This window comes from Magnolia sinica, chromosome 3, assembly GCF_029962835.1.
Source record: "Magnolia sinica isolate HGM2019 chromosome 3, MsV1, whole genome shotgun sequence".
In the NCBI taxonomy this organism is placed as follows: domain Eukaryota; kingdom Viridiplantae; phylum Streptophyta; class Magnoliopsida; order Magnoliales; family Magnoliaceae; genus Magnolia; species Magnolia sinica.
In genome coordinates, this window is record NC_080575.1 from 68,965,766 (window position 1) to 69,037,854 (window position 72,089).

Consider the following 72,089-nt stretch of genomic DNA (forward strand, 5'->3'; position numbering starts at 1 on the left):
CGATAATCAAAATCGGTAAATCGGTCATGATAACTGGGATCGATTGATAATCAAAGTCAGCAAATCAGTCACGACAATCGGATTGAACGATAATCAGAATCGGCAAATCGGTCACGACAATCGGTCATAACAATCAGAATCGGTAAGGATGAGCTTAACAAGGCCTAAGGGAAGGTCATAATGTGGACATCCAACCATCATTGCCCATCAATGTGGACATTCAACCAACATTGCTCCCAAGAAGTGGCCCACATAGGGTTAAACATATAGTGGGCCCATGGCCTCACACAAAAGCCTAATACACATCACTATGAGCCACTTCGCATGAGCCTAATATACATCACTATGGGCCGCTCAAATGGGCCTACTACACATCACTATGGGCCGCTCAAATGGGCCTAATACACATCAAGAGGGGTCGGGACAACGGGCCTCATATACATCAAGATGGGCCCATCGAAATATCATCTAGACCGCACCACAAATAGTAGTAGAGATAATGATTTCACCGTTTAAACAGTTCACAGGCCCACCATGACGTTTATTTTCCATCTAATTTGATCATACGATCATAAAGACCTAGATCAAGAGGAATAACAAATATCATATTGATCCAGAACTTCTGGAATCCCTAAGGGTTTCAATGGTAGGCGTTCAACTCTCCACTATTTCCGCAGTGTGGTCCACCTGATAGATCTGCCTCATTTAGTGGAAGGACGGTTTAGATATAACGCATACCTCATGCCCAAGGTGGGTCCCATGGACGGAATGACGTGGATGGAAGTCATACATCAGGTGAGTCAACACCGTCCCAGCTGGACGGTGTAGGTAAAATGCATACATCATTAAGGTGGACCGCACAAATAGGCGGTGTGGATCAATCTCACACGCTGCACATAGCAGCTATATAGTTGGTGTGCGGTAGACCAGCCAATCCGTTTCCTATATGTGTATCAAGGTAAGTCCCATCGTCCAAGGACTGGATGGTGGGGATACATACATCTCGTGGGTCCCATAAGCACATCACATGGGGCCCATAGCTGGACAGCATGAATGAAACACAAATATCATGGTGGCGTCCCACACCACCTACCCAGGTGGATGGTGTGAATACAATACATTATCAAAGGTAGGGCCCACCATAACATTATTTTTCACTGATCATAAGGTCACAAATACCTTAATTAAGTGGAAAGAAATATCATATTGACCCAAAGCTTCTATGCGCCCAAGAGAGTTTCAAGGGTAGCCGTTCAACCCCCACTGCTTACTATAGTGTGGTCCACCTGATACCAAGATCTGCCTCATTTTTATTTTTTTTGTCTCAAGCCTTGAAACGAGCTCACCAAATGAATGGACGGTTTGGATAAAACACGCCCATCATGGTGAGGCTACTGACCGTCCAGTAAATGGACGGCCCAGATATAACATAGGAAATGGTGGGACCCACAGCATTTGCTGGCGTCCCAAATCACATCAGCTGTATAGCTAGTGTGAGATACACCAACTAATCCATTGTCCAGCAGGTGGGTCCCACGTGGGGCCACCAAATGCATATATATATTTAAAAAAAACAACGTCCAGAGGCTTGGAATGCCTAGAACGGACGGTGAGGATTTATACCATACATCAAGGTGGCTACTCCAAACTCCTGCCCACCCCCAGCGAAAAAGGATGGACGGTTTAGATATAACCCGCAACTCGTGATCAGGACCCACACCAGCTGATGTCAGAGCAGCTCCAGCTGCTGGCAGCAGCAGATGAACGGTTGGGATTTAACACATACATCAGGGCTGCTCCCACCGTCCCTGGACGGTGAGGATCTGATGAATACAGCAGTGGGGTCCACGTCCTGAGTTGGACGATTGGACAGAGTGATGCAAAACACCTACATCTGGTGGGTCCACATGTGTGACCCACCAGTCCATCAAGACGGATGAACGGAGTGGATTTATCAATCCAGAAAATAGCATTCGCTGCAAGGGCCCACTGTCCTGGCCTTCTACGGACGGTGTGGATCAACACCCCATCAAGGTGGGTCGCACCATCCATATGATTAGACAGCGTGAATATAAAACACATTAATCAAGGTGGGTCCCACCTGCCCACACGTGTGGGGTGGGCCCACACCTCAAAGCAGATGGTGGCGTGGATATCTACCACATGCATCAATGGTGTGTACCATCGTCCAGCGTTGCTGGACAGTGGATACAACACATACTTCAGGATCAGCACCCACATCCATCATCCAAATGGATGGTGCGCATACATACATGACATAAGGGCCTGCACAGCACTGTCGTCGAAATGGACGATGCAGATGGTGAACACACATCACGGAGGGGCCCCACGTGGCAAGTGGGCGGTATAGGTAAAACATATACATCATACAGGGTCTACTGAATTTGGTGACGCCAGAGCAGTAGCCATCCGCTGCGGTAAGATGGATGGACGGCATGGCTCCAAGCATCAAGTGGAGTCCCACCCACACGTGTGGGGTGGGCCACGCAGGAGGACAGGGTGGATACACCACGCGCATCAATGGTGGGCTCCCACAGAGCATGGTGACGTTGCTCAGCAACTACGTCTGGCTGTTGCTTTGGTGCAGCCCGCCAGAGCTCTGGATCATGCACCATTACAGGTGGGTGGAGTGGGTATAATACACCCATCAAGGTGGGCCCCAACGGATGGCTATGGATGCAGGCATTAGGTGGGCCATCAAACAATCAAAGAGAGAGAGAGAGAGATCGAAGTAGCGGAGGGACCCCGCCACTATGGGTCCCTCTTTGATACAAATCGTACATCAAGATGGGTCCCACCATATGTGGGCCCTCAAATCACAAAATCAAGTACTTATGAACACCCACTTTTAATCTTCTTGGACCTCTTCTTCCATCAACGCATCCTAGAACTCCAAGGGATGCATTTCAACGGTGGAGATGACCATTGGATGGTTGAGATGGGAGATGAGAGGTAGGAAGTGGGCCACCTTAGAGCTTCTCCATGAGAGCTTGGGAAGCTCATACGTTGGAGCTTGTTTTGCTTGGGAATGAGTTTGAGAAATGAGAGAGAGAAAGTTGTAAGGAGAGAGGGAGGGATGGGTGATGGAGTGATGGGTGAGGTGAGTGATGGGTGTGTAAGAGCTTTATTGACTTTTGAGGTAATTTGTGTAAGAGGGTATGGGTTACTTTGACTTTAGAGTTGCTTTGATAAGGGAGTGATGGGATATGTACTTGACATATGAAGTGATTGATGTGTACTTGATTGATGGGACATGTTGTAGAGATTCTCTTGGGATTGCAAATGCGCGGCGTTTTCCTCGCACCGAACGTGGACCTACATCTCCTGACCAGGGTATCGGATCGGCGCGTGAGTCGCAGCATCGGAACCGCGGCGACGGCGCGGTCACAAGGGTATAAGTCTCGGGTTGAGTCAATTCAAGTTGACGGCGTGTGACCAAGGGTCGCGCGCAAATACCGGTTAAGGGTCGAAGGTTGCCGGAATTTGACCGGGAAGACCGCGGAAGTCCACGGAACGATACGGTGTAGGACACGGGGCTTACAAAATGGGCTAGGTGAAAACCTGCAAGGGCGCCTCGGGTAAAAACAGCGGATACACAGCAGACCTGGTGAAAACTTGCAAGGGCGCCAGGGGTAAAAAGGTACAGTTGCCAAGGTGCAGGCAAGAGCAAATACCTGGGATGTGATGAAAACCTGAAAGGGCGCCACAGGAAAATATGACGGGCTAAACCAAACGTAATGAAAAATCGTAAGAGCGTTACAAGTAAAAACGACAAGAAAAGAAAAGAAAAAAAGAAGAGAAAAAAAACAAGAACAACAAAACACTTCAGTCATGGCAACAAATTCGTATCTGAAGTCAAAGACGTGAAGACCGCAATGTTTCAAGAATTATCAAGCATAGCCTACGCCAAGAGACATTGATTCTCACTGTGTACTCTCGAAGATAATTTCAAGAATCTTTAAAAATCAATGCAGAAGTCGTATAGGATGAACAATGGAAAAGTCAAGTGTCTGATCCCTGCTGACCAAAATATAAACCATGCTCATAAGACAAGTCTGGCCACAAAAAAAGGAGAGAGAATTTCCATTTTATTCATTTTCTTTATTTACATGCATCTAAAAATAATAATCTTGCAGGTTGCAAGCTGAAGTTATGGTTGCCTTTTCAAAACACTTGGCCCGATAACAACCTCCGCTGGCTACTCAGATTAGTTTTGCTCCCTTAGCACCAAACTCTTCGATCATTCTATTAAGCTCTCTATCTTTCTTTACAGAAATCGAGGCTCCCTCAACAACACACTAACATGGGCAACACACTTGGAGTTAGACACTGAGCAGAGAACGTGCTTCAATAAGAGCCGACTTCGATAAGGACCGTCGAAATCCCCAATGGAAGTGATCGGTTAGACCTATTAAAAAAAAGAGAGAGAGATGCCAAAATAAAAGCTGCCTGACGATGCATCCCCACTAGATCAAGCGGATCTTTTCAAAATAAATGGCCTGAAAAAAAATCTTTCAAAAAAAAAACACGAAGCGCATGGTATCCGAGGCACTGGAAGTCCTCCATACTTTCCGGTGGGTACCAACGTAACAACAATAATTGGTTTTAGTTTTATCCGAATCTTCAGTTTTCTCTAAAATCAAAGTGGAACATGGGACGGCCGGATTGAACTTTCAATGTCACTCCAATCGTCTTGGAATGTGAAATGAATATATCCAAGTTAGCGTAACCATACTTTAAGTCGTGGGAAAAACTATCACAACCATAGTGTTAGACTCGAAAAATTGAATGGCGAAGAAATAACTCAAGGTGACTCTAGTCCGGGACACTTGTCGCCCTAGTATATTGTAATACAAGAGATCCGTAAAGTCACAAAAAGCGCAGGCAACTGCCCATTACAATAACTAATCGTATAGGTAATCTTAGGGGATTACACGGCATTAAGAATTACTCTTCAAAATCAAACATGTTAGGCAGATCCCCGTAAGGCCGCGAAAAGCATAGGGGCACTAACCACTCAAAAATTCATACTTACAAACATGTACCGATGCAAGCCATCATAAAGCCACAAAATGCGTAAGGACAAATCACAATGTTTTCCTCAACCCTCATAAGTGTAAACACCCCACCTAAAATAAGGATATAACATTCTTTGAGCTTCAATTTAACTTCAATCAATTGTCTCTTGCAGAATTGAAAATCATTTAAAACTCAAATGGATCATGCTGGAAGCATACTCGACACGCGTTGGAAATAACCAATGGACAAGATTGGCTGACACCAAATCCAGTAGCGATTCGATCACGGCCAAGCGTCCAAACTCTAAAAACCCTGAAACACTCTGTATGATATAACTGATAGGTGAAAATGGATAAAACAAATACTATCTACCCTTGTATCACTCTTTATATCATTTAGTTCTTAAAAATAGCATTGTGTTGAGGTGTGAGAGATCGTATTTTCAAAATCAGAGAAAAAAATATGGTCGTCTCGATATATAAAATGGTCATGGTATTATTGGAGGCAAATCCTGACCGATTAGCATGATTTATGATTCATTGGAAAGGTGGTCAAATGATCTTCCTAATAAACTTAAATTTCCTTCAATCTGAGTCATGATGAGGATCCAGCCCGTTTACCAAAATCATGCACTGTCGATTGACCAAAATCGAAAAAAACTTTAGCTGCTCTTTAAACTAGTCAAATGGGATCTGATCGAGATGATTTCAGTCACAAAGAAAAACTTATTAGACGACGTTTCCAATGATCCTAATATCATCAAAGGCAGACCATTGGTCAAGTTGCAAGCAACCGATTTCATATATTGGACGGACGTATTTTTGGCACATCTAACGAGGTCCGATCGAAGTGATTCTAGTCTTGTTGGAAAGCTTATTTGATCATCTTTCCAACAAGACTAAGATTACTGAAAATGGATGAAAAACGAACAAGATACACACGTTTAAATATTTTGCACAAAAAGACAAAAAACAAATACAACCACGTATCCATATTCCATATGTAATCATTATATTTTATAAACACACACACACACACACACACACACATATATATATATAAATACATATAATGATTACTTTTTATAAATAAATATATACATATGCATATAAGTAATGATGACTCTTTACAAGTGTGTGTGTGTGTATAAATCTATACTTGAATGTTGTCAGGAGGGAAGAAAATAAAAAATATATAAAAACTACCTTCACGCCACAATTTATGGTGGGCGCTCACAACACAACCCTATTCATGGGTCGTCTGTGACAGGGGCCAAACACCTATATAAAGGCACCCGAGCCATAGGGACGGAAGAGGAAGAAAATCAAATGAGAGAGAGAGAAGCTAAGGCAGAGAGCTTGAGCAGACAGGGAGACATGAGAAAATATTAACAAAGAGCGAAAGAAAGAGGGAAGAGAGTTTAAGCAGACAGAGAGAAAATAGAGAGTAGAAAGAGGGATAGAGAGATACAGAGAGTGTCTGAGGGTTGGAGTTTGCCTAAAGGTGCTATCCAAAGTATCTTAAATATTTCCAACGTACCGACATGTTGCCCAACACAGGACGGAAAAATGGTCATCAAAGGAGTCAAAAAAGCTAAGAATCTGTCCATTTCTATTTAATTTGCATTCTACTCCACACATTTTTATTGTATTAATCACTTTCACATTTTATTCTGCATCATTCTCCATCTTCCATTTTTCACTTTATTTGTCTACCCAAGACCTTAAATCCTGTGAAGTAAGGCTAGTTAGCGTTTATTTCCATTAACTATTTTTGCTTTATTTGCCTACCCAGGGCGACCTGGCTCTGTGATGTAAGGCTAAATAAACTTTTTTTCATTTTACTTATTTGCCTGCCCAGGATATTAAATCCTGTGAAGTAAGGCTAGCTAGCATTTTATCTTATTTACTGCTTTATTTTATTTTACCTACCCAGGGCCACTTGACTCTGTGATGTAAAGCTAGATAACTTCTTTTTTTCTTATCTCTGCCTGCCCGGCCCACCTGGGTTATGTGAAGCATGACCAAGTATAAAATGTCAGAATTCCATTAAATTTTTAAAAATTACAAATCTTGTGAAGTAGAGGCCGCACATTGTGTGGGCAGAAAAGGGTGCTTAAACCCTTCCTTTTCTGTCACTGAGGCCCTACTCAGAATCTACGGCTACAGACCAACCGCGGGAGTCACTTGAGTTGGAAAATAGTGAGATTGCCTAACTCCTAAGTGATTCTACGGTTCCTTGTCGGCCGTAGATTTTATGCTTCATTTGGCTAGTGACGACTCCAAATCAAATGCATTTTTATACCTGAGTCAATAGCACACATCGCCCATAAGAGCAAAATCAATATGAAAGCTAACAAAGCCATGCTCGTGCGCGCATGCTGGGGGAGGCATTCACACCCATGTTCCACTTTGATTTTAGAGAAAACCGAAGATTTGGATAAAACTAAAACCAATTATTGCTGTTGCATTGGTACCCACCGGAAAGTATGGAGGACTTCCAGAGCCTTGGATACCATGTGCGTGGTGTTTTTTTTTTTTAATTTTTTTAATCCGAATCTTTGGTTTTCTTTAAAATCAAAGTGGAACATGGGATGGTCAGACTAAACTTTCGGTGTCACTCCGATCGTATCGGAATGTGAATTGAATATATCCAAGTTAGCATAACCATACTTTAAGTCGTGGGAAAAACTATCACAACTATAGTGTCAGACTCGAAAAATCGAATGGCGAAGAAATAACTTAAGGTGACTCTAGTCCGGGACACTTGTCATCCTAGTATATTGTAATACGGGAGATCCGTAAAGCCACAAAAAGTGTAGGCAACTGCCCATTACAAAAACTAATCTTATAGGTAATCCTAGGGGATTACACGACATTGAAAATTACTCTTCAAAATCAAACATGTTAGGCGCATCCACGTAAGGCCGTGAAAAGTGCAGGGGCACTAACCACTCAAAAATTCATACTTACACGCATCTACCGATGCAAGCCGTCAATCATGTTATGAAAAGGTTGTGATTTGATGCCTCGTAAAGCCACAAAATGTGCAAGGACAAATCACAACATTTTCCTCAACCCTAATGAGACACCTGAATTACTCTTTAAACAGATGAGTCTTTCAATAATGACACTTTGGTAGAAATAGACTATACCACGTCTACATATGGAAGGCGGGGTGTCCACTTGGTTTAACATTTGGTTGCCCACAACCTCTACCAAAGAGGGGCATCTGTAGACACCCCACCTAAAACAAGGATACGACATTCTTTGAGCTTCAACTTGACTTCAATCAATTGTCTCCTACGGACATGGAAATCATTTAAAACTCAAACGGATCACGTTGGAAGCATATTCGACACGCGTCGAAAATAACCAACAGACCAGATTGGCTGACACCAAATCCATTAGCGATTCGGTCACGACCGAGTGTCCAAACTCCAAAAACCCTGAAACACTCTATATGATGCAACTGATAGGCGAAAATGGATAAAACAAATACTTTCTACCCATGGATCAATCTCTGTATCATTTAGTTCTTCTAAATAGCGTTGTGTTGAGGTGTGAGAGGTCGTATTTTCAAAATCAGAGAAAAAAATACAGTTGTCCCGATATATAAAATGGTCATGGTATTATTGGAGGCAAATCCTGACCGATTAGGATGATTTATGATACATTGAAAAGGTGGTCAAATGATCTTCCTAGCAAACTTAAATTTCCTCTAATCCGAGTCATGATGAGGAAGATCCAGCCCGTTTATTAAAATCATGCACTGTCGATTGACCAAAATTGGAAAAAACTTTGGCTGTGCTTTAAATTAGTTAAACGGGATTTGATCGAGATGATTTCAGTAACAATGAAAAGCTTATTAGACAACGTTTCCAATGATCCTAATATCATCAAAGGCAGACCATTGGTCAAGTTGCGAGCAACCGATTTCATATATTGGATGGATGCATTTTTGGCACATCTAACGAGGTTCGATCGAAGTGATTCTAGTCTTGATGGAAAGCTTATCTGATCATCTTTCCAACAAGACTAAGATTACTGAAAACGAATGAAAAACGAACAAGATACATATGTTTAAATATTTTGCACAAAAAGACGAAAAACAAATACAACCACGTATCCATATTCCATATGTAATCATTATATTTTATAAACATATATATATATATATATATATATATATATATAAATACATATAATGATTACTTTTTATAAATAAATAAATACATATGCATATAAGTAATGATGACTCTTTATATATATGTATGTATGTATGTATGTATGTATGTATAAAAATCCATACCTGCATGTTGTTAGGAGGGAAGAAAATAAAAAATATATAAAAACTACCTTCACGCCACAATTTATGGTGGGCGCCCATAACGCAACCCTATGCATGGGTCGTCTGTGACAGGGGCCAAACGCCTATATAAAGGCACCTGGTACATAGGGACAGAAGAGGAAGAAAATCAAATGAGAGAGAGAAGCTAAGGCAGAGAGCTTGAGCAGACAGGGAGACATAAGAAAATATTAACAGAGAGAGAAAGAGAGAGGGAAGAGAGTTTAAGCAGACAGAGAAAATAGAGTGTAGAAAGAGGGATAGAGAGATACAAAGAGTGTCCGAGGGTTGGAGTTTGCCTGGAGGTGCTATCGAAAGTACCTTAAATATTTCCAACATGCCGACATGCTGCCCAACACAGGAGGCAAAAATGGTCATCAAAGGAATTAAAAAATCTAAGAATCTGTCTATTTGTATTTAATTTACATTCTACTCCACACATTTCTATTGCATTAATCACTTTCACATTTTATTCTGCATCATTTTCCATCTTCCATTTTTCACTTTATTTGCCTGCCCAGGACCTTAAATCCTGTGAAGTAAGGCTAGTTAGCGATTATTTCCATTAACTGTTTTTGTTTTATTTTCCTACCTAGGGCCACCTAGCTCTGTGATGTAAGGCTAAATAAACTTATTTTTTTTTCATTTTACTTTATTTGCCTGCCCAGGATCTTAAATCCTGTGAAGTAAGGCTAGCTAGCGTTTTATCTTATTTACTGCTTTATTTTATTTTGCCTACCTAGGGTCACTTGGCTCTGTGATGTAAAGCTAGATAATTTCTTTTTTCTTATCTCTGCCTGCCAAGCCCACCTGAGTTATGTGAAGCATGACCAAGTATAAAATGCCGAAATTTTATTAAATCTCCAAAAATTACAAATCTTGTGAAGTAGAGACCGCACATTGTGCGGGTGAAAAAGGGTGCTTAAACCCTTCCTTTTCCATCACCGAGGTTCTTACTCAGAATCTACGGCTACAGACCAACCGCGAGAGTCACTTGAGTTGGAAAATCATGAGATTGCCTAACTCCTAAGTGATTCTACGGTTCCTAGCCGGTCGTAGATTTTATGCTTCATTTTGCTAGTGGCAACTCCAAATCAAATGTATTTTTACACCTGAGTCAATAGCACACATTGCTCACAATAGCAAAAATCAATACGAAAGCCAACAAAGCGATGACACTGCCATGCTTGTGCGCGCGTGCAGGGAGAGGCGTTCACACCCATGTTTCACTTTGATTTTAAAGAAAACTGAAGATTCGGATAAAACTAAAACCAATTATTGTTGTTGCGTTGGTACTCACCGGAAAGTACGGAGGACTTCCAATGCCTTGGATACCTTGCGCGTCGTGTTTTTTTTTTCTGAAATTTTTATTCGATCTTCTGTTTTCTCTAAAATCAAAGTGGAACATGGGACGACCGGACTGAATTTTCAGTGTCACTCTGATCGTCTCAGAATGCGAATTGAATATATTCAAGTTAGCGTAACCATACTTTAAGTCGTGGGAAAAACTATCACAACCGTAGTGTCATACTCGAAAAATTGAATGGCGAAGAAATAACTCAAGGTGACTCTAGTCCAAGACACTTCTCAGCCTAGTATATTGTAATACGGGAGATCCGTATAGCCGCAAAAAGTGCAGGCAACTGCCCATTACAATAACTAATCTTATAGGTAATCCTAGGGGATTACACGGCAATGAGAATTACTCTTCATAATCAAACATGTTAGGCGGATCCCCGTAAGGCCGTGAAAAGTGCAGGGGCACTAACCACTCAAAAATTCATAATTACAAACATCTACCGATGCAAGCCATCAATCACGACGTGAAAAGGTTGTGATTTGATGCGCCATAAAGCCACAAAATGTGCAAGGACAAATCACAACATTTTCCTCAACCCTCATAAGACAACTGAATTACTCTTTAACCAGACGAGTCTTTCGATAATGACACTTTGGTAGAAATAGACTATACCACATCTACATATGGAAGGCAGGGTGTCCACTTGCTTTGACATTCGGTTGCCCACAACCTCTGCTAAAGAGGGGCATCTATAGACACCCCACCTAAAACAAGGATACGACATTCTTTGAGTTTCAACTTGACTTCAATCAATTGTCTCCTACGGACTTGGAAATCATTTAAAACTCAAACGGATCACGGTGGAAGCATACTCGACACCCGTCAAAAATAACCAACGGACCAGATTGGCTGACGCCAAATCCAATAGCGATTCGGTCATGGTCGAGCATCCAAACTCCAAAAACCCTGAAACACTCTATATGATTCAACCGACAGGCGAAAATGGTAAAACAAATACTCTTTACCCATGGATCAGTCTCTGTATCATTTAGTTCTTCTAAATAACATTGTGTTGAGGTGTGAGAGGTTGTATTTTCAAAATTAGAGAAAAAAATACGGTCGTCTTGATATATAAAATAGTCATGGTATTATTGTTGGCAAATCCTGACCGATTAGGATGATTTATGATTTATTGGAAAGGTGGTCAAATGATATTCCTAACAAACTTAAATTTCCTCTAATTCGAGTCATGATGAGGAAGATCTAGCCCGTTTATCAAAATCATGCACTGTCGGTTGACCCAAATCGGACTTGACCAAAATCAGAAAAAACTTTGGTTGCGCTTTAAACTAGTCAAACGGGATCTGATCGAGATGATTTCAGTTACAAAGAAAAGCTTATTAGACGACGTTTCCAATGATCCTAATATCATCAAAGGCAGACCATTGCTCAAGTTGCGAGCAACCGATTTCATATATTGGACGGACTATTTTTGGCACATCTACCGAGGTCTGATCGAAGTGATTCTAGTCTTGTTGGAAAGCTTATCTGATCATCTTTCCAGCAAGTCTAAGATTACTGAAAACGAATGAAAAACGAACAAGATACACATGTTTAAATATTTTGCACAAAAAGACAAATAACAAATACAACCACGTATCCATATTCCATATGTAATCATTATATTTTATAAACATATGTGTATATATAATGATTACTTTTTATAAATAAATATATACATATGCATATAAGTAATGATGACTCTTTATAAGTGTGTGTGTGTGTGTGTGTGTGTGTGTGTGTGTGTAAATCCATACCTGCATGTTGTCAAGAGGGAAGAAAATTATATATATATATATATATATATATATATATATATATATATATATATATATATATATATATATATATATATATATATATATATATATATATAAACTACCTTCACGCCACAATTTATGGTGGGCGCCCACAACGCAACCTTATGCGTGGGTCGTCTGTGATAGGGGCGAAATGCTTATATATAGGCACCCAGGCCATAGGGACGTAAGATGAAGAAAATCAAATGAGAGAGGGAGAAGTTAAGGCAGAGAGCTTGAGCAGACAGGGAGACATGAGAAAATATTAACAGAGAGAGAGAGAGAGAGAGAGAGAGAGAGAGAGAGAGAGAGAGAGTTTAAGCAGACCGAGAAAATAGAGAGTAGAAAGAGGGATAGAGAGATACAGAGAGTGTCTGAGGGTTGGAGTTTGCCTGGAGGTGCTATCCAAAGTACCTTAAATATTTCCAACGTGCCGACATGCTGCCCAACACAAGAGGCAAAAATGGTCATCAAAGGAGTCAAAAAAGCTAAGAATCTATCCATTTCTATTTAATTTAAATTCTACTCCACACATTTCTATTGCATTAATCACTTTCACATTTTATTTTGCATCATTCTCCATCTTCCATTTTTCACTTTATTTGCTTGCCCAGGACCTTAAATCCTATGAAGTAAGGCTAGTTAGCATTTATTTCCATTAACTGTTTTTGCTTTATTTGCCTACCCTGGGCCACCTAGATCTGTGATGTAAGGCTAAATAAACTGTTTTTTCATTTTACTTTATTTGCCTGCCCAGGATCTTAATCCTATGAAGTAAGGTTAGTTAGCATTTTATCTTATTTTCTGCTTCCAGGGCCACTTGGCTCTGTGATGTAAAGCTAGATAATTTCTTTTTTCTTATCTCTGCCTGCTTGGCCCACCTGGATTATGTGAAGCATGACTAAGTATAAAATGCCAAAGTTCCATTAAATCCCTAAAAATTGCAAATCTTGTGAAGTATAGACCGCACATTGTGCGGGTGAAAAAGGGTACTTAAACCCTTCCTTTTCCATCACCAAGGCCTTTACTCGGAATCTACGGCTGCAAACCAACCGCGGGAGTCACTTGAGTTGGAAAATCGTGAGATTGCCTAACTCTTAAGGGATTCTACGGTTCCTAGTCGGCCGTAGATTTTATGCTTTATTTCGCTAGTGGCGACTTCAAATCAAATGCATTTTTACACCTGAGTCAATAGCATACATCGCCCACAATAGCAAAAATCAATACAAAAGCCAATAAAGCGATGACACTGCCACGCTCGTACACGCGTGCGGGGGGAGGCGTTCGTGCTAGGCCTAGCTAGTTTATGTTTTATTGATGAAAATAATACAGATGAAAGTATAACTAATGAGTTGGCCCGAGAACAAAAGGATGCCGCTGAGCCTATGAACGATCCACGTGGGATGTAGCTGTACCTGTTAGATGATAAGTTGGCAGCTTTGGACCATCACTAATTGTCAGTTTTTATCTTATTTGATAGAATTAGTTTAACTGAGATAAGTTGAATGTTGGTATAAATTTTAGGTCTCTAAATATTTTATTAATTACATTTATTTGAATTATTTTAGATATGTAAGAAGATTTCAAATGACAGGCCATATTAATTGACGGAAAGTATTTAGTGGATGCAGTTTGAGCGGCTTCTGAATGTTAAGAATGTATAGATATTAGTGATTAAATATTTTGTACGAAAGGGACTTAAAATGGATGTAAACCTTGCCTCTAAATAAATTATTCATTTGACGGAGTTAAATACACCTTGTGTACTGAGTTACGATCCCAAACTCGAGTACGAGGGTACGAGGGTGCAAACTTGTACTCGCATTCCATGCTATAACATATCCTGCGCTCACGGTTGATATGATACCTTCAACATCTGGGTTCGACTTCAGATTGCGTTTCTTAGTATTTTTAAACAATGGTAACGCATCTGTATATACTGTAAATATGTATCTTTACAGTATTACAAAATATAGACTGAGTAGTGGAGGGAGCACATTGTTTCACTGACCAAACAGCTTTAACCATCGACATATCCACTTTGGATTTGGACACCTGACCATTTTCTCTTCACCGTCCATTTATAGCAATCGAACAGAGTTAGGATTGTCCGGTGAGTGCTTTTCAGTCCGTTATATATCCACCCATGATGGGCCCTGTAATTTAGACGGTTTCGATGTAAAGTTACGCCACAAATACGGCACATTAGTTGCTGCCATTTAATATACGATAGCCAACACGCACCTATATTCTATAGTGGCGAACACGCACCATATACAGGCACGATTGCAAGACAACAAGAGAGACTTAACAAAAATGGCTTTCCACGAATCATTCCATGTAAGATTGTAGTTATTGGACGTTGAGAGTGATATCGTGAGGTCACTGTATGGAAACCTTTCCATGCACCTACTTGCATTGGGATTCACCAGCATTGTATCATATATCTGAACTATCCATTTGCTATCAGTCTATTCTTCTTCCATCACAACCTAAAACTCACAGCAATCTGATGGTCCTAAATGCCTGCTACTAGACCCATCTTCAACTAACTATCTTGCCCATCCATTATTGCATGCCACTGATTTTGTGGGTTGGATTGTCCAATCAATATGATTTTTTCAACACAGCTTACTAAGAATGAAATGGATCTAATGGACAGTCCAGATAGATGATTTCTGTGACAATGGGCCCAAATGCAACTATGTGCATTGAAAGGTTTCCATACACTAAGTCTACTTCTTGGAAGTTAATGTGATAATGAGAAACGGGTCGGAGATGGAGTTAACAGACTATAAAAAAAATTTAAAATGGGTATAGGCCTCGTGCGCTAGTGTTTGTGTCCAAAGTGTCTCAAGGTTGAGGTCATGGTTCTACTCCATCCTGACCCACCCAAACAAAAAGAAAAATGAAAAGGAATGCTTTTCTACCTATTAGAAAAACACTTAATGGAAAAATAAGCTATAGTTACTTTTCTAGAGGATGGTTTTAAAAGAATTAATTAGCACTAGGTTGGCATGTGAGCTAAATGAAAGATGTAGGAAATGAGAGCATTCATGGTCAAAGAAAGAGTGACGTTTTTGGGAAGCTATTGGATGGAATCCTAATTAAATATAGTAATGAGACTATTTCTTAGAAAGCCAACGTTCCTTGGCAAGAATATCACATGGAGAATTCAATGAAAACGTAGGGGAAACCATTCTTGTAAAAACCATAATAACAAAAATAAACTCCCAACAAAACCCACTTCTCAAAGAAAATAGTGTTTGAATTTATACAGATTAATATAATTTCTATATAATGTGGAAACCGAAAAATAAAAATTAATCCGAATTGAGGACAGGTTGAAGCACGTCTGAAATGCTGTCCTTAAAGTGTTATTTGCCCCTACTCAAGTAAATTGAGTATGCTGATAGGTTATATGTAAACTGCTTCTAGGATACGACGAGCCTGGTGTGGGTCTGCATTCAGCAAACACGAAGGCCCACCAAATGGAACTCTGTTACATAATCTGGCAGAAATATAAAAGAAAAATTCCAGAAGAAAAGAGACAAGAAGAATATTTGTTTTAGACCACTGCACTTGGTCAGTTCTTCAGCCACTGGTTCAGTTGAACCATTCTAAACCACACCGTTGGTCTGTTCTTTAAGCAAATGTTCAACCCTTGCTGTCTTGCTGGAATCACTAGAGTATAGGAGAGGAGTAGTGGGTTGTCTCAGTTCGTATGAGTCTACTGGAGTGGGTTGAGAGATTGTTTGGAAACCCATACAGGCCCTCCTTTTATAGGCTATGGTGGCTGGGGGTTATAGTAGAGAGAATTAAATTGCATGACCGTTTTCTAGCTGTTGGAGAAAACTAGCCATTTTATGGCCGTTTTCTGACTATTGTGCATGGGCCATTAAGTTGCTGCATGCTGACTGTTGTGAGATAGCAGCTAGCCGTTTTCTAGCTGTTGGGCTAGCCATGCAGCAATTATTGCTGAACCTTCACTAATGGCACAACTGTTACAGATCTATTGTAACAGCTCTTTTTTAGCTCTCTATGTATATTGGAGGACTCTCAGTCAGTCCTATAGTCTCCCCTTCATCCAACCATTTGCCTTAGCCACTTAGTCGCACATGTCTTACTCCGGTTTGCTAAAGGTCGTGAAGGAGCGACCCACTGCAACATGATGCGGACGTGCGAAGTGCGCCACTAGTGCCTCTACAGCCACACTACCTCACATGCCTACGCCCTCGCACCGAGCCGATGCCCGAGACCGAGACCAAGCCCGAGCGCGCGCGCGGGTGTTCCGGTGCGTAAGGTCCATAGTCCTTGGACTACGTAAGCAAATATTATAATACTCCCCTATTTTCATTTAAACCACAAAAAGTTCTTCTCTTTTTCCAATGTGGGGCTATTCCCAAAACCCACAAAAATGTATTTTTTCAAACACTTTTTATATATTATATATTATTTTTATTATTTTAAAATATATTTTTTAAAATCAATATTTTGCAACAAATAGTGGGGCCCACCAAGTGGCCTCTATATGGATAGATAGTTTGCATCATGGACAACGTGCATTCGAGACAAAACACATATACATAGTCACATTCTCTTCCATGAAATAATCACATCTTTCGTTCTTAGATGAAGAGATGGGATAATTTTACAATCAATATCATAGACTGCGATAAAAAATTGCAATGGTGTGACTTCTTCTAAACTGGAATGAAGTAGATTTTAATAGTTATCTGATGTCCATGCATCGATCTTAATATTTATTTGGGTATTTCACGTGTGTCATACATGTGACCCACATGTATCATGTGTAATCTTGTGTGAACAAAGACCATTTTTGTAATTTGGCATAATATGTATTGTCTATTTAAATCCCTTAGGGCCCGTTTGGCCGGGTGGATTGGAAGGGATTGAATGGTATTAGGGTGGATGGCATGGATTTCTAGGTAATGATGGTGTTGTCATTGGATTGTCTGGAGATCCATGGGATTGCTATATCCCTGGATTGCTATATCCAGTCTGTTTGGCACGCCAGGCCTATCCTGGTATTAAACCTTCTCATCCCTTCCAATCCCTCGAACCAAACACATCCCAGGCAAATTTGAAAGGATTAGGGTGGATTGGATGGGATTTAAAGGTAATGACGGTGTTGTCAGTGGATTGTCTTAAGATCCATGGGATTGGGATCAGATCACCGACTCTGTTTGGCACGCCAGGCCAATCCCGGGATTTGACTTCCAATCCCTTCCAATACCATCCAATCCCTTCCAATCTGACCGGCCAAATGGGCCCTTAATTGGGCACTGTTCATCTTCCAAATCTCTTCTATCCATATTCACTGAGAATTGTCTGCGATGGCATCAAAACCCTCCATGTGGACCATTTCTGTGAGGGCTAACGAAAGAACCCTATATGAAGTTTCCCTCAGAATTTGGAGAAATGTTATTAGAAAAAGTAAAACCCATCAGTCCCTAACAAAGAAATCATAATTGAATTTTGGTTTGAGGATGTTTGCTGCACCCAGCTCATCAACACTTCATCACGTGTTCAACACCACTCATGTTATGGTTTTAAATGTTGTCTGATAGGCATAGTACCATCCAATATATATTGTGTATTGGTCGTCACTGATATGATAAATCCATAGTCATCATATATCAAAGAGAATTTACAAGAAAGAAATATATATATATATATATATATATATATATATATATATATATATATATATATATATATATATACATACAAAAAAACAGATATACAATATTTTTTCCATATATTTTTTATTTACCTTTAAAAAATTCACATTGATACACCTGATAAATCAGTCACATTGGGGATACAATACATCTTGAATTGTGCATTGATTCTCACAGATATGGATACAAAACACAGTACTATAAACTAAACGATGGCTCATGTCAGAAAGATCCAAGATATCTATCAGAGTGATCATTCTATCGAGATGCCCTGGCTCAAATCATTCATGTCCAGTCATCACTGGGCCACAGTTTACAAAACAAATATTACTGTCTGTCTTTGCACCCATTTTGAATCAATGGACCTGCCTGAAGAAGCCATTGGGATCAGGCACACATGTTCCAAATTGTCATTTGTGCGGGCTCACAGATGGGCAGTAATCTACACGCTTGTGGGCTCTACAAACCTGTGATTCCAAGTAGTTAAAACTATATATTCCAATATCTTTCATCCCATATTACAACTTTTTTTTTTCTTTTCTTTTCTTTTTCTTTTCTTTTTATTGACTGAACTTCCATCTTACTTGTAAATCGATGATTAATTGATCGCAGTTATCTTCATCTAACTAGTTCTAAGGCAAGGTTTGGAAGAAAATCCTCCTTACACTCGAATTCATACATATTGATTAAATGTGGACAGGAAGACATTCTCTTGCTTTTATGAAATACCATAGATTTGACTATTACATAACTTCACAAATTAAGGTTTTCTAATTCCTTCCAATGAAACTCTAAATTCAAAATTTTGACTCGGAGCATTTACATGAGCAAATTTCTGAAAATAAGTCATGGGTGGTGCAACACAAAATGCTTATTCAAATACACGTAGATATGTTGATCAACATGGGCATACAAAAATTCAACAAAGAATGGGTAAAGTATTAATAAGGGAGGACTTTTGATATGAGAAGTGTGGATTGAGAATTTGTGCATCATAGAGATGGTTTTGACCTCTTTTTTTGTTCCTTATCTTTTTCTTCAAGCAAAGGAGTTGCACTTCATGTCAAGGCAAAAGGAAGTACCTGGAAGTAACTCCGTTCCTGCTAGCACCTCATGCATGACTTGATTTTTATTTTTATTTTTATTATAGAGAAAACATAACTGAATGTTATGTTTTCTCATAGACATGGTTTTGACCTTTCTTTTCTTTTATTTTTTATTTATTTATGTATTTATTTATTATTTATTTTTTTGTTCTTTTCATTTCTTGAAGTAAAGGAATTGCACTTCATGTCAAGGCAAAAGGAAGTACCAGGAAGTAACTCCGTTCCTGCTAGCACCTCATGAGTTGATTTTTTTAGAAAAAACATAACCGAATGTTATGTTTTCTCATACACATGGTTTTTACCTTTTTTTTTTTTTTTTTTTTGTCCTTTTCCTTTTTTGAAGTAAAGGAATTGCACTTCATGTCAAGGCAGAAGGAAGTACCAGGAAGTAACTCCTTTCCTGCTAGTACCTCATGTAACTCCTTTCCTGCTAGCACCTCATGGATTCCTTTCTTAGAGAAAATATAACTGGGTGTTATCAGTTTAACCAGCCTTTCGAAAACCTCGCTAGGTTCACAGACAAACCAGCATATGCTTGCAACATACACCAACGAAGCCAAGGTTTCATAAAATATATTATTTAACCTTTAGATAACCAAATGTCAACAAAGCCGACATTTCATAAATTAAAAAAAAATAAAAAATAAAATGGGTTTTGTTCAACTACTCTTGACCTTATTTTGGGGGACCGAGCATGTGTTCAATCTGACCACCTAATGGATGGCTTAAATCTTACACGCCTATGACAGTCTGCACATGTGTTGGCATGTTGATGAGAGTGGGCTTAGTAAACCTCTCATGAAATATAGTATCTAACCTTAGGTATTCGAATCTCAACATAGCCAAAAGATTTCATAAAAATAACAAATGAGCATTATATCAACTAGATTTGACAGAATACAGTGTTGTATAATTTTTTGTTTGGAGGTTGCAAAAGTCCTCTCAAAAAAAATGTAAAATTTGAATTTCCTATTAGATAATCACCCCCAAAAAATCAATTTACAGGCTTGAGGAGTTCATCCATTCTAAGCAATGGTGTTTGCACCATCATGTCCTTAGTGATTCCACCAAATCACCCACATTCTTTGCAGCATTATGCCACGGCCACGTGTCAATCTTCTGTGCACTCAAGAACTCCCTTGCCATACTGAGAAAATCAGGCCCATCTTTTTGAACTTGCACCCTCTTGGGGCATCTTAGTAAGCTAATGTAAGTCTCCAGGTCATGCACACACGAAGGATCTCGCATCTTGAAGAAATCAAGGGCTAGTTCAACTCCCACATGTGCATAACATGAACAGCTCCAAGGGAGCTCAAATCTCCCTCCCAAATTCCTAAAGTTCTCATTCAGGAAGACTCCGGGAAGCTTTGTGATGGGATCGTTCACATTTACTATCCTTAGAACCTTCACCCCCAGCTCTTCACACCTCTCTTTGAAGCTTGAATTTCCAACTCTTGGCCCTCCAAACGAGTAGACGGTAATGGGTATTTCATGGTTTGATCCGTTTCTGTTTAGGCCAAGCTCTGCAATATCATATGCAAGAAGCAATGCTAGAGAGCTGCCCATGCTATGTCCTGCCACGGTGATGCTCAGCTCCTCGTCCTTGTACTCGTTGATAATCCGTGATAGCTCCGAGAGGAGCTGTTCTCGACAGCTCCCATGGTTGAACTTGCATGTGCTATCATCGGATGTATACAAATTCAAGAAGCCTGATTCAACCTTAACATCAGGCCGTGGATTATGAGGGTCCAATCGTGCGGGAGTCAACGAACTCATGAGATTCGCAATCCATTCTGGGTTTGTAACGGTTCCACGGAATGTTACAACGATGTCTCTCCTTCCCAGTCTCTTCACTTCTTCGTCAGAAGACACTGCAACGTATCCAATCCAACGGCTGCAGCATGTCCCACTTTGGGTGGGGATACTGATATCGGGCGTCGCGTAGATGTACTTGGTGACTTCATAGCCACAGCCATCCATCCCTACTTCTCTCAACATGTTCTTCTTCCCATACTTGCAATTCAAGTACCTTTTCGAGCTGGGTTCAAGATCGAAAGCCTTGTAGCACGCTGTCACAAACTCCCCATACCGTATGATCTCATCTCGGAGAAGAGGATTCAACGGCTGGACGAGGTCTTCCCAATTATCCGAACCTTGAATCTCCCTCCAAACACGAGCCAAGCAAGATCTGGCTTTGTTCCTGGTCTTGGTCTCGACCACTGGTGCAACCACAGAAGCCGTTAGAACAGACTGTCTGCTCGATGATACTTTCTTCTGGGTCACCCTCAATTGCCCAAAGGGACACTGTTGAGGTTGAGTTAGGCGTAGTTGGTGAGAAAGCAAAGAAGGATTCGATGTAGAAATGCTCGAAGCCATTGATGGATCAATAAATGGAAAAAGAGGTATGGAGAGAGGATGTAAAGAATAAGAAGACAGTGCAAGTTGGAGAGAGAGAGAGAGAGAGAGAGAGAGAGAGAGAGAGAGAGAGAGGTGCAAGTTGGAAGGATGGTAGTTAGGTGAGTGTATATATACAAGGAGGTTGTGATATTTTAGAGAAGTGGGATATTCTGGTTTTATTTATTTTCGACGTGAGGGTAATATAATATATGAAAGCATGTTTGGCAAGGATTTGACTGAAATCTATAGGGTTTTTTTGAATGGTCGGTTGTGGTGTATGGGCCTCTTGTGATGCCTTCTTTGCGGCTCTGTGTAAAAAGGGGTCCAAAACGCTTTTGATGCCTCCATGTTGATTCGTTGACTGCAGAGCCTAGCGTAGAAAAAAAAAAAAAAAAAAGAGAGAGAAAAAAAAAGAAAAAAAAAAAGAAAAGAAAAATATTGCAATTATGCTACCGACGCCGACATTTTCCGCTCCCTATTTTCATTTCGCAAATTTTGCACTCTCGGAGTTTGGACGGTTTTGACGCATGCGCCGGGCCTTTTTCCTGTTTTCAACGCGGCGCACGGAAAGCGTAGTTGGGAGCCACGAGAGAATCTAAAATGCAGGAATATTGGATGCAAAGGATCTCAAGAAAACATCGGAGGATTTTTGCCGTTGATCATGGATGAGGTATGGATGGGGTTCTGTTTGATCCGTTGATTGAAATGACGGTGGTCTGGGATTGCGAATACCTCTCTCCTGAGAGGACTGCTTTTTGCAGCTGCGCGCATGCGGATTTGCTAAACACAAACACCATCCCACACACCAGCTGATATGGTGTGTGCGTGCGAGATCCAGGACGTAAATCTACAACTATTGCTAGCAGCCTTATTTACAATAATTTTTTTTTAAAAGTCCTAATCATCAGTTGCGCCTAATATATACTTTAACCATGGACCATTGGCTACTACTGCTTCTTGCTGTCCATTCATTTCTACATGTGTGGCCACTAATGATGAGCCAATGTTTCCTCTTCTTCTTCTGTTTTTTTTTTTTTTTTTTTCCCTGCTAAGTCCGAAGGTGGGTCCCACTCGTGGGTCATTTTTATCTTACACGCGAGGTGCGCTTGTGTTTAGCACGTGGAAATGCGCGGTGCAAAGGCATTTTATCCGCTTCCATTGCCAGTTGGATGCGGAAGGTAGCGTTTTCCCCCCCTGGCATGACTGTCAATCATACTAGTTGTAATTTTGGGTTGTCTATGGGCAGGAATGAAAGCCAGGGACATATATCATATGGGATGCAGATTAAAAATGGATTTCGCTACTGGAAGTGACATAGACGGGTTTTGTGGGCTCCACCATGATGTATGTGTTGTATCCATGCATCCATTTGGAGAGATCATTTTAGGGCACGAGCCAAAGAATGAGGAAGATGCAAAGCTCAAGTGGACCCCACCACAGAAAATAGTGCCGACAGTGATACCCACCGTTCAAAACTTCTCAGGGCTACAGAAGTTTTCGATCAAGCTAATATTTCTATTTTCCCATCTTCCATGATTGGGTTAACTTATGAATAGGTTGGATCTCAGAAAAACATAATGGTGGGCCCTGGGAAGGTTTCAACATTGGGCATCACTGTTCCCACTGTTTTCTGCGGTGGGTCCACTGGAGCTTTGAATGAGCCTCATTCTTTGGCGCATATCCTAAAATGATCTCTCCAAGTGGATGGACGGCGTGGATACAACATATACATAATGATGGAGCCAACCCAACCTGGTTACATCACTTCAATAGTTAATTTTGGCTACTGATGCTGTTAGTAGCTAATCTGCATCCTATTATGTGTGAGATATAGGCCCATGAGGCCCATTTGTGAGCCATCAATAAGTGGGCCCCACACGTTCTTTCCACTTGATGTTTATCTTTCAATTTTCTTGGAACTTAAATTTATATTTTAAATTTAAAGAGGTGGATTGCCTGTGAAAGCTTGGTAGAGCTACTGCACGTGAAAGCTTGGCGAAGCTAAGGAATGATGAATGTCTTAGAGGGGGATGATTAGGACCAAATGGAAATTATGTCATTTAAATTTAATTGCCTACTTAAATTAATATGTAATTTAAACTAGATAAGGTATTTAACTCTAAGGTTTCCAAGTCATTAGAGAGTCCAATCACATAGACTACATATAATGTGGCAATTAATTAACAAGTCTATAAACCACTACAAGAAATTTCACTTTTACCTACGAAACATTTCGTAGGTAAATGATATTATTTCGTAGGCAAAGAGTTTTACCTACGAAATATTTCATCGGTAAATTCGTTGGTAAAAAGCCGTGGCTAAAGACTTTTATCGATGAAAAAATGTCATCGTTGCCAATGGTAAGACTTTTACCAACGAAATTAAAAACTTTGTTAAGACTTTTACCTACGAAATGTTTAGACTTTTACCTACGGACGTGTTCGTAGCTAAAAACTTTGTTAAAACTTTTACCTACGAACATTTTTGTAGTTAAAAACTTTGTTAAAACTTTTACCTACGAACTTTTTCGTAGGTACAAACGGTGTTAGGACTTTTACCTACGAACATTTTCGTAGCTACAAACTTTATTAAAACTTTTACCTATGACATGTTTCGTAGGTACAAACTGTATTAAAACCTTTACCTACGAATGTTTCCGTAGCTATAAACTTTGTTAAAACTTTTACCTACGAATTTATTAGTAGGTACAAACGGTGTTAAGACGTTTACCTACGAACGTTTTCGTAGCTACAAACTTTGTTAAAGCTTTTATCTACGACATGTTTCGTAGGTACACACTGTGTTAAAACTTTTACCTACGAACGTTTTCGTAGTTAATAACTGTGTTAATACTTTTACCTACAAAATTTTACGTAGGTACAAACGGTGTTAAGACTTTTAACAAACTGTGCTAAGACTTTTTACCTACGAAATTTGACGTAGGCAAAACTGTTGATGAAACTTTTACCTACGAAATGATTCGTAATTAAAAAATGTGAATGAACCTTTTACCTGCGAAAAAATTCGTAAGTAAAAATGTAGATGAAACTTTTACCTACGAAAATTCACATTTTTTTTTTTGTAAAAATTCCTGTTACACACTTGTTACAATATATTTCATTATATTCATATTCTCATTTTTCCAAACAAACACAAACTACATCCATCCAAACAAAAATCATATCCATACATACACAAATAGTTTTATCTACATTACATTCATCCACGCACAAATACATATAAGTTTAACATTCGTATATAAAATAAATCATAAATAAAATACGACAAATCACAAGATGAAGGCGGAGGTAGTGGGGCATCAGATGAAGGCGGAGGTGGTGGGGCATCGATGGGTAAGCGTGCAGCAAGAACCTGTAATATCTCTTGCATCCGTCGCTCATGCTCCACCCGCATATCCTCCATCCTCCTCTCTTGCTCCTCCCTCTGTCTCTCCTGCTCCTCCTTCTGCCTCTCATGCTCCTCCCTTTGCCTCACCAGTTGGTCTTTGATCTCGTCGACGGCGCCCCGTAGATGTTAAACCTCTTTCTCTGCGATATCAGCTCGGTGTATGACGCTCTCGCCAGCAACGGATCGGCTGGATGCAACTCTAACAGGTGACATGAGCTTGGCACCATGGCCAAGCCCATGCACATATCCAGAACGGGTGCTAAACACCTCGCTCAGGATCTCTGGCTCACTCCGCTGAGTACCATCGGGAGTGGGCTGACTGCGTATGGCATCCATTGCCGCCTGCAATGAAACCATGAATTTTCATAACAAATAACATTATTATAATTCAGTGCAATTAAATTTTACAATGTAACAATTTTTACCCAATTCTCGCTGGCTGTAAGATGTACCCAAGATCCCGTCGCCTGCTGACAATGAGTCTCTCTGTAGAAGTCTACTGGTCCGGGCTCTTGTCCAGTGACAGAATCTCGCTGCACAATCAAAATGACAATAGAGCTAATATAAATGCATGGAAAAATATATCAACTTAATAATAACCAGTAACTTCTTACCATGTTGCGACGAAGTTGTACAAATGACTTTGAACCAGATATATGGTTCACTTCTAACTTTTCCCTGTTCGCAGAATTTATTTTGCTCCTTTTCTGAACACATTATTCATAATACATTATTATTAATTACGAATTTAATTGTTATCTTAAGATATCGTAAATATGTAAATATTACCTGAAACGACTCAGACGAAAATCTCTCACAGAGTATCCGCCAATCGTCAATGGTCACGTGCGGCAGTGCGGTCAGTACGGCCTCCTCGAGGCTCCTGCACCACTTGTACCGCTGGTGTAAATCACTGCGGTACTCTTTAAATCGCTCCTTGATCATGTCGTCGACGGCATGGGAAATGTACAGAACACTCAAATCCAAGAAAAATTTATCCTGTAATTTTGTAAATAATGGATTAAGGTAATAAACTTATTAAGAAAATAACTTAACCATAAATGAACTTTTACAAAACAAAATTTAATTTACTAAATTTTACCGTAAGGCGTTGACGGATGTGCTGCCACACATCATCTGTCACGTCTACCCAACGGGGGGTGGTGGTAGGGATCAGAGATCGACATAAGACACCGACCTCCGATGTAAACAACCTGGCATTGTCCCCAATAGGTCTAAGGCAGTCTTGTGGAAACTCTACTGTCACCCTACCCACACGTGTAAGTATCTGTAAAACTAACCCACGTGTGGGTCCACGTCCTCGTCAGCTGGTCGACGATGCTGTCACAAAAGAAATATGTAAGTCTACTGTATCAACAGAAGTCTTTAAAAGAAATATATGTCTAGACTTACATGCAATACTCGGTGTATGAACGATTGAGGGATCAGACGCCTGCGATGCAACATGTGACGGCGATGCTATCTCCGATGCATCACGGGTGGAAGGAGTAGATCCAATGCCCGAACGACGTCTCCCACCTGGTGCCATCACTGGATATGTGCGATGTACGAACTTATAAATTTATACAATGTCAGTACAAGTGGAATATACTAAAACATTATACAAGTAGTGTCGATGGTAGAATGCATTTGTGCTTATGCTTAGAGAGATGATTAAAATATGATTAGATCATTATACTATAATGCACGCAGAATATAATAAAATTATAAATATTAATCTATAACCTTTGAAAATTCCATTACATATTGTCATTCTATATTAAATACACATATTTCGTTGTAATACGAAACAACTCTGAGGTAAACTATCCGAAGTACTCCTTGGTAATTTATTGTACGCTGCAGAATTATATGTCAAGCTGTGTGAAGCACTAGACATTGTTACAGCCAACATGTCAGTCACAATAGGAGAAATTTGGTCTCTCGGGACTCCATTCAGATGCGCAAGTGACATAACTGCATCTTCCATACGAAGTTTTCCATGGTTATAATCCTTTGTCAGCTCCGAAATTTCTCTGAGATTGTTTAATTTGTCATCTGAGTCAGCGTCGATATATTCCTCCCTACACTCATCGACTAGACTAGGTATCTCTTTGGCCCTATCAAAAGAAGATAGGGCCGAAAAGTCCATCTGCAACAGTTGATGAAGTATGCTGTGTGCTTCCGCTACGCTTCGGTTTAAGGAAGACATGGTCAGAAATTGACTCAACTGCAAATGTGGATTATAAACAAGTTAATTAAATGAATAAATCATGACTTGTTATTTTCACGTATACATGTAATACACAAATTATTCGAATTGAAAAATGACAAGTAAATTATGTGTACATTTAATAATTGTCGTCTGTATCACTATCGCTTAGGATTATTTCTTCATCACCGTCACTATCGCTGATCAGTATTTCCTCTTCATCGTCTGCAACGTCGTCATCAATGAAACCACTATCATCTCTAACAATGTCATGTATTATTGAGGCATCAACATGATCAGGTGGCACATCGTCTCTGTCTAATTGCACCACATCAATATTAATATTTGAATCGGTCCATATATTCCCAGATGACACGTCTTCTTGATATGCTTGTTCAACCCTAGACATTTCATTTCTCCCATCCTCGTTATCTTTAACTTCTGGTACGAGAACGTCAAATACGTTCCTGAGCTTTATTTTCTATACCACGTGCCAAGAACCACCTAACTTGGTATCAGCGAGGTAAAATACTGGTTCAGCTTGGCTGGCGAGGACAAATGGGTCATCCTTAAACCACTTCCGAGATAAATTTACACTCGTAAAGTAGTTGTCAGTCGGTATTCTCAACTTCTTATTTTCAGGGTAATTAGTAAATCACCTAAATAGAGTGGAGAGGGGTTTCCTTTTATAATCATATATTGGGTTAACCTAAATGTGATTTAGATATCCAACCCACTCATTATGTGTGTCCCACTTGGATGAGGGATCAGACCAAGTTTCAGCCGCATCCAAAACTCACGTGGGCCCCACCAAGTTCTTTTATATTTTTTAGGATGTCTTCACATGGTTTTAGATGGCATCACCCACCTAAGTTTCGTAAACGGATGATTTTTTACATATCTCATAACCTAAGGGGGACACATTAAATTCATAGTGTTGATGTTCGACACACATTATGATGGGGCCCACAAAACTTACATCAACACTTAGGTTCTCATGAGGTCAATAAAGTTGGTCACAATTTTGACCAAAATATTTGCCCCATTTTACCTGTCTGGTCCATTCACTCTATTTTTCTGATCACTACTCAATTTCACTAGTTATTCGTCCCGATCAGGTTACATATGAAAAAGATATTGGGCATATAAGATTGATCAACAATTTTAATGAAATTTGATTTAAACATTTGAAGTTATTTACTCTTCAATCTGGACTGATTAGATTGTCCAAAAATGGTTGAAGGTACAATTAGTAGATGTGCCTAATAATTTAGTAATTTTTTTTTCACACATAAATTTTAATTTCCATTTAAAAATAACATTCTTTTATAAAATGTATATTTTTGAAAACATTTTAACAGAATAACATTTTTATTATAAATTATTTCAAAAAAAATTTAAATAGAAATTCTGAATTTTTATTTTCAAAATTTCAAAATATTTTCTCAATAATTTCAAAATGCCAATTTTCTTTTCTTCAAAAGCATCATTTTATTTTCAAAAATTTTCTCAAACATTGTTAAAATTTTAAACTTCTCAATATTCTTTTTCATATGATATTACAAATCATTTAAATATTACTTTTTAATTATATAAACAAAAAAATTTACTTCTCAATATTCTTTTTCATATATAAAAACTATATATATGAGTAATGCTCACACACAACTAGTTGGACAAATCAAATTGGTCCAACTAGCTGTGTATTTAATAGCAAAAAATTACTTTCTATCCCAAGTAATATACCACATGTGAGATCCGTAATATCAAGTTTTACATAAGTATGATAGAAATTATCTGTCAAAGATCCGGCCAGTCCATTAAATAAGGCCTATTAATTATATTTTATCTATTAAAATTTAATAAACGATCATCATCAATGAAGCCACAAATACAAGTTAAATATGTACGGCTAAAATGAATTTCTAATAGCTCCATTTTTTTTTGTAAATAGATATCATACCATTAATCATTATAAATAATAATTTATGTCCTTCACATGTTTAAAAGAAATCCTACCTAATTAATGGACTAGATTTCATATACATTTACTGCATGCATAAATATATTACATGTGTGCAGCTTCCTAATTCATCCCATTTTCTCTTGAAATCCATTGCCTATTTTGGATATCAACTAATGTTAATAAATGCTCTCATGCGGAGAGAAGCTGCTTGAGGTTACTTCGCAAAAAGAGTACCCAGCTTGGGTGGGCCTCACTGTGGTGTTAAAGTGAAATCCACCCCAACCATCAAGTGAGTCACCCTCTGTTTGACCCAGGGCAAAAAAACCTGCCCATTTTATTTTAGTTGGGCCACATTTATTGGAAAATTTTTATCGAAAAATCTGACCCTCTACACTATTCCCTAAATGTGACCCACTTGAATCACATTTGAGTTAAGTTTTTAGCCTTTAAGCCAATCTTTTGGTTTCGCATCTAATGAGTGTAATGGATTTTACATAAACATTATAGTGGGCCCAGTAAAAATGGAGGGTGGACGTCTCTCCCAACTATTTTCCTTTGTGTGCCTTAAATTAATAACGTATCATCTTGATGTTTTGGCTACTATCCTATCATTGAATTACACATCTAATGGTCGGATTTGATTACACATAATGGTTAGATTTGATCTCACATAGACATCAACGTATGTGAAAAGGCCAAGCTATATGTCCTAGAGGGGAGGGGTGAATAGGACAATGCCAAATAAAACTTAAAATAGCGGAATTAAAAAGAATATGATAGCCAAAGTAAATCACAATGCAGTAAATTAAAATAACCTTAAAATTCAGATCTTAAGAGGTTGATACAAACGTTGTTCTAAGGACAACCTTACACTAAAAACCAGAATTTATGGTAGGACAACCTTATTTCTAGAAAAATCTTTGTATCAAATCTCAAATCGAAGAGGAATACAAAAATAAATACAAACTGAATTGAAATAAATTATAATAAAAAATGTATTGTTCTAGGGACAGCCATACACCATAAAAATGGCAGGGCAACCTTGCTGGAACAACTTTCAAATGAAATTAAAAATCAAGCTGATAAAGGAATAGCTGAAAATAAATTCTAAACTATTACAAGATTCTCACAATGCTTGAATTAAATGATTATAACATTCACCACCATACATACATCCCACAAAAGAATAATTAAAGATTAGAAGTATAAATCATTCAACCACAACACAAGGGTTTATAGTGGTTCGCCTGTGTGTTCACCAACTGTTAAACAACAGCCACACAAAATGCTACTCCACTCCTAATATCCTCACACAGGGGATATTAGCGTTCACTAACAAATAGGTTTTCCCAGGTTCACCCAAAACCTTTACAATTGTGTCTTTGTCTGTGGGCTTACACAATTAAAAAAACCCCACTTCTGAGTTTTCCTGGCTCTCCTCAGATAACCAATACAACAAGATTTTTCTAGCAAATCTTGAAAGAAACCAAAACAAAAAGGAATTTATAATTAAATGTAAAATACCTAATTATCTCCTTCGTTGTAGCAGCCCGGTAGAACCAAATCAAAGTAGATGATTGAATGTCCAAGTTCAATGTCCAGTACTCGATTACAATGGTTCTAATTCTAATAGATTTTAAATTAAACCAAATAGGGCTTGCCTTAATTGATTTTGATTCCAAAGAAAGGGAATAACAATTCCTCTTATCAAATCAGATTGGAATAGCAGAAACAAAATCAATTAAATAAAGCTAAGGAAAGAGAATATTAAATAATCACACTTAGCTTAGATGGAGCACAGAATTATCTCTCAGAAGTTCGACGAAGATTGGCTTGAATGGATTAATTAATTCGATGATTTCTTCTGAGATTCGTGCACTATTTATAAGTGAGAAGATCGCGTCTTCGACTGGTCTAGGGAGCTCTTCGACTAGTCGAAGCAATAACAGATATTTGAAAAATCCGGCGGGATTTGCTTTGACCGTTCTACGACTGGTCGAAGGTCTCCTACGACTGGTCGTAGGTCACCTACGACTGGTCATAGGTTTCCTTCGACTGGTCGAAGAAACTATAAACCATCGCTGGATTTCGAGTTGAAGATGTTCGACTGGTCATAGATGCAGTCGACACTGTTCCTACGACTGGTCGAACAGATTCCTGGACTAGTCGAAGCCTAACAGATTTCATCCGAAATTTGTAACAAACTCACGACTGATCGAGGAATTTCTTAGACTGGTCGAAGCAACTCTAGGACTAGTCGAAGAAGGCCTAGGACTAGTCGAAGAATAGGCCAATCTCATGTAAAATAAACATTCGGTTTATTTATCCGAAATGACCTACTTCTAAGGTCACCCTATGGTCAGTCAAACCTCAACCATGAAGTAAAGGACATTGAAACATTCGGAACTAGTGACCTTGAAGAATGAGCCTTGAAGTTTTGATGTAGATCAATCTTGAAATCTTGATGTAGCTCAATCTTGAAAGGGTCTTGAGTTCTTTACCAACTGCCTTGTACTCTTCAGCTTGAGTCTTGTCTTGTGAGCTTAGCTTGTTCATGAATGTTGATCCTTGAGAGAGCTTCACTTATGCAAGTTATATATAACATAACAGTGATTTTGGCACCACAAATTTGACAATAGACAGGGATATAAACTATAGCACTTACAATCTCCCCCTTTGTCAAATTAGTGACAAAACACATAACCAAGATAAACAAAAGTAAAACAACTGGTTAATATCTGCAAATCAATATTCAACCAGTTTCAACCAGTTTCAACATTCAACCATTTTCAACATTTAACCATTTTCATTCAACAAGATGAAACATATACTCAAGATCAAACATATACTCCCCCTGACTCCCCCTGAGTAACATAACCAATGCTACTCCTCTCACAATCACATTAAGAACAAACCATTCTCCCCCTTTTTGTCACAATATGACAAAGGAGAACTAAATAAAGGAATATATGAGAGTAAACATGAGGAGGTAAGCATAAAACATGAGTATAGCAAAAGAGTGATAGCATCACATAGAATAAATATCCAGCATAAAACATAAATAGAATCCAACTCTAAATCAGCCAAGTGCTAAGTTATATAGTTATTACAGACCAGAAGTCTCATAAAAACTACTCAGAACCAGAACCAGATGATGGAGCAGGAATAGAGGGATCAAGTTGGTGCATGCCTTTGTTCAAGCGCCTAAGATATTTGCGCATGTACTTGAATTGTAAATCATGAGCAACAGACATGTTTTCCAACTTTACATTTATATTCTCAACTTTACCCTCTAATGCACTCAGACGTGCATCAACATCAGATGGTACAAAATCTGGATCATTTGCTGAGTCAGAATCCAGTTCCTCAAAAATGTCATCCATATTAATGTCATCACCAGCTTCTTCATGACCACCACCACCACCACCTTGTTCAGGAAGCAGATCCAACTTCATCTTATTGATATTAGTATTGTTGAAGATCAGATGATGGATTGGTGCCTCATCAACAGGCATATCGACTAACATATGTGTAGCCAATACAGTCATAAAATAGGCAAAAGGAATGTCACTATGACCAGGATGGAGTCTAAACTGAAGAATGAAATGACAGATTAAGGATGGTAAAAAAATCTGAGTACCATTGGAAATAGCATGGATAACACGAACCATAAACGAAGTCAAGTCAGATTTATTACCTGAACGAGGATACAGATTAGACACAAAGATTCTGTGGAGAATTCTGTATTTGGGTAACAAATACCTTGCGGGGAGCGCATTCCCTTTTTGAGTCCATTGAACATCCATGTTGCACAAGTCTCTAGTGAGCATGCATTTTTCAGACATTGAGGGTTTATCAGTTAAGTTATGAATAGGAATACCCTCATCATTCATAGGAATGTCCATAAGGGCTGAAATTAAATGACGATCAACGTCAAAAGGCCCTTCTCTAGTAGATATTTTAAAAATTAAATCATCCTGTGAAAAAGCACTAATACATGTAAACATGGATTAGGCAATGAACCGGTATGCAGGCCCACCCCAATGCAATAAGTTAACCCAACCTACAGCTTCAAGATAGGAAGGAAGTCAAAAGGTGCAATATGATTAACATCAACAGGATGTTCAACAATAACATTACGAGATCTAATGTCCCTAACATATGATGGATCATCATTGGGAACGAGAAGATGACGTTTAGAGATAGCGGTCGATCTAGAGGAAGAAGAAGGACCACGTGAAGTAGTTTTTCTACCTCTAGAAGCCATTTGCAACAAGGATTTCAAGAAAATAGGAAGTTGCAAAGGATTGAGAAGTGGGTTTAATCAAAACAGATTTTTTAAAATCCAAACCCCAAATCTCAATGATTTTCAAAATAGAAAGCTTCAAGAGAGAAAAGGAAACAATCTAGACACAAATCTGCAAGAAAAAGTGATTTGGAATACTAACCTTGAAGAACTTGAAGGATGGGTTCGACAAGTCGAAGCTCGGCTCCAAGGAAATCCCCAATTTAAGTGAAACCCGTGTTCTACGACTGGTCGTGGGTATCTACGACCGGTCGTAGGACGACTGGTCGTGTATACTCACGACTGGTCGAAGAAACCCCAAAAATTCAAATTTCTTGCAAATTCTACAAAAATTGGAATTCAATCTAGAAAATACATACACTATAATACAAGAAGGCATAAATTATCAATTTAAAATGCACATGCCAAGATCAAATTTCATCTTTTTGAACCTGCTTTTATCGAGAGGTTTTGTGAAAATGTCAGCTCGTTGATCTTCAGTAGGAATATATTCTAGAGATATAACTTTTTCTTCTACTAATTCCCTTATATAATGAAATCTAATGTCAATGTGCTTAGTACGAGAATGCTGAATAGGATTTTTTGAAATATTTATCGCACTGGAATTATCACAATGTAATAACATAGAATCCTGTTTAATTCCATAATCACTTAGCATTCGTTGCATCCAAACAAGCTGTGTACATGCATTACCGGCTGCGATATACTCAGCTTCAGCTATTGAAAGTGATATAGAATTTTGTTTCTTACTAAACCAGGAAACTAGACAATTTCCAATAAAAAAACAACCACCACTGGTTGATTTTCTATCATCTAGATTACCAGCCCAGTCAGCATCCGAGTACCCAGCTAATTGGACATTGGTTTCATGAGGATACCAGAGACCAAGATTTACAGTACTTGCGACATATCTAATAATTCGCTTGACAACAATCAAGTGAGATTCTTTTGGATCAGATTGATATCTTGCGCAAATACCAACACTTAGAGAAATATCAGGTCTACTAGCAGTTAAATATAACAAACTACCAATCATACTCCGATAAAGTTTTGAGTCAACATTTTTACCATTAGAGTCTTTTGATAGTTTCAGGGTAGTACTCATAGGAGTATCGAAATTTTTACCATTCTCAAATCCAAATCTCTTGATTAGATTCAAGGCATACTTAGATTGAGAAATGAATATTCCTTCAGGTTGTTGCTTTACTTGCAATCCAAGGAAATAAGTCAATTCCCCAACCATGCTCATTTCGAATTGTGATTTCATTAAATCTGCAAACTCAGTAGTCAAGTCAGTACAAGTTGATCCATAAATGATATCATCAACATAAATCTGCACCATTAAGATATGATCATTATGTTTCTTAACAAACAGAGTTTTATCAACAGATCCCATTTGAAAATTATGACTTAAAAGAAATTTCGTTAGTTTCTCATACCATGCCCTAGGTGCTTGTTTTAATCCATAAAGTGCCTTTTTAAGCCGATATACATGATCAGTATTTTTGGAATCTTCAAAACCCATTGGCTTTTCAACATAGACTTCTTCATGTAAATCGCCATTTAAAAAAGTACTTTTCACATCCATCTGATAGATCTTTATCTTTTTAAAACATGCAATGGATATAAATAGTCTGATAGATTCAAGACGTGCTACTGGTGCAAAGGTTTCATCAAAATCAATCCCTTCAATTTGAGTATAACCTTGTACCACCAGTCTAGCCTTGTTTCTAATTATATTTCCACATTCGTCAGACTTATTTTTGAAAATCCTTTTTGTTCCAATGATGTGTTTATTTTTAGGTCTTGGTACGAGATACCAAACATCATTTCTTACGAATTGGTTGAGTTCATCTTGCATCGCAACAATCCAGTTCTCATCAGCCAGAGCTTCTTTTACGTTAGATGGTTCAATTTGGGATGTAAAACATACATAATTACATATATCCTCAAGTTGTCTACGGGTGCAAACACCGGTGAGAGGGTTTCCAAGAATTTGTGTGGTTGGATGATCTTTAACAGTCCTCAACTCAGAATCAGTCTGATTCGATGAAGTATCGGGTTTATCAATGATTAATACTTCATCATTATCTGAATTAGAAATTGGTGTGTTTAAGTGATCATCAATGACAACATTAATGGATTCTTGAATCACACCAGTCCTTTTGTTTAGAACCCTATAAGCTCGACTGTTTAAAGAATATCCTAAAAAAATACCTTCATCACTCTTCGTATCGAATTTTTCCAAATTTTCACGATCACGTAAAATATAGCACTTGCTGCCAAAAACTCGAAAGTATTTAACAGTAGGCTTTTTATTGAACCACAATTCGTAAGCCGTTTTATTATTATCTTTGCTTGTGTATACTCGGTTAATAATATAGCAAGCTGTGTTGACTGCTTCAACCCAAAGATTTTTAGAGAGCTTCATGCTATTCAACATGACGTTAGCCATTTCTTGAAGTACCCTATTCTTTCTTTCTATAATTCCATTTTGTTGTGGAGTTTTGGGAGCAGAGAATTCATGTAATATTCCTTGGTCGGTACAGAACTTCTCAAAATTGATATTCTCAAATTCAGATCCATGATCACTACGAATTTTACTGATTTGAGAAGATTTTTCAGTTTGAATCCTTGTGAGAACTTTTCTCACTTCTTCAAGGGTTTCAGATTTATCCCTTAAGAAGACTACCCAAGTGAATCTGGTAAAGTCATCAACTATTACCAGGATATACTTTTTACCACCACGACTTTCCGTTCTGGTAGGTCCTATCAGATCCATGTGGAGAAGTTCGAGTGGTCTTGATGTGGTATTTGAATTCACCTTTTTGTGTGAGTTCTTTGTTTGTTTGCCTATCTGGCACTCACCACATATTTTATCTAATTTCTGAAGTTTGGGTAAACCTCTTACAAGTTCTCGTTTGCTCAATCGATATAAATTTCGATAATGTACATGTCTAAGACGTTTGTGCCATAAATCAGTCTCGTCTGTATGGACCATGTAACAAGTTTGATTAGATGAGCTGGATTCACTAATAATATAGCAATTTTCAGACGTTCTACGTCCAGTTAATATTACAGAACCCTTATTGTTTAGTATTTCACAGCTTTGATTAGAAAACCGAACATTATGGTTGTTATCACATATTTGTGATATACTAAGCAAGTTATGTTTTAAGCCTTCAATGTATAAAACATTTTTAAACACAGGAAGATTAAAAAGTTGAACCGTACCTTGGCCTATAATCTTGCAATTGCTACCATCACCAAATGTGACTGAACCATCAGTCATATCTTTCAGATCCGTGAATAAAGCTTTGTCACCTGTCATATGCCTGGAGCATCCACTGTCTAGGTACCACTTTAAATGACTTGTTGCTTTGAAAGCAGTGTGAGCAACCAAGCAGGTAACTTTAGGAACCCATTTCATAACTGTTTTGGGTTTAGGAACATAGTTGGTCTTCTTTTGTGTATATTTGTTGGAATGACCTATAGAGTTAGATTTTAAGAGCTCCTTGAGTAAATCAACTATCTTTTCAGCTAGTGGATTTCGTTTCTGATTAAAGTTGACATGGCTGCTTCTAGGTTTTTGAAAAGTTTTTGAATTTCTAGAAAAATTTTGATAAGTACTTTTCCCTTTTGAGTTTGAGGACTCTCCTTTAACAAACATAGGAGGAGTATACTTTTGTTTATGAGGTAAATTTTTATCATAGCCCAACCCGGATCGATCACCACATTTTCTTGATCCGGATAAAAGTTTCTCTAACTCTGGATCACCTTGGGCATATTTCCATGTGTCCTTTAGACTTAGAAGAGAAGATACTTCAGTTTTAAGTTTCTCAATTTCAAATTTTAAATCAATAATTAGGGAGTTTTTGAATTCCAAATCGCATTTTGATTTTTCAAAACAATCTGAAATTTGTGATTTTTCTAAGACAAGTGATTCAAAACAATTTTTGAGTTTAGAACACTTTTCTTTTTGAAGTTTAAGTTTGACAGCAATTTTACAACTTTCCTTATATAGGGCATTGTAAGCATCTTGAAGATCATCTTCATTTTCACATTCACTATTCAGATTTTCTTCACTTGTAGAGTCATTATCTGAAAATGTGAATTTGGCTAGAGTCATAAGAGCTTTAACCTCATTGCCCGACTCAGTTTCAGAATCTTCTGATTCAGAAGAACCTTCAGAATCAGATGATTCATCCCATGTAGCCAACATACCCTTCTTCTTGGGTTTGTCCCTTTTAGGACATTTATTTGCTAAGTGCCCATAATCTTGACAGTTGTAACATTGACTATCTTTCAAAGATTTTTGAAATTTGGGTCTAAACTTCTTTTTATCATTTGATTTTTGAAAATCAACCCTTTTCTTGCTTTTGAAAATCTTGTAAAATTTCTTAGCTAAAAGAGCCATATCATCTTCTGAATCGGTTCTTCTGAATTACATTTAGAAGATTTTAATGCGATAGATTTACCTTTAGGAGCTTTAAAGTTTAACTCGTAAGTTTGTAGTGAACCAACTAGTTCTTCTACCCTCATATTATCCGTATCACGAAGTTCCTGGATCGCGGTTACTTTAGAATTGAACCGTTCAGGAAGTGAGCGTAATATTTTTGCACACACTTTACTTTTTGGGATTTTATCGCCAAGACCCCACATTGAGTTTACAATGTCATTCAATCTAGTGTAAAAGTCCATAAACATTTCATTTTCCTCCATATGAATTTCTTCAAATCTGGTTGTGAGGAGTTGGACTTTAGATTTTTTGACAATTGTAGTACCCTCGTGTGTCATTTCTAATATATCCCAAGCTTGCTTTGCAGTATCACAGGAAATGATTCTTTTGAACTCATCTGGTGATAGTGCGCAAGTAATTGCATTTAGTGCTTTAGCATTTGCACTACTCTCACTTTTCTAAAGAGTGGTCCATTGGTAATATGGTGTGACTTTCATTGATTTTGAACCGTCAACCCCAGTAACTTCCATGATAGGAGGATTCCATTCACAGAATTATCTCTCAGAAGTTTGACTATTACAACATTCTCACGGCTTTCCAATAGGCATAGTTGGAGCCATCAAAGGGTGGAGGCCTTGTGACTGAAAGGCTATCAAAATTTGACATCTTAAATAGCTTAAATCGTTAGCTCAGGAATTAAATCCAAGAATAAAAAAGAGCTATTAGGCTTTGATACCACTTGAAAAGGCCAAGTTATATGTCCTAGAGGGGAGGGGTGAATAGGACAATGCCAAATAAAACTTAAAATAGCGAAATTAAAAAGAATATGATAGCCAAAGTAAATCACAATGCAGTAAATTAAAATAACCTCAAAATTCAGATCTTGAGAGGTTGATACAAACGTTGTTTTAAGGACAACCTTACACCAAAAACCAGAGTTTATGGTAGGACAACCTTATTTCTAGAAAGATCTTTGTATCAAATCTCAAATCGAAGAGGAATACAAAAATAAATACAAACTGAATTGAAATAAATTATAATAAAAAATGTATTGTTCTAGGGACAGCCATACACCATAAAAATGACAGGGCAACCTTGCTGGAACAACTTTCAAATGAAATTGAAAATCAAGCTGATAAAGGAATAGCTGAAAATAAATTCTAAACTATTACAAGATTCTCACAATGCTTGAATTAAATGATTACAACATTCACCACCATACATACATCCCATAAAAGAATAATTAAAGATTAGAAGTATAAATCATTTAACCACAACACAAGGGTTTATAGTGGTTCGCCTGTGTGTTCACCAACTGTTAAACAACAGCCACACAAAATGCTACTCCACTCCTAATATCCTCACACAGGGGATATTAGTGTTCACTAACAAATAGGTTTTCCCAGGTTCACCCAAAGCCTTTACAATTGTGTCTTTGTCTGTGGGCTTACACAATTAAAAAAACCCCACTTCTGAGTTTTCCTGGCTCTCCTCAGATAACCAATACAACAAGATTTTTCTGGCAAATCTTGAAAGAAACTAAAACAAAAAGGAATTTACAATTAAATGTAAAATACCTGATTATCTCCTTCGTTGTAGCAGCCCGGTAGAACCAAATCAAAGTAGATGATTGAATGTCCAAGTTCAATGTCCAGTACTCGATTACAATGGTTCTAATTCTAATAGATTTTAAATTAAACCAAATAGGGCTTGCCTTAATTGATTTTGATTCCAAAGAAAGGGAATAACAATTCCTCTTATCAAATTAGATTGGAATAGCAGAAACAAATTCAATTAAATAAAGCTAAGGAAAGAGAATATTAAATAAGCACACTTAGCTTAGATGGAGCACAGAATTATCTCTCAGAAGTTCGACGAAGATTGGCTTGAATAGATTAATTAATTCGATGATTTCTTCTGAGATTCGTGCACTATTTATAAGTGAGAAGATCGCGTCTTCGACTAGTCTAGGGAGCTCTTCGACTAGTCGAAGCAATAACAGATATTTAAAAAATCCGGTGGGATTTGCTTTGACCGTTCTACGACTGGTCGAAGGTCTCCTACGACTGGTCGTAGGTCACCTACGACTGGTCGTAGGTTTCCTTCGACTGGTCGAAGAAACTATAAACCATCGCTGAATTTCGAGTCGAAGATGTTCGACTGGTCGTAGATGCAGTCGACACTGTTCCTACGACTGGTCGAACAGATTCCTGGACTAGTCGAAGCCTAACAGATTTCATCCGAAATTTGTAACAAACTCACGACTGATCGAGGAATTTCTTAGACTGGTCGAAGCAACTCTAGGACTAGTCGAAGAAGGCCTAGGACTAGTCGAAGAACAGGCCAATCTCATGTAAAATAAACATTCGGTTTATGTATCCGAAATGACCTACTTCTAAGGTCACCCTATGGTCAGTCAAACCTCAACCATGAAGTAAAGGACATTGAAACATTCGGAACTAGTGACCTTGAAGAATGAGCCTTGAAGTCTTGATGTAGATCAATCTTGAAATCTTGATGTAGCTCAATCTTGAAAGGGTCTTGAGTTCTTTACCAACTGCCTTGTACTCTTCAGCTTGAGTCTTGTCTTGTGAGCTTAGCTTGTTCATGAATGTTGATCCTTGAGAGAGCTTCACTTATGCAAGTTATATATAACATAACAGTGATTTTAGCACCACAAATTTGACAATAGACAAGGATATAAACTATAACACTTACAGTATGGCCCCATAAAATATCACTGCTGGCGTCCCTCCTGCACCGGTTCCCAGAAAATAGTCAAGTTCCAAGGAAAGATCAATATCTTGTGTAGCAAACCACACAGCATGGCGTCTATAGATGGTAAAGATATGTCTGCCTCACCATGGTGTATTTGTTTTATCCACACCGTCCATCCATTTTCTGATATTACTTGAAGGCATGGCCCCAAAACCGAGGCTGATCCAAAGCTCAAGTGAACCCCACCAAAAGAAACAGTGGGAACAATGATGCTCGGTGTTGACATCTTCCTAGGGCCCACCATGATGTTTATTTTCCATCCAGCCCATTCATAAAGTCATATAGACCTGGATGAAGAAGGGAAAATACAAATATCAGCTTGATCCAAAACTTTTGTGAAACCCAAGAAGTTTTTGAAGGTAGGCCTTCAATCTCCACTTTTTCTTGTGGTGTGGTCCAATTAAACGTTGGATCTGCCTCATTTTTGGGATGATACCCTAAAATGATTTGAAAATATGTATGGACGGCGTGGATAAAATGTATAAATCATGTTGGGACTGATTTTAAGTCCCTTGATCTAACATTGGGTGATCCACTTGACGGTGGAAGTGGATTTCAAATTAATACCATAGCAGGCCCATCTGAATGACCAACCATTGTGACTTGAAATCACTCATCTCTGGTGGTATTCATCTATGTAATCGAGTGGTGCCGCAGTGCGGGCAACCACCCTCCTATTTTTACAAGCCCACTATGATGTATAAGTAAGATTCACTCCAATAATTGCATGCGTAATCCCATTATGGGTCTAGAGTCTAAAAAAAAATAAAAATAAAAATAAAATCATGCTAACCTTTGATTGAATTCAGCCACCGCAATGGAAACATTGGGAGAGACGTACACCCTTGATTTATACTATGCTCAACATAACAAGCATGTGAAATCCACTCCAACTATTAAGATGACAAACTAAAAATCTATGCCTAATGTCCAAAAATTAGGGGCATACGTGATTCAAGTGGGCCAAACCAATGAAAATAGTTTGGAGAGAGTTTTCCTTATACATTATTTTCAATCATGTGGTCGATTTGAACCATAGATGATACTGATTTTTTAACCCATGGTTCGAACACGGGGTGACTCACCTGATGGTTAGGGTGGATTTCAATTTAACACTAAAGTGGGGCCACCACCGGTGGCTACTTTTCCTCTTAGAAATAACTTTTCTTAGTATTAAATAGCATTAATTGGTCCTTGAATTCATCAACTAGTTGGACAAAAATGCAATGTCCAACTGGTTGTGTGTGAGCATTTCTATATATATATATAATAAAAACAAAGGATTATTATCGACGGCTTCTGTTTGTCGGTAAAAACATTAGTGACGGTTATCTGTCATCGGGAAAAATTTTAATATTTATTTTTACCTACGAAATTAATTGTCGGTAAAAACACTTTTTGATAAAAGTTTGTTTTCAGTCGTGGCAGGAAATTTTGGTAGGTGGTGGGAACCTTTTCCCGACAGTTTTAGTTCGTCAGCAAAACTGATATGTTTTGGCGGGAACCTTTTCCCGACGGTTTTAGTTCGTCGGCAAAACTGTCATACTTTCGCTGAAGGCGGGAATATTTGATCTCAGGCGGGAACCTTTTCCTGACGGTTTTAGTTCGTCGGAAAAACTAACATGCTTTGGTAGGAACCTTTTTCCGACGGTTTTAGTTCATCGGCAAAACGTTCATGCTTTCAGCCACTAGTTTATGGGATTTATGCCGACGGTTGATGTCCGTCGGGAAAAATAATTTTACCGATGACTACGTTCGTTGGTATTTACATCCAGATTTTGTCCGACGCTTCAAGTCCGTCGGGAAAACACTATTACCGACGACAAGTGATTTTTGTCGGTCAGAAAATTGTATCAGATTTTTGCCGACGGTTGATGTCCGTCGGTAAAAACACATTTGCCAACGAAACTCTATTTCATCGGTACTAACATTGTACCAGATTTTTACCGACGTGTCATGTCCGTCGGGAAAAACACTTACCGACGAAGATTCATTTAGTCGGTAATTAGTTCATACCAGATTTTTGCCGACGGTTTATGTCCGTCGGGAATAGCACTTTTACCTACGAAAATGGAATTTCGTTGGTAAAAGAAAATTTGTCGATTTTTTTTTCAAAAAATAAAAATAACCATTACCAATGAAAATTTACGTTGGTAAAAGTTTACTTTTTCCTACGAAATTACAATTTTCATCGGTAAAAGTAGACTTTTCCCTACGAAATTAGGATTTCGTAGGTAGAAGTAGACTTTTCCTTACGAAATTAGGATTTCTTAGGTAAAAGTCCTTTTTACCTACGAAAAATAAAATCGTAGGTAAAAGTTTCGTCGGTAAAAATCCTATTTCTTGTAGTGAACAAAATAGTGTACATGCTATTAGTGCGCTGATTTGTTCACTGTATTTACCAATCATGTGAGTCATTGTGTCATGTAGTTGGTTGAGCCTTTGAAAAGTGAATATGGAAAGCACAAGCGGAGATAGAGTATAAAGAAGTAAAAAATAGGTAAAACAGGTACCTTGGTAACCATAACCACTATAAGAAATCCCACTTTTAGCGACAAAAATTTTCGTCGCTAAAAGCCAAAATTTCATAGCTAAAGAGTTTTAGTAACGAAAATTTTCGTCGCTAAATTCGTCGATAAAAGACCGACACAAAAGAGTTTTATCAGGGAAAAATTCGAATCGTCGCCAAAGGCGAGTTTTTAGCGATGAAAATTTTCATCACTAAAAAAATTGTACAGGACTTTTAGTAGCGAAAATTAAAAATAATTGCTCCACTTTTAGCGATGAAAATGTTCGTTGCTAAAAAACTTCACAAGACTTTTAGCAGCGAAAATTTTCGCTGCTAAAAATATTCGTTCCACTTTTAGCAACGAAAATATTCGCTGCTAAAAAATACTCTTTCAACTTTTAGCGACGAAAATTTTTGTTACTAAAAATAATTACAAAAATTTTAGCAAAAAAATTGTTCGTCGCTAAAACAAGTTGTTAGACTTCTAACAACGAAAGTTTTGTTGGTGAAAATATTTACAAAACTTTTACCTACGAAAGTTTTCGTAGGTAAAAGTCTCTTTAAAAAAAAAAATTTCCAGCACAAAATTGCTAGAATATTTTTCTTGATATACACCTGTTACAATATATATATATATATGTATATTTCATCATATTCTTCCTAATATACACCTGTTATATAATATATTTCATCATATTCACATTTACATCCTTATAAACCCAAACTAGCCATCCAAACATAAAAGTACATTCATCCAAATGCAAACCATCTTATCCACATCACATTCATTCATGCATAAATACATATAAGTTTAATATCATAAATAAAAATACAAAAAATCATAATGATGAAGGCGGAGGTGGTGGTGGTGGGGCATCGGTGGGTAAGCGTGTAGCGAGAGCCTGAAATAACTTATCCTGGTAATCCTTGAACCGCTCCTTGATCATGTCGTCGACGACATGGGAGATGTGTGGAACACTCAAATCCAAGTCAAATTTATCCTGCAGTTTCGTAAATAATAGATTAAGGCAATAAACTTATGAAGAAAATAACTTAACCATAAATGAATTTTTATAAAATAAATTAGGATTTATAAGTATAGGTTTAGGTTAAGGTTAAGGTTTAGGTTAAGGTTAAGGTTAAGGTTTAGGTTTAGGTTATAGGTTATAGGTAATAGGTTAGAGCTTTAGGGAATTGAGAATAGGTTAAGGTTTAGGTTTAGGAAATTGGGTTGGGGTTCGAGATAGGGTTTAGGTTTTGGTTTTCATGTTTAGGTTTAGGTTTAGGTTAGGGAGTTGAGATTAGGATTAGGTGTAGGTTTAGGTTTAGGGATTTGAGAATACATTTAGGTTTTATGTTTAGGTTTAGGTTTTAGGATTAGGTTTAGGTTATAGGTTTGGGTTTAGGTTTAGGTTATAAGTGTAGGTTATAGGTTTAGGTTTAGGTTAGGTTATAGGTTAAGGTTTAGGAAATTGAGTTTAGGTTATAGGTTTAGGTTATAAGTATCGGTTTAGGAATTAAGAATAGGTTAAGGTTTAGGCTTAGGAAATCAGATTTGGGTTTGGGATCGGGTTTATATTTGGGTTTTCAAGTTTTAGGATTAGGTTAAGGAGTTGAGATTAGGATTAGGTGTAGGTTTAGGTTATAGGTTTAGGTTAAGGTTATAGGTTTAGGTTATAGGTTTAGGTTTAGGTTAAGGTTATAGGTTTAGGTTTTAGGTTTAGGTTTAGGGATTTGAGAATACATTTACATTTTAGGTTTAGGTTTAGGTTTTACATTTAGGTTAAGGTTACAGGTTTAGGTTATAAGTGTTGGTTATAGGTTTAGGTTTAGGTTAGGTTATAGGTTAAGGTTTAGGTTTTGGAAATCGGGTTCGGGTTCGGGATCGGGTTTAGGTTTGGGTTTTCAAGTTTATGTTTAAGTTTAGGTTTGGGTCTACCGTGAAGGTTTATGTTTATGTTAATTATAGGTTAAGGTTTAGGGAATTGAGTTTAGGTTACAGGTTATAGGTTTAGGTTATAGGTTATAGGTTATAGGTTAAGCTTTAGGCTATAGGTTAAGGTTTAGGTTTAGGTTATAGGTTTAGGTTTAGGGAATTGAGAATGGGATTTGAGATCGGGTTTCTGTTTGGGTTTTAGGTTTAGGTTTAGGTTATAGGTTATAAGTGTAGGTTTAGGTTTAGGTTTTAGGTTTAGGTTATAGGTTATTGGTTTAGGTTTAGGTTAAGGTTAAGGTTAAGGCTTATGTTATAGGTTTTGGGATTTGAGAATAGGTTTAGGTTAGGGTGTAGGTTAAGGTTTAGGGAATTGAGTTTAGGTTATAGTTATAGGTTTTGGTATTTGAGAATAGTTTAGGTTATAAGTATAGGTTTAGGTTAGGTTTTAGGTGAAGGTTTAGGGAATTGAGTTTAGGTTATAGGTTTAGGTTATAGGTTATAGGTTATAGGTTTAGGTTAAGGTTTAGGTTTAGGTTATAGGTTTTAGGATTTGAGAATAAGTTTAGGTTATAAGTATAGGTTTAGGTTAGGTTGTAGGTTAGAGTTTAGGGAATTGAGTTTAGGATATAGGTTTAGGTTATGGGTTATAGGTTTAGGTTGTAGTTATAGGTTTTGGGATTTGAGAATAGGTTTAGGTTATAGGTTAAAGGTGTGGTCCCTACAAATACAGATATATACAAGGCTTGTCCAAATGGCCAGGCCACTCCAATGTTATCCATAGCGGTTCCCACCTTCCAGGGACCCCCGCTTAACATCCAGATAGCTCCGACGCACATCTGAGTTTACTCCATCAATTTCAAGCAAATACAGATATAAACAGGGCTTGTCCAAATGGCCAGGCCACTCCAATGCTATCCATAGTAAATTGACAGCTTCATCATGGTCATAATAGATGTTCCCACCTTTCAGGGACCCCCGCTCAACATCCGGATAGCTCCGACGCATATCCGGGTCTGCTCATTTAAATAAAATGGATTATTAAGATCATTTAAATAAAATCAGGTCCAATCAATAATCTGACCTGGAGGATTCTGTTAGCATTATTGACGGCACTTCGAACCTTATTTAAATCCAGGTTGCAATCTGTGGCCACTGATGCTATTTGTCTTTCTGTGAAGTTGACAACAATTTCTGCATCAAACCCAGCGAAAGTAGCCCTAAGGATAAAGAACATTTCTTTCCATGAATTCATTATCTCTCTCTCTTTTAATTTTTTAACTTTCCATTACAATAATAACTACCTGAAATCATGGCGTTTTCTCAAGATAAAAGTCCAATCCATCCCAACTTGTGCACCTGTTAGGACAAGCAATTCAAACAACATCCTGCGACACATTTAAATGCCTAATCAGTCTCACTCCAGTCTTATATATTGAATGCCTAATGTACATTCTCTTGAATTGGTAAAAATCATACCCGAATTGAGTGTAATGAATCAAAGAATGAAAAAATTCGACATGTAACTACATATAAGAAAGATAAAGGATATGCATATCTGGAGTGCTGTTATTCTCACATTACTGTGAGAGAGTAGGGTTTCATCATATATATTGATCAACCTATGGAATTTTGATCCTTTTAAAGAAGCTTATTGTTAACTTAGTAGTAAAGTTTGGTTTATTGTGAAACAAAACCAATTGCAACCCCACTAGAAGGGCTCAAAAGCTAAGGATGATAGATAGCTACTGATGGATGCAAGCCCACTCTCTCCCTCGATTTCCCCACTCTCACCTCTCCGTCTCTCTCTCTTGAAGCAAAAAAGAAGGAAAAAAAATCTCTTTTATGTTTTTTCAATCCATCTTCCATTTTCTTCTTAACAAGAAAATTCATATTTACTAATATTCTCATTTTTCTATTTTTCAAAAGAATGAGTTCGGACTCCGAAAGCGTCCGCTCCAGCACTCGTACTTTCAGCCCAAACCCTAACTAAGGACTCCAAAATTACCAAGTACTCATATACATTCATTGCAAGCATTTTTTGTCTATGTGCATGACGACCATACTGTTGAGATCAATCCTCTTATTTTCATTTACAGAAACTAGTGGATGACAAATTATGTGTAACATACAAAGATGGTTCAGCCACTTGTGTGATTAGGGAAGGTTCAAAAGGACATACATATTTGAAAGTTGGTCAAATCATAAACAGACGTATTATGGACGGAGACATTTTTTTCATTAATAGGTTACCTAGTACTCATAAAAATTCATTGCAAGCATTTTCTGTCTATGTGCATGACGACCATACTGTTAAGATCAATCCTCTTATCTTCATTTACAGAAGCTAGTGGATGACAAATTATGTGTAACATACAGAGCTGGTTCAGCCACTTATGCAATTAGGGAAGGTTCAAAAGGGCTAGATTTCCACATCAAGCATCAGTTGCATACATATGATACAGAAGGACAAAAGTATCACCTTCAGCATGACTGTCAAACAAGTTTCCTCACCAAAAATTCAGATCACAAACCATCATGGCATGTGTCCAATTTTTGTGGAAGCACAAAGTAAATGATTGATACACATTGTGCACAAGATGACCAACCTCGTATACAAATGTCATCTCCGTCCTCATACATTGTGCACAAGATGACCAACCTTGCATACAAAGGTCATTTTCTCAGCTTAATCCAGGGATGCTGGAGACAACTGAGAAAGATCTCCAAAGAACCTCATGAGCCTCCCCACACCTCAGATTGCATATGGTCATGGTTCAAATGTAAAATGGTAACACAAAAACAAAAAATTAACATCACTATCATACATGGAATTTGACAAAAATGAACTAGGCTCATGTATCATACTTTTAAGGAAAATGTGTACCTCCCTTGTTATGTCAATAGCATGAGAAGTACCTGAAGTCAAGGATCCATGTACCTGATCAGAGTTCAGAGAAGTTATTAAGAATAGAAACATGACCAAATGACAATAAGCCAGCTTATAAAAATAAATGGTAAAGATTTTTAAACCAAATTATCATTATGGTTTCAAGGTGGGTCCATTTATCTCCCCAATGTTGAGTCATCTCAAAAGCAAAGGATTAGCAAAAAGCCAAAAACCAAACAATAGTATTGCAAAGGACCAGTGCAGCCAAGTTACAGTGAAGACATCACATAGAGAAATGGAGAAATTACAACGATTGCTTTATATCGGGAGGCAAAGAGCACTAAGTACAATGCAGCTGAAGTCTTCACATATTGGTATATAGCAAAGTGTAGAAATTTGCACATGAAGACACCCTTAACATGCAACAACTAATAGATAGGGCTAAAATGTTTAGATCTTATGGCCTTATGACAATGATAGCCAAGAATAGAATGCAAAGTTTAAGTTACATGAACCTTCACATTATTGCAAGACTTAATTAGTCCCTTTCATTCCCACTCAACTGCACACATGGTTTATGGATGGTTCATTCCCACTCAACTGTACACATGTTTTTATGGATGGTGAATCCAGAACTATACATCTGATGAGTCATAATGCATGTGGTTGTCCAATGCTACAGTACACGAGGATTGAGTTCATGTTCTGATGGGTTCCTTACGTGTTTGACAAGAAAAAAAAACCTGGCTTAAAATGGTGTTACCTGATACTGAGCTATAACCTTTTCCTGAGAATCTACATACATATGAACCTGCAAAAATCAAGCAACAAGAAACATCTTAATGTGGACATAGAATTTCTTCATATTTTTAACATTTTTTGTTCTCAAACTCTACATCAGAAACTTATGTCAGAAACTTCAGGTTTTCTCAGATTACTCAGTATTGCAAAACTCAAAAAATGATTTAGCCTCAAAGTAGACACCAACTTGGTGAAAAAGGCCACCACCAATCCACCAACAAAAAAGGGCATCCACCTAAATTTGGTTGTGAAAAAAACCTGTAGTAGATTTTACTGTTGCTCTGTAAGTTCTTAGCATTGAAAATCTGCAGATCATTGCTAGCATCACTTGATTTCCAGTACTTGAATCCTCATGCACTTGATTTCTTGGCTAGTACAAGAAAGCACCTGAAAGTATTAGAAAAGACACCCAAAGAACAAATATTTTCCTATTTTTTAAATATGAAAAAAAAATGCAATTTGGATTGAAAGATGAGATGGACATATTAACTCCACCTGTCTTCTGCCTATTTTTGAATTAGAACTTATGGGAGTATAAAATTTCTAGAATTTCTCAAGGCTAGGTAGCCTAGAGTGATAAAAATGCAATAAAGGTTCAATTTTAGGCTTCCATATTAGACTTTATCCATTTCAACTCAGTTTTCTCGTTTTTATCCAATCTGTACAAAGATATAAAGTGAGATAAAAAATGAAAATAAAAATTGAAACTTGGTATAGATAGCTCATTCCTAGCAAATAATTAAGATTGAACAGGTTTCGCTTCAGTTTTTTGGGGAAATTAAACAGTATATGCATATGGTACATATCACCAATTGTGCCACTCGTTCAGCATTCCCACACTCATGCCAAAATTTGTTCTGGCTCTAGCTGCTAGCTAATGCTACGTCACTACCATGTGTTCACAAGTTCACCCTTTCCATTTATACATGAATAATTTACAAATAAAAGTAAAAATAAATAAAATTTGTTGAGTCCCATTTAGCAAGAAAATGTGTGACATTTGTAGCATTTGTTGTCTAAAATGTAGCTACCATTAAAACATGAGCTAGAATTCAAATAGTGCACAATTCTTAATGTCTGGTTCTCATCCACCATATGACATAAATGCATGGCAAGTTGGCAACCCCAGACAATACAAATTACCCTTTTAAAAAAACAAAGAGCATGCAAAATAACAAATTGAGGCCCCATTGTTGAATGTAGCCCAAATCCACACTTGATTCTGTGATCTTAACAATCTGATATTGCTCATTGAATTCGCTAGCCATTTTATTTGCCAAATGCCAATTTGATAGCTAAATGGTGTTGAACTACCATTGTATCTTCAGTTTAAATCTTTAGTTTTTCAGTAAGCACAATAATCAATAACTTAAATGTGCATTTTATTAAATGTAAGCACTTAAAGATTGCTTCCCAAGATCCTTCCATGGGTACTACACTACATTCTTCAGTATTGCTACATTGCATCCACATGAAACTAAACATGCATGCGCATTATATAGGAACACAATTAATAGCATAAGCACACATCCTAGCATGATCATAGGACCTGTGACTGCATAAACAACACATGACCATCAAGCATCAAGTCAGTCACAAATCTGGCAGGCAAACATATGCAAAAGAAATGGACAAAAAGCATTTAATGTACATGTGTGGCCCATCAGATTTGTGCACTGTCGTGAATTTTACACAAGGCAACCCATATAGTGGCTTGTACCTGATAAGCAGATTATATCATGCATCCATGTAAGCATTGTGGAACCCTGAGCCTACACTCTTAATGATTACTTCAACTTTGAATAGGCATCTTACATCCAAATCACTAATACAGGTCAAATATTATGGAAACTCTTTGTAATATTGAAGCATACAAACATCCCCATGCTACAATTTGAAACATCATCCAAATATCTTTCACACTATTCATAAATGAGGAAGTAAGAATAGGAATCATAAAAGCAAACAAACTTTCACTGGATTTCTCCTTGATTACAGTTAGCAATTCCCTTTCCACAATCACACAATAACAATGTTTAGAAAATCAAAACATGAACAAACCAAGTTTTAAATACATGTGTCAGTCACTCAAATGCCCATGTCTACCAAGATTTAAAATTCAAAACATTTACGGCCTACAAGCATTCAATAACCACCGTTTCATGATGTATGGTTCACTTTCGATTTGGATTTGCCTCGTTTTTTTGCTCATTTTATTTAAAAATGGCTGATTTCTTTCCAATGCTATCTTAATGGCCATGAATCAAATGGAATGATGGATGGGATTGTCCATGACAAACAAGTTGTCTAACCGTGCCATAAAGATAGGTCCAATCAAATACATACTCAGCTAAACATGTGGCAAATCAAATCCTTTCACGTCACGTCAGGTCAGGTCACCCAAAGTTATCCTTGGTGACTTGATCACCAGGCAATCCCATGCTCTATTTTGTCCATCCATTGTTTCATATTAGTTTAATGCATGAGGATTGGGGAGATTTTAAAATATCCAACAATATCAGGCGATATGGTCTCACATTGGCCAAAACTTCTCCAAAACACCAGAATCTATCTCTTCTTTTAACATGTATTCAATGGTTTATCATACTATTCTTTGATAAGAATGTTGTCTGTCAGCTTGATCTGTTAAAAGTCAATGAAATAGGCACTAATCAAATAAAAATCAAGTATGATTTGATAGATAAGATCTCTCATTACATACAAGTACAACAAAAAGAAGATGATAGCTGGAAAAAAAATAGGTGATGGTTTACCAACTCCTATGATAATTATAAAAAATGGTCAATTCCACTTTAGTTCATTGAATCCCACTCAAACCCTATGCTTCGATCCTTGAAATAGTCTTTAACCAGGTGTGAAATTAGTTTATAAGCTTCCTTCATGGTCAAAATGAAGAAAGGAGTGGGAAAATGAGAGGAGATTAAAAACAAATAATTTTAAAATTGGGCCTTTATTGACGTATCAGCCACATATCGGAGTTAATATTGTAACTATTTTTTAAAACCATCATTCCAACCCAAGTAACAAAGAGTTGGAAAGTGTCCTGCAAGTGACCCAAACTCCAAAGCCAATAATCATTAGTCAACAGCCGATAGGGAAAAAGTCCTCAAACGTGGAGGCTATGACCATCCAACCACTACAAACTTTGGGGTGTGGACCGTGTGGCCCACCCATGGTAGGGCCCACAGATGAACAGTCTGGATACACTACATGTGTGCCACGTGTAGTAACTAGCATATCCATGCGCACGAATACATGCATTCGACACTGTAACCTAGCTCAACCCCAACCCCAACCCACACAATTTCGATACCTCCACCCCCTTGTAGACCCATAGAAACAACTTGCATACACTTCATCCAAACACAGAGAGAGGAGTATCAATCAATCAAAAAATAGGGTGCAAGTATCAGCTTCAAAAAAAAAATTCCACAGAAATGGGAAAAACCCCTTACAGTAATGTACTTTTTGTAGTTCTTCAACAATTAATATTTTTTAAAAAAATTTGAAATTTAAATATAGAAATCCGAGAAAACGAGTAGATGTGAACTGTTGTGAGATAAATGGAAATGAAATAGAACAAAACCCTAGCTTTTTTTATACCGACGATGATTGAAGAAGCAATGGTTTTTACCTTGTGGAGAAGCTGAAAACTGGAGAAATCCGGTGTCGAATGAAGATAGATTAAGATCTTTCTGCAAATGAGAAGATGGAGCAGAGCTCGGGAGGGGGAGAGAGGATTGGGGAGATTTTAGGGCGCTGAAAATCGGAAAATGAGAGCGAGAGGGGGGAGAAATGAGAGCGAGAGGGGGAAAATGACATTTGGTGAAAAATGGATGAACAGTGTGCGTTTTACACCATTTAGATTAAACGAACGGATTTAGCCTGTGGGCCCCACTATGATGTATGTGTTAAATTTACACCGTCCATCCATTTGGAGATATCATTTTAAGTCATGAGCCAAAGAATGAAGGAGATAAAAATCTGTAGTGGACCCCACCACAGAAAATAGCGGGGAGAGTGATTCCCACCGTTGAAACTATCCTAATGCCCATCCATTATTTTTCGGGCCCACCAAGATGTGGTTCACAAATCCAGCCCATCCATTATGTGTGTGCCAGCTGGATGAGGCGTCATACCAAGTTTCAGATGCATCCAAATTTCAGGTGGGGCCCACCAAGTGCTTTTATATGTTTTAGGCATGTCTTCACATGATTTTAGATGGTTTGGCCCACCGGAGTTCTATGTACGGCTGATTTTTGGGATATCCCATAATTTTAAGGGGACCCATCAAATGCACAGTGTTAATGTTTGACACACGTCATGGTGGGGCCCACACAACTTGATCTCAAGTGGACCACACCACAGGAATTCAATAATGACTGGACATCCACTATTAAAATCCTCCTAAGGCCCACTGTACTGTTTATTTGAAATCTAATATGTTGATTAGGTCATAAAGACTCGAATGAAGGGAAACAAAAAATATCAGCTCGATCCAAAACTTTTATGGCCCCCAAAACATTTCTAATGGTCAATGTTCATCCAACACTTTTTCCTGTAATGTGGTCCACTTGAGATTTAGATATACCTCACTTTTTCTCTCATATCATAAAATGATCTAAAAAAATAGATGGACGGCATGGATGAAACACATACATCATGGTAGGGCCCACATACATCTGTTGATTAGGTCATACAATCCTAGATAAAGGGGAAAAACAAAAATCATCTCGATTTAAGACTTTTATGGCCCCCAAAATGTTTTAAATGGTTGACGCTCATTCAACATTGTTTCCTGTTAATGTGGTCCATTTTCATATTAGGATATGCCTCATTTTTTGTCTCATGCCGTAAGATGATTTTTTAAAATAGATGGATGGCATGGATTAAACACATACGTCATGGTGGGGTCCACAGAGCACCAACCACAAGCCATTGGATGGTGTCAGGGGAGCAGCCAATTTGTTCCTCTTATTTGTGGTGTGGTTTATTTAATTAATCTTTGGATATGAATGATTTTCTGGATAGTTCTCTAAAATGATCTCGAAAAATGGATGAACAGTGTGGGTTGATCCCGAATTTTTGGTAAATCCAAAACTCAAGTGGACCATGCCACACAAAACAGTGTGGAATAATGATTTCCACCATTGATACCTTCCTTGGGTGCATAGTAATGATTTAACTCGTTCTTTGGATATTGCCCTAAAATGATCTCTCCAAATGGATGGAAGGTGTGGATATAAAATATACATCATGGTGGGGCCTAAAAATGAGAGGTATATAAATATCAGGTGGACCACACTACATGAAAATAATAGTGATTGGATATCATCATTAAAATCCTCATAAGGCCCACTGTATTGTTTATTTGGCATCCAATCTGTTTATTAGGTCATACAGGCCTAGATGAAAGGGAACAACAAAAATCATCTCGATCCAAAACTTTTATGGCCCCCAAAATGTTTTAAATGGTTGATGCTCATTCAACACTATTTCCTATAATGTGTTCCATTTTAGATTATGATATGCCTCATTTTTGGTCTCATGTCATAAGATGATCTTTAAAAATCAATAATATGTTTAGTTGAATATGGACCATCCAAAAGAAATTTCAAAATGGTTGTTTTTCTGAGTCAAATACGTCAGGTAGCACCTCTACATGCGATTACATCCCCCAAAATAGCCAATGGGTACAAGATCCAAGCCATCCATCTGATGATTACCATCTGGAAGGTGTAATGTCCCAAAAATTAGGCAATTCTGCTCTTCTCGTAGGCCACAAATTAGAAAAGGAAAAATGATAGCTAAGAACAAGTTAGCCCATTCTTGGCCATTTGATCATCTTCTAAAATGTGATCCACTTGAGTTGTAGGCTGGAATCAGTAATTTGAATAGGTTTGGCTCAACAGGTTCAAAATTCGGGCTTAAATCAACCCTAGCCTGATAGCCGCGAACCACATTGCTACTACTGATAACCAATTTAGGGCAGCCTAAGGGAAACTGAGCCGGGGCTATGATCTGAAAACTAGGTCTAACTCCTAACCCATTTAGCTAGAAAATCTAATCTTCGACGCCCTAATACTGTTTCGCGTGGCATGGTACACTTGAGTTTTGAATATATCGAAAATTTGGGATCAACCCACACCGTTCATCCATTTTTCGAGATAATTTTAGATGGACCACACCACAAATAAGGGGAACCGATTGGCTACTCCCCCTGACACCATCAACTTGATTGGTGGTTGGTGCTCTGTGAGCCCTAACATGATGTATGTGATTAATCCATGTCGTCTATCTATTTTTAAAGATCATCTTACGGTATGAGACCAAAAATGAGATATATCCAAATCTTAAGTGGACCACTTTCCAGGAAACATTGTTGAATGAGTGTCAACCATTAAAAAACATTTTGGGGCCATAAAATTTTTGGATCAAACTGATTTTTATTTTTCCCCTTCATTTGGTCCTGTCGGTATTAGACTCGTTTGTTTAATGTTTTTTTTTTTTTTTTTTTTTTTTTTTTTTTTTTTCTGTTTACAAGGTTGACATTGTTGTATCATCCTTTCCTTTTATGAATAAATTCTAGCCATTCCAAAAAAATAAAAAAAAAATTATTGTCTTGATTACATTCATTCACCGATGCTGTCAAAGTTGTGAAAGTTACCAAAAAAGGTACTTTATAAGGCCCACAAAAAATGTGTATGTTTTATCTAAGCCGTCCATTTATTTTACTAGCTCATTTTAAAGCATGAACAAAAAAATTGAAGTATATCAAATGCTGAAGTGAACCACACCATAGGATTCTAACTAAACAGAAATGGATAGTTACTCCCCTGCCACCAGCCAATGGCTGTAGTCGGTGATATGTGGACCCCACCATGATGTATGTGTTTCATCCATGCCGTCCATCTATTTTTATAGATCATTTTATGGTATAAGGACAAAAATAAGGTATATCCCAATTCAAGTGGACCACATTACAGGAAAAAGTGTTGAATGAGCGTCGACCATTAAAAACCTTTTGGGGGCCATAAAAGTTTTGGATCAAGCTGATTTTTATTATTTCCCATCATCGACGCCTATATGACCTAATCAACAGATTAGATGTCAAATAAACAATACAGTGGGCCTTAAGAGGATTTTAATGGTGGATAGCCAATCAATATTGTTTTCCTGTGGTGTGGTCAGCTTGAGATTTATATCCCACTCATTTTTGGGATAAAGCCCTAAAATGATCTGGAAAAATGGATGAACGGAATAGATGAAACACATACATCATGGTGCATCCCACAGAGCACCGACCACGAGCCCACATACATCATGGTGGAGTAGCTAATCCGTTTTCTTTCTCGCCCAAATAGAGATACCCAGCGCGGACCCTAATTAACTCATCTTCCCTCTCTCGCACGCCCGTAGTCCCTCTCTCCTCTCTCCCTTTTAACAGATCTCTCCCTCCTCTCTCTCTTTCTGTTGATTTCCTCCCTCCTCTTTCTCTCTTCCTTGCTCGATCTCTCTTCACATTGTCTCTCTCTATCCCCACTAAAGATTTTGTTGTTGACTGCCCTACCCACGCACGCCATCTCACTCTCTCTGAATCTGTGGTTGAAGGCTCAAATCTCTAGGAACATTGAGGTATTTCTCTCTCTCTCTCTCTCTCTCTCTCTCTCTCCCTCTCTTTCTCTCAATCTCTCTCAATCTCAATGCTGATTTAGGGCAACCTAACCTATAGGGCAGGGTCTAAAGCCCTAAAATTGGTAGGGCTCGCGTTTAAAATCCTAAGGTGGTTGTCCATGGCAAATGATGAATAGGTTAGCCCAACATGTTGCCCTATCCCATTATCAAGAGGGCCCACCGTGAGAAATCCACGTCGTTTCTTAAGATCCAAAACTTAGGTGGACCATGCCATAAGAAACAATGGGGATTGAATGCCATAAACTTTGTAGGGGCCACAGAAGTTTTAGATTAGGATGATATTTGTGCGAACAATTTATCCCAGTGGTAAATCTCTGGCCATTCAAACAATGGGGTGAATGCTAGAAATTTAATGTTATTAATCCTATAAATCCTTGGCCATCCAGGTTGTGAGTGCCTGCAAGTACCTTATGATGGACACTTGCAGCATCAAAAATTTGGGGATTATGGTACCCTAATCACATTTCGAATCTGGGGATTTTGACATGCATAACTCGCTGTATGGTTAGATGAAACCACTATCGTCCATCTGGTTGACCTGACCCTTCTTTGGTGGACAGTTGTATAAATTCACATTGGTTTTGATGACTTTAATTGTTAGATCAGTGACTTTTCCTTGTTAAATTTGAACTGTGGACCTTTTTTTCGTTTAAAAGTCTTTGATTGGATGGTCAGCATCAACTTATTATCAAATTGATTTTTGAACAATGGTCACAAAGGGGATCTTCTGTGTGTAAAAATCAAGATTGCAACTAACAAGGCAGGCCACACATGTCTCTTCAATTGGCAAAATTGGCAATTTTATTTAAACTGCCGGTACTTTTTTTGTGCGAGACCGCCTTATGAGTGGGCAAGCCTAATTTATTATTTATTATTTATTATTTATTTTATTTTTTTATTTTTTTTGCATATGCTCATCTTCTATATAATTGTTTGCATGTGTTCCTTTTAGTGGCAATACCTTAATTTTTGTTGTTGACAGAGAACATTGATGAACCAAGAAGTTTGAATTTTATGGTCAGTCCAAACTTTCAAGCCAATACTAAATGACAATGGTGATAAGCTAACCAAGATGAAAAGTAATTTGCATCTGTAATATGTCTACAATAACTAGTTCTCATTCTATTGAAAGCTAACCCAAGTGAAAGTAACTAACCTCCCCATCTTTGGCCTTTTCTGCAGGCATATTTCTATATTTGTTTTTCCTTAAGCGTTTACTTTTAGGACACTAATCGAAGGATTAGGAACTTCCAATTTGAGGGAAGCATGACAGTTTTCACATTTATGTACTTTGTTTTGCTGAGGAGTGGCTATAGTATGTTTTTTTATTTAGAGTCATACGATAGGTGAGGCCGAGTTATTTTGTAGCGCCCATCTGAAATATATACAGCCAAATTTTTTTGTCAAGAGAAAAAAAAGAGTTTGATTCCATCATGTATGTTAAATGTTGATTACCAATTTTGTTCATATACGATTGGATCACCTAAATTGTGTCTGACCTGATTCTTGGACCAAGCATAAGTTGTGGGTGAGGTTTCGAAAGCCCACATGTGTGTGGAGTATTGCCCAACCAAATACCACCACATGCACCAATGTAGCATAAGTGTTACATAAGACGTAATTACCATCTACTAGGTCACCTTTTTTTTAGTACTTCTAACTTAAAAATCAAGGGTTTCCTCCTCAAGTGGACCATTGTGTATGAAACAAATGGATGTTCAGAAAGTGTTGTATTAGCCATTCATTTCTTTGTATATTGTGCCTAACTTCAGTGCTAAAAAGCTTGGTTCTTGCATGTGGCTTGTCTAATTAAAAGTTGGGATCTCACACATGTACCATATTGGCATGTGTGGCCGCATGTGGATGGTCATGATTTGTAACGCCCTGAAATTCGAGGGTCGAGCATAACTCAGCTCCCGAGTTCCAAAACATCACTTATGCAACATATTTAATGATGGATGTATGTTGTCTGTATTAGTGCATAAAACATGGAATAGATTAAGCCAAAGCACAAATATAATTCAGGGATAAGTGAAGAAAGCAAGCGGAAGACTTATAGAAATATATGTGTACAAGTGCAAATCCCTGAAGTACATATACATACCAGGTCGTTCTGACAAGTGTTACTATCAAAATTACAAGTATTAGATTACATCATTTAATTTCCCAAAAGAAATCCTAGCATCCTGCGCATCAGAACGAGGCTCACTAGAACCCGTCTGAAAACTGCATAAAAGAGAAAGCAGCCTCATCATCATCCATCTCCCGCTCTGCCTCAGAAGTCGCATCCACATCTGCAACATCAGAACCTAAGACAGAGTCTGGTGGGTGTTTAACACCGCCCCAAAACATGGGAGTGAGTGATCAACTCAGTGGAACAATAAGGCAAAGGTTAACATGTTATCAGTTCAATCAAGTAGTAATGATAAAGCAGAGCAATTAAGCAGGTCCTAAGTACTCTTGTTAATGCAAGGATGTATACAGAATGATGTGTGCCCTCACGCGTACACCCTCAGCGTCTTCATCTTACGTTACGCATGACATCGCCTCAAAGTGCACCACGTCTACAAAGCACATGCAAATGCGGTGCATGAACATGATTACCAAGTTGTTATTAGTCCTTTTCACACAGCAGGATTGAGAAGCTAAGATACCTTCCTCATATCACCATCCAAATAGTGATCCATTCTAGGGTCGTCAATCCTAGACATCTCATACGATCATATGGTTTGAGGTCGTAGCAAAGGGCTCGTCACCAATTAATGCACACCTATCATACCTTCGTTACTACACTAAGGCTCGTCACCTCAATGCGGTATCCAGGCATGCTCGAGGTCACTACAAAGGGCTCGTCACCAATCAATGTAGGCCGACAACACGAATATAGTGTCCCATACCACCATAATCGGCTCACGAGTTTGGTTGCTCACTGGTCACTACGGGGAGGCTCATCACCCCAACGTAGGCCGACAGCACGACCACGGTGTCCCATACCACCATGTCCGGCTCATGAGTCTTAGCGGATCAAGGTACCATGGTTAATAGGATTTCATTGGTGAGTTTGGTACCCTCGATTCAAACAGTAGCGTCCATACATGGTGAACATACATCGGACAATCAGATTACTTGACGAACTCGACTAGCACAATCGCACGTTGAGTTGAACGACATAGAGTGCGCAAACACTCTGTGTGGCCAAACTACTGCCGACAACTTTAATGCGACTCGGGTTCGTCTAATCACGTCCTACGTGGCGAAAGCAACCTCAGCCATGATCTTAAGGCCAACTACCGATTTCCTGGACTAACGCATAGTCCCACACACATTACACTACAACAGATATTCGTATTGAATGTAGAACAGTAATGGAACAACAACTACAACCATATAGCATATGAGTACTTGAAGAATATCAACTTAACATGAATGTAAGCATAAGTAATGCTTGAACTTAAACAACAAGGAATGTAACTAGCATGAAGGAAATCATACGCACTAGTGGGAGAGTTGAGAATCGCTTCTCAACGCCCATACTAGGTTCAAATATCACACTTTAGATCATTCAGACATTTCTACAAACACTTAGAATACATAATACAACATACATGACATATGTTGAAATACACGCATTTGGACAATTCCTTTTGCCAAGGAGTTGTCACACATACATCTAGCATACATACATGACAAATAATCATGGCAATCACAAGTTCATATTTTATACGCATACGGTACTTTATACATACACATAGAATACACAAATCTCAATATAACACATGCGTATCAGGAACGCAAAATAAACATAGCATTTGGCATGTGAAATCTCATCCATAACAAGAATAAACATAGCATTGAAAGCCTTGAAAACCATAACCTATTCACTTAAAGTCCGCACCTTAAGCCAGAAAAGAACACCGAACTGATTTCAGACGAGTTGTCTTCGTCAACGGTGATAGAAAACCCTAAGGCAAGAATAGAAATGAGATACAACAACACTAAGACTATTCTAAGCTCTAACACAAATTAAGGTTAGGTTAACTTACCCAAAGATGAACTCAGAATCGCCAGAATGGATGAAGAAGAACAGGAAAGAATCTAAGATGATTCACCAACTTCTCTCTCACTTTCTCTCTCTTTTCCTTTCTCTTTCCAAGCTAGGGTTAGGAAATTCGTATGGAAAAGAGAGCTAGGGTTTCAAGGTCTATAAATAGGCCTAAAATTGATGAAAATAACCCCAGGGTTAAGGTATACTTAGGGTGTAACCAAAACCATCCTCTTACGATCCAACGAAGCACTTCTGGTGGGCCTATTACCACGAAAGGTCGGACTTAAGCTCACTAACCATGGATCTAGGTCAAGCTGAGTTTTCGTACCGACCGGATCTTTAGATCAGCTGTCGCGGATCACACTCAAATCAACGGTCACAGAATCTCGATCAGGTCCACAAGCACAAGGACATGCCTGGACCACCTTCCCTGATCAGAGGGTGAAATTGGGTCAAAAACCAACGGTCAGATAGCTTAAAATCATCGCGCAAGCGACACGACTCAGATTTCACAAAATCTTAATAATTTTTCAACCGTTCTCACACTCTTCACTCCGAACTCAATCAAATCGACCCAAAACATCACATGGACTTGATTTTCGAGGTGATGACCAAGTCCAACATGGTGACTGCAACAGCCTAAGATCATCGCTATCGAACTTTCGACGCGCGGTCCAGGTCCGATCCAGATCTTCCAAAAATTCTCCAGAACAACTGGATTTAGCGATGGATCCCAGATTTCAGAGTAACATAGCGCTAACTAATCTACAGGTTTTGAGTCATGCAGATACAATTTAAAGTGATTGATGCAAATTTCACAAGCAATCGAGTATAGCGCTAATTACCCCAAAAACAACTACTTAAGGAAAGATTAGCACAAAATTTCCCGGGTCATTACATGATTCCACATGCATGTGGGCTCAACCTCTATTTTATGTTTACTTCATATGTTTTTAGACTTCTTTGGTCCCATATGATATACAACTGGCATCATAGCATGTATAAATGTTTAATTTTAGTAGCTTAGTTTTTTTGTGTGCAAGTATTACTCATTGAGAAGCCAATTTGTCTGGATCTGTTTCCAGTCATTCTATGATTTGAAGCTCATATTGGATGAGTATAGTAATTGCACATGTTGAGCTTGAAATTTAATCATGTTAGTAATATTCTTATAAAGAGTTATCTATTTGTTATGAGTATTACCCAAGAAATTTTAATTGAGAATTCCTGCCATATAATCTTTTTTTTTACAGGCAATTGATTTATTATTTTTTCTTAACCGTCTTTTGTAGGACATTGATTGACAGATTAGGAAATTCGATCTGTAATATTTTTGGAACATCTTCCATCTATGGCAGTGCATATCAAATCAAAGTTTGGATTTTTGAACCATTGGCCTCTGTAACGACCTTGGAATTTTTGTGCTAATCTTTCCTTAAGTAGTTGTTTTTTGGGGTAACTAGCACTATACTCGATTGCTTGTGAAATTCGCATCAATCACTTTAAATTGTATCTGCATGGCTCTAAACTTGTAGATTAGTTAGCGTTACATTACTCTGAAATCTGAGATCCATTGCTAAATCCAGTTGTTCTGGAGAATTTTTGGAAGATCTGGATTGGACCTGGACCGCGCGTCGAAAGTCCGATAGCGATGATCTTAGGCTGTTGTGGTCACTATGTTGGGCTTGACCATCACCTCGAAAATCAAGTCCATGTGATGTTCTGGGTCGATTTGATTGAGCTCGGAGTGAAGAGTGTGAGAACGGTTGGATATTTATTAAGATTTTATGAAATCTGAGTCGTGTTGCTTGCGCGACGATTTTAAGCTATCTGACCGTTCGATTCTGACCCAATTTCACCCTCTGATTAGGGAAGGTGGCCCAGGCATATCCTTGTGCTTGTGGACCTGATTGAGATTCCGTGACCGTTGAATTGAGTGTGGTCCGCCACGGCTGATCTGAAGAGCCGGTCGGTATGAAAACTCAGCTTGACCTAGATCCATGGTCAATGAGCTTAAGTCCGACCTTTCGTGGTTATAGGCCCACCAGAAGTGCTTCGTTGGATCGTAAGAGGCAGGTTTTGGTTATACCCTAAGTATACCTTGACCCTGGGGTTATTTTCATCAATTTGAGGCCTATTTATAGTCCTTAAACCCTAGCTCTCTTTTCCATACGAATTTTCTCTAACCCTAGCTTGGAAAGAGAGTGGAAAAGAGAGAAAGTGAGAGAGATAAGTTGGTGAATCATCTTGGATTCTTTCTTATTCTTCTTCATCTTTGAACCTTCACTTTGAATCGTTATTCTGACGGTTCTGAGTTCATTTTGGGGTAAGTTAACCTAACCCTAACCTGTGTTAGAGCTTAGATTAGTCTTGGTGTTGTTGTATCTCATTTCTATCCTTGTTTTAGGGTATTCTATCGCCGTTGACGAAGACAACTCGTCTAAATCAGTTCGGTGTTTCTTTCCTTGCTTAAGGTGCGGACTTTAAGTGTATAGGTTATGGTTTTCAAGGCTTTCAATGCCAGTTAATGATTTATTCTTGTTATGGATGAGATTTCACATGCCAAATGTTGTGTTTACGTTGCTTTCCTGATATGCATGTGTTATATTGAGATTTGTGTATTCTATGTGTATGTATAAAGTACCGTATACGTATAAATTATGCACTTGTGTTTGCCATGATTATTTGTCATGTATGTATGTTAGATGTATGTGTGACGACTCCTTGGTAAAAGGAATTGTCCAAATGCATGTATTTCAACATACGTCATGTATGTTGTTCCATGTATGCTAAGTGTTTGTAGAAATGCATGAATGATCTAAAGTGTAACTTATTACACTAATTGTGGGCGTTGAGAAGTGATTCTCAACACTCCTATTGATGTGCATGATTTCCTTTATGCAAGTTACATTCCATGTTATTTAAATTCAAGCATTACTTATGCTTACATTTATGTTAAGTTGATATTTCTCAAGTGCTTGTACCATGATTTATATGATCGTATGAGATGTCTAGGTTTGACGACCCTAGTATGGATCACTGTTTGGATGGTGGTATGAGGAAGGTATCTTAGCTTCTCAATCCTGTTGTGTGAAATGGACTAATAACAACTTGGTAATCATATCCATGCACCGCATTTGCATGTGCTTTGTAGATGTGGCGCACTTTGAGGCGATGTCATGTGTAACGTAAGATGAAGACGCTGAGGGTGTACACGTCAGGGCACGCATCATTTCACATACATCCTTGCATTAACAAGAGTACTTAGGATTTATTTAATTGTTCTGCTTTATCATTACTATTTTATTGAACTGATAACATGTTAACCAGTGCCTTATTGTTCCACTGAGTTGATCACTCGCTCCCACGTTCTGGGGAGGTGTTAAACACCCACCAGACTGTCTTAGGTTCTGATGTTACAGATGTTGATGCGACTTCTGAGGCAGAGTGGGAGATGGATGATGATGAGGCTGCCTTCTCTTATATGTAGTTTTCAGACGGGTTCTAGCGAGCCTTGGTCTGATGCGCGGGATGCTGGGATTATTTTTGGGAATTTAAATGATGTAACTTGATACTTATAATTTTGTTAAATAACACTTCCATATGACCTGGCTTGTATATGTACTTCAGGGATTTACACTTGTACACATATTTTTCTATAAGTCTTCCGCTTGCTTTATTCACTTATCCCTGAATCATATCTGTGTTTTGGCTTAATCTATTCCATGTTTTATGTACTAATACAGTCAACATACATCCATCATTAAATATGTTGCATAAGTGATGTTTTGGAACTTGGGAGCTGAGTTATGCTCGACCCCCGAATTTCAGGGCGTTACAAGTTGGTATCAGAGCATGATCTGGATTAAACTGGACCTGGGTTATGGTCACACACCGCATGTTGTCGCCACTTTAGTGTATTTGGGTGCGGGTCTATCATAGATTTTGTATTTGTGCTCCGTAGTTTCTATCGGCGAAAGTTTCCTGAAAACCTTCGCCGAGATCGAGTCTGTACCCTTACCTAATCACACACAGCGACCCGAAACCTTTCCTAGACCATCTATTAATGAATTTAGATAGTCTATCTTCCCTTTTTAACCTTTAAACCTTCAAGAAATCTCTATTTTAATCAGATTTCTGCCAGAATGGCCCGATAGGCGTCAAATCATGCAAGGGGCCAATCGGGGCATTTCCTGTGGGGCACAGGGGGGGAACCACATCATTTGGACCATAGGGGACCAGGAGGACCTCATCAAAATGGTGAGGCATTGCCGGAATGTCCAGAGACTGGCGATGCCATCGCTGGTTCGGCGAGGGATCGCCGGCCAACGGGCCAGGCCGGGCGGGCCGGCGCGGGCCGATGGATTTTTGGTCTTGTGTGGCCCACTCCTCCACGGTTTTCACTTTAAAGCCTTTCCTTTCACCTACTTCCTTCACAGATACCCCTCCCAAGCTTTCCCTTTCTTGAAAACCCTCTCCAAATCCTTCCAAATCTCTCCCGAATCTTCTTCTTCTTCCATTTTTCGTGCAAACCCATCACCCCATCTCCAAATCCTCCCTCCCATTGCTGATTTCTCTTTCTTTCCTTCTCATTTGAGCTCTTGCATTCCCATTTTGGCTATTAGTTGTGTGAAAGCTTCACCATCTTCCTATTTCTCTCTTTCTCTCATTTCTCATGGCCCTCTTTGAGATTGTGATGGCCATATTTTCCATTTCTACTCTTCTTTCTTCGATGGGGAAGAAGAGAGCGCCCGTGGATGAAGCCGGGCCGAGCCGCCCAACCCGTGCACGGAGGCCGAGAGGTGCTGCCGCGAGCACGTCCGCTACTCGTGAATTCCATACGAAGCGGGACCTTGATCCTCGAGCTCCCGTTAGTAGGATTTTGTTGGCGGAGTTGTCGCATGGAGCCTATGAAGGCCGTAGAGTCCTTTTTGAGGATCATGTTAATCCGCGGCTCTTTAGTGAGTTTATGTTGTCCGAGTGCCTAGAAGGGGCTGGTTGGGGTCCCTTGTTCGAAGGCGAGTATCGCGCGAATGCTAGCACTATTCGAGCCTTTTATGCAAATATTCTTGATCCTTCATTGGAGCCTCTGCAGTTCAAGATTTCTTGTGGTAGCGGTCGTATGGGTATTGTCAATGTTGCTTTGATATCACGCCTCCTGAAGGTGCCACTTGGTGAAGTGCATACCAGCGAGAAGAATGTGAACAGTGTGCGCGAGAGGGATCATCGCACCAGATCCTTGTGTGGTCGTCTAGTTAATTAGCAGCCGAATAGGAGTCTTCTGGCTACCTACTTGACGGACAACTTCTGTTTGCTTCACCACATCTTTACGTTCAATGTATATCCAAGGTGGAGCAACTGCAGCGAGTGTACCGCCTGATGGTGGATTTCCTATATCAGGTAGGGCAGGAAGCGAAGTTGTGTGTGCCGACGTACGTCCTGTGCCAGATTATTCTCATCGCTCGTTTGAGTAGAAGGACCGAGTCGCTTCCATTTGGCCGCCTCATTTGCAAGCTTGCACATGAGTTTGGCTATAGGCTTGGAGCTGAGATGCCGGTTCCTGTTCATCATATCAATCTGAGGACTCTTAAGCTGATGGAGGTTGGTTCTGGTCGGCATGCCTTAGAGAGTGAGGCTGAGTCTGAGAGCGGTGGCGAAGAGAGTTATGCTGAAGGTGGTGCGGAGATTGAGGAAGAAACAGAGTAGGACGAGGAAGGAGATGAGGCACAGGATTCGAGTGATAGCTCTCCTCCTGTGGTGCCAGAGCAGGGCGCAGAGCAGACTGCCAGAGATGCCCGTCTTACACGGCTTGAAGAAGGGCAGACTGTTTTATGCCAGGATATTGTTGATCTTCAAGGCCTTGTTAAACATAAGTTTAAGAAGGTGACTCGAACTCTGAAGTCTATCCTGTGTTGCTTGCAGGATAAGGGTGCTCCGCCTCCATCTCCTGATTCTGACGAGTAGCTGTCGTCGTGGCCGTCTTTGCTTTGTTTGTTATTTTCTTTCTATGTGTAGCCGTTGTTGGCTTGTAGTTGGAGTGTTGTAGTTGTTGTAGTTGTTGTAGTTGTTTGGGGTTGTTTGTAGTTGTTGTGGTTGTTTGAAGTGTTAGATGTTGTTGTTTACATGCTTTCCTAGTCGTGATTCATGTATTGCTACACTACTTGTATTGCGACGATTTTTATTAATGGAATGCATGTTGTTTGCCTTTGGAGTTGTGCTGTGTTGTTGTGTGGATGGATTATGTGACGTAGAATCTGACAGGTTGCATCCTCTGTTGAATGTAGGGATGCCTCCTAAGGGTTCGAAGTCTTCTGCCCGTCTCTCTTTGATTGAGTCGCTTGCTGAGGTTCCTCCCTTGAGCGATAGCCAGTCAGATCCGCAGGCGGGTCCATCTTGTGCCGGTGTTGGGTCGACACCTATGGCTCCTCCAGTCACACCCTCGGTTCCTGAGCCGAGCCGTGCACCTTCGTCTGCTTCGCCTACTGATAGGTTTAAGGAGATGATGCTGTTGATGCAGCAGCAGCAGATTCAGTAGTAGCAGCAGCAGCAGCAGTAGGAGTTCCTCTCTTCCATAGCTGGCATCTTTGCTCAGTCAGTGGGGGCGACTCCACCTGTTTCACCTATGCCTCCATCTGGGAGTGCCAGTGCCAGCGACACTTTCGAGCGATTTCAACGCTTGCGACCTCCTACTTTTGCGAGTTCTCATAGACCTGAGGAGGCCGAGTATTGGATAGACCACATCTCTAAGATGCTGAGACCGCTACACTACTCTGAGGTTGAGTAGGTTGAGCTTGCCACCTTCATGTTTGAGAAGGAGGCCAGTCTGTAGTGGGATAGTGTACTTCGCACTGTCGAGGAGGATTTTGTTTGGTCGTGGCAGGCGTTTGAGGCGCGCTTCCATGAGAAGTATTTCCCGGTCACGTACCGACATGAGAAGGAGAGCGAGTTCCTTCGCCTCCGCCAGGGAGGGTTGTTGGTGATGGAGTATGAGAACCGGTTTACTGAGTTGGGGCGGTATGTTCCTTTGATCCTGGGTGATCAGCCGATGAGGATGCGGCATTTCTCTTAGGGATTGAGGCCTGAGATCCGATCGAAGATTTGCTGTGCTAGCATTTATTCGTATGCGGAGCTGGTGAGCATGTCCTTGCAAGCAAAGCAGGACGGGGATAGAGCGTCCTGCATGCGAGCATCGATGGTTCCTAGGCCGCTACCGAACTTTCAGGGTGCACCTTTCCTCGGCAAGAGGCCGCGAGTAGATTCTCCTCCGAGGCGTTCAGCGCTACCCGCTCAGCAGATGAGAGCTGATCTTCGATGTTCCTATTGTGGGAAGATGGGGCACTTGGACCATTTTTGCTTCTCCCGTATGCGAGCCAGTGGTTTTACTCCACCGCAGAAGGTTAGCCGTCCGATGCCTCAGGTTATTTCTCTTCCACCTCTTCGATCAGCGCCAGCTCATCCATCCTTCAGACCTACAGTTCCTAGCTTCAGGCCACCTCAGTGGCCCATGGTTCCTCCGTCCAATCGTCAGCAGCAGGCTCGAGTTCATGCCCTTTCAGCTGAAGCGCCTATGTCTGACTTAGTGCCGAGGTCCTTCGAGGTGACAGCGCTCATTGCAGGTATTCTCGTTTTTATGTTAGTGGATACAGGGTCCACTACTTCTCTTATATCTTATGCGACAGTTAGGCATTTAGGTTTGAGATCTGTTCCTATGCAAGGACTGACGCTTACTACCGCTACGGGGATTTCCTCTGCTTTGGGCAAGCGTTGTATGGATTGTTTGGTTGATCTGGGAAGTGGATCGATCCGTGTTGATTTGTTAGTCGCACCGCTTTATCACTGCGATGTTATTATGGGTATGGATTGGCTCACGAGGATGCGAGCTGAGATTGATTGTGAAGCTAGATCAGTGACGATCCATGGACCTGAGGGCGAGACTGTTACTTTCCCAGTTCAGGTCAATTACCCTCTTCGTATTGATTTTTATTCTTCTCTGTTGGAGAGTTCGGCCAAATCGGCGTTGGTTAATACGCCGGTAGTTCGGGAATTTGAAGACGTGTTTGAGTCGATTCCTGGATTACCTCCTCAGCGTGAGATTGATTTTGCTATCGATCTTATGCCTGGTGCGGCGCCCATATCTTTACCCACCTATCGTATGCCTCCGAGTGAAATGGAGGAGTTGAGGAAGCAGATAGATGGCTTGCTGGATTTAGGTTTTATTCGGCCTAGTGTGTCTCCTTGAGGAGCACCTGTTCTGTTTGTGAAGAAGAAGGATGGTTCCTTGCGATTGTGTATTGATTATTGTAGGCTGAATTTAGTAACTGTGAAGAATAAGTACCCTTTGCCTAAGATTGATGACCTGTTTGATCAGTTGAAGGGGGCACGGTACTTTTCAAAGGTTGATATGCAGTCAGGGTATCATCAGTTGCGCGTCAAGGATGGGGACGTGCAGAAGACCGCTTTCAGGACCAGCTTCGGTCATTATGAGTTCCTTGTGATGTCATTCGGTTTGATGAACGCACCGGCCATGTTCATGGATCTGATGAACAGGGTGTTTCGGTCATTCTTGTTCCGATTCGTCATTGTCTTTATTGATGACATCTTGATTTATTCGGCGAGCCGGGCAGAGCACGAGGAGCACTTAAGAGCGGTTTTGGATACTCTTAGGAAGAATCAGCTTTTTGCACAGTTCAAGAAGTGTGATTTCTGGAAAGAGGAAGTCAAGTTCCTGAGACATGTGGTGTCCAAGGAAGGAATAGCCGTCGACCTTGCCAAGGTAGCTGCAGTGCAGGACTGGAAGCAGCCTGGTTCAGTTACTGAGGTAAGGAGTTTTCTGGGTCTTGCAGGCTATTATCGACGCTTTATTCAGGACTTCTCGAAGATTACCAGACCGTTGTCGCAGCTGACACGGAAAGATTTGAAGTTTGCTTGGAATGAGCAGGCGGAGTTAGCTTTTTAGGAGCTGAAGGACAAGTTGACGTCCGCCCCTGTGCTAGTATTGCCAGAGCAAGGGGTTAAGTATATTATTTATACTGACGCCTCTCGCGTTGGCCTGGGTTGTGTCCTTATGCAGAAGGACAGGGTGATTGCTTATGCTTCGCGTCAGTTGAGGAAACAGGAAGAGAATTACCCTACACACGACCTGGAATTAGCAGCTGTCATATTCGCATTAAAGCTTTAGAGACATTACCTCTATGGTGAGGAGTTCGAGCTCTTTTACGACCACAAGAGCTTTAAGTATATTTTCACGCAACGTGATTTAAATATGAGGCAGCGCAGATGGATGAAAACATTGAAGGACTTCAAGTTCGATGTTTCTTACCATCCGGGCAAGGCGAACCTTGTGGCAGATGGTTGAGTCGCAAGAAGGCTATTGAGTTTGCTGCTCCGCTGATGATAGCAGAGTGGGATATGTTGGAGTTCGTGTGCGATTTTGAGCAGAAGCTTACGGTGATTGAACAGTATGAGGTTATCGCACACATTCGTGTACAGCCCCTTATCGACGAGAGGATCGTTGCAGCTCAGGCAGATGATGAGCTTTTTGTGAAGATGAGGCAGCGGGTTGGTACAGATGAGAACTCCGACTGGAGTGTTAGTTCTGATGGGGGCCTACGTTTTCGTGGCCGGTTATGTGTTCCTGACATCCCTGACTTGAGACGGGAGGTTCTCGAGTTAGCCCATAGTTCTAAACTTGCGATGCACCCAGGTAGCACGAAGATGTATCAGGATATGAAGAGGTCTTATTGGTGGGACAATATGAAGGTCCAGATTGCTGACTTTGTTTCTCGTTGTCTCACGTGCCAGCAGGTCAAGGCAGAGCATCGCCGACCTCCTAGGTTGTTGCAGCCCATGCCCATAGCTGAATGGAAGTGGGATTTCATCTCTATGGATTTTATTTCTGGGTTGCCGAGGACAAGGAAGGGATATGACTCTATCTGGGTGATCCTCGACCGATTAGCGAAGTCGGCGCATTTCTTACCGATCAGAGTCACTTACTCTGCAGACGAGTTAGCTAGGTTGTATATCAAGGAGATAGTGCGTCTGCATGGAGTTCCCCTGGAGATTGTGTCTGATAGAGACACGCGTTTTACATTTATCTTCTGGACTCGTATCCAGGAAGCGATGGGTGTGAAACTGAAGTTCAGCACCGCGTTTCATCCGCAAACAGATGGGCAGACGGAGCGCGTAAATCAAGTCCTGGAAGATATGTTGCGAGCTTGTGTTTTGGATTTCAAGGACAGTTGGGATGATTGTCTTCAGTATGCAGAGTTCGCATATAATAATAGTTTCTAAGCGAGTATCGGCATGGCTCCCTATTAGGCGTTGTATGGTCGCCCGTGCAGAGCACTACATTGTTGGGCAGAAATTGGTGAGTGTAGTTTGCTTGGCCCGGAGTTGGTGCAGGTGACTTCAGAGAAGGTTGACATCATTCGACGTCGACTTCTGACAACGCAGAGCAGGCAGAAGAGTTATGCTGATACGAGGTGTCGACCGCTTGAGTTTAAGGTGGGAGACCATGTTTTTCTGAAGGTCTCTCCTATGAAGGGAGTTTTGCAGTTCGGTAAGAAGGGGAAGCTGACGCCGAGATTTATTGGTCTATTTCAAGTTCTGGATCGAGTGGGAGCGGTAGCATACCGCCTTGCTTTGCCCACACCTCTTGCGGGCGTGCATAACGTATTTCATGTTTCTATGCTGAAGAAGTACGTTCCTGATCCTTCGCATATTATCAGTTGGGAGCAAGTGCAGTTGAGTGAGGATGCCACTTACGTACTGCGACCGACGCGTATTCTCGACAGGAAGGAGCAGGTATTGCGTAGCAAGGTTATCCCTCTTGTGAAGGTGCTATGGACGCATCATGGTGTGGAAGAGGCTACTTGAGAATCTGAAGCTGAGGTCAGGAAGACCTACTCTCTGATCCTTGAGGATTATATGAAGGTATAAATTTCGAGGACGAAATTTTTTTTAAGGGGGGTAGATTGTAACGACCTTGGAATTTTTGTGCTAATCTTTCCTTAAGTAGTTGTTTTTGGGGTAATTAGCGTTATACTCGATTGATTGTGAAATTCGCATCAATCACTTTAAATTGTATCTGCATAGCTCTAAACTTGTAGATTAGTTAGCGCTACATTACTCTGAAATCTGAGTTCCATCGCTAAATCTAGTTGTTCTGGGGAATTTTTGGAAGAACTGGATCGGACCTGGACCGCGCGTCGAAAGTCCGATAGCGATGATCTTAGGCTGTTACGGTCACTATGTTGGGCTTGACCATCACCTCGAAAATCAAGTCCATGTGATGTTCTGGGTCGATTTGATTG

General features: G+C 39.2%; 2 protein-coding genes across 2 annotated transcripts; both read right to left on the reverse strand.

Moving 5' to 3' along the window:
* Positions 1 to 20,404: 20,404 nt before the first annotated feature.
* LOC131238920 (galactolipase DONGLE, chloroplastic-like) lies at positions 20,405 to 21,733 on the reverse strand. The gene has a single exon (XM_058236504.1). It carries the CDS (start codon positions 21,731 to 21,733, stop codon positions 20,405 to 20,407), a length of 1,329 nt encoding a protein of 442 aa, XP_058092487.1.
* A 3,970-nt stretch (positions 21,734 to 25,703) lies between these two features.
* Positions 25,704 to 48,204, reverse strand: LOC131238921 (uncharacterized). Its single transcript, XM_058236505.1, has 5 exons — positions 47,935 to 48,204; positions 46,630 to 46,713; positions 46,410 to 46,545; positions 25,981 to 26,161; positions 25,704 to 25,720 (listed from the first exon to the last, which is right to left on the reverse strand). Exons 2-5 carry the CDS (start codon positions 46,710 to 46,712, stop codon positions 25,704 to 25,706), a joined length of 417 nt encoding a protein of 138 aa, XP_058092488.1. The 5' UTR covers position 46,713; positions 47,935 to 48,204.
* Positions 48,205 to 72,089: the final 23,885 nt, after the last annotated feature.

What these genes read in the sequence shown, in the direction of transcription:
- LOC131238920 (XM_058236504.1), bottom strand. Translation starts at nt 21,733, where the DNA reads ATGGCTTCGAGCATTTCTACATCGAATCCTTCTTTGCTTTCTCACCAA.
- LOC131238921 (XM_058236505.1), bottom strand. Translation starts at nt 46,712, where the DNA reads ATGTTGTTTGAATTGCTTGTCCTAACAGGTGCACAAGTTGGGATGGAT. An exon ending in AGAAAACGCCATGATTTCAG is followed by an intron (nt 46,546 to 46,629) that starts GTAGTTATTATT and finishes CTTTATCCTTAG; the next exon opens with GGCTACTTTCGCTGGGTTTG. An exon ending in ATGCTAACAGAATCCTCCAG is followed by an intron (nt 26,162 to 46,409) that starts GTCAGATTATTG and finishes ACAAAATTACAG; the next exon opens with GATAAATTTTTCTTGGATTT.